The 72,089-nt window shown below is 32.6% G+C and overlaps 3 protein-coding genes across 3 annotated transcripts in view; 1 reads left to right on the forward strand and 2 right to left on the reverse strand.

Annotated features, from left to right (window-relative positions):
- Nucleotides 1-9,984: 9,984 nt before the first annotated feature.
- LOC134684865 (thiamine transporter 2-like) lies at nt 9,985-56,576 on the reverse strand. The gene is made up of 6 exons (XM_063544174.1): nt 56,338-56,576; nt 53,606-53,844; nt 14,645-15,298; nt 13,755-13,953; nt 11,756-11,897; nt 9,985-10,140 (listed from the first exon to the last, which is right to left on the reverse strand). The coding sequence occupies exons 2-6, from the start codon at nt 53,835-53,837 to the stop codon at nt 9,985-9,987; spliced, it is 1,383 nt and encodes a 460-aa protein (XP_063400244.1). The 5' UTR covers nt 53,838-53,844; nt 56,338-56,576.
- A 6,496-nt stretch (nt 56,577-63,072) lies between these two features.
- On the forward strand, nt 63,073-64,512 carry LOC134684866 (uncharacterized). Its single transcript, XM_063544176.1, has one exon. It carries the CDS (start codon nt 63,073-63,075, stop codon nt 64,510-64,512), a length of 1,440 nt encoding a protein of 479 aa, XP_063400246.1.
- Nucleotides 64,513-66,899: 2,387 nt separating this feature from the next.
- LOC134683252 (DNA-directed RNA polymerase II subunit RPB4-like) overlaps nt 66,900-72,089 on the reverse strand; it is a 13,077-nt gene continuing 7,887 nt past the window's right edge. The window contains exons 4-5 of the mRNA XM_063542429.1: nt 71,930-72,025; nt 66,900-68,219 (exon numbers count right to left, since the gene is read on the reverse strand). Coding sequence (XP_063398499.1) covers nt 68,141-68,219; nt 71,930-72,025 — 175 coding nt within the window. The 3' untranslated portion in view covers nt 66,900-68,140. The remainder of the gene's footprint in view (nt 68,220-71,929; nt 72,026-72,089) is intronic.

The raw sequence follows: 72,089 nt of genomic DNA on the forward strand, positions 1-72,089 counted from the left end.
GTTAGTACTGTTTTGCATTTTGGTTACATTTTTTAGTATGATTATTTTTATGTGAAATATTGGAAAATGTTTTGTTTCTAAATACCTTTTACTTATGATTGTATTTTTTATGTTGTAGTTTTGTACCCTCTCCGGGGGTTTGAATAGCAATAAAGCATTGAACATTGCACAGCAAATATTACAAACTGATGTATTTGCAGCCATTTCAAATGAAAACAACTGTCAAAATACAATAATACAACTTCAATATGGTATTATAAACGTAACACATACAAAACTATAATCAACTTATTGGTCTGATGTTTTTCTCATTTATAAACTATCCTTAAAAAAAGAACATAAACATCAAATGGCTAAAAATTAAATAATATAATGTAAAAAAAAACAACAACAGTCATGCAAATACGACACAGATAACTAGATTAAGCAAAACTAACTTCATAAAAAAAAAGAGTTGTCACATAATAAACAGCTGTTCCCTTCCAAATATAAAACACGTATACCGTTTAAGTATAGTAATGAATTTGATTATAAACACATGAATTTTTTTTTTAAAGGAATAAACCAGACGCACATATTGTATGTAGTTCACTTGATACGTTTGATACTAGTATCACGAGAATATTCACTTTCTATTGACAGTTTGAATACATTGATGATCCATTAGTGCTACTTACAAATACATATATTGCATATGTTGTAATCAAGAAGTATTTTTAATGATCTTTAAAAGTAATATTGATAAATGATTGTAACTGAAAAACAAAGGATATGGAGTTTTCATCCATGACAAAAAAAAAGTCAGTACATGCATATAAAAAACACACAAAAGTACAGGAACATAGTTTTTATTTCTGTCTGACATGTCAAAGTCACATAGAGGTCTTCAACAAGATATTCAAAGAGATCTGAAAGAACGGAGTGAGAAAATCAAGCATATCTTATTTAGTTATATCATTTTTCCAAATAGGGATGTTGAAACGCACATGTATTAGATTATAGAATTATAGATTGATATAGGACCTCTATCAAAGATACAAATATACTAGCTATAAAACAAATGTAAAATAACAACAACAAATAAACTCAATGAAATATCAAAATGGAAAGTCCGTGATCAAATGACAAAATCAAATAATACATTTCAATGAAAAAAACTGTGACTTACAAACAGTTTGCTTTCTTTTACGTAATTTCCTTTACATAATTTTATTTAAATTGATTGACTACAAAACAAAAACTTACCCGAATTTCTCTTCAAACGAATGCATATAAAGTGTTTGAACTCTTATATTTATATCATTGTATTTTCATTGTACTTTATAACCACCTGATTAGATAGCACTTTCCAAAATGTGTAAGGGTTGATATGGACACTTTATTATTGATGTGAAATTATTATCATACTAAAGGTTTAGAGTTCTAACAAAACAATAACCAAAAACATATAAATACATCAATATTGAATTTGATAAGATTAAATAATTACCTACCATCAATATATTTAATATGTATTAATGAAATAAACAACGAAAACTTAAATATCTCATCCAGACCATCAAACATAAGTATATTGGTTAGACGATGTGTTTAAAAAGATAAAGCAATATAAATGAGACGTTTTAAAGCATATAGATCTATAAATCAATAAATTAAGTTAGCTCGAGTTTTAGATCAATATAATTATATTGTTTTCTATTGCGGTGTTGTCGGGCAACACACCATTATTTACCATCCAAAATCAAAAGTTCATGAGATTCTCTTCATAGTTTGTTCATTATCTTGATTTGAAAATCGATTCAAGTGGTTTGAACATAATACTTATGTTGCCGTAATTTATAAGAGGGATGACAAAATATAGTTCCACGTACGGCGTACTACCGAAAATATTCTAACTGATTAAAGGATAATTTATGGAATATTTGTTTTTCAATAACCATAAAGGAAAAGCACAGTAATAATACGTCACAAGCGCTTTTCTGAAATAAAATCATTACCAATTCATAGTAGGAGGTCCTTTTCTAATTTTTCCCTTCAACCTACGATAAAAGTCTTTGTAACTATATTTATAAGGATTCTCTAAGATATTTCACCCTAAACTCACTTCTACTTGTTGGTGGGGTCCGTTTTGCCAAGTCTCTTGTTATGGGTGTAGCGTTTTGTGAACTTGCCGGTTTTTTCGTCGCCTTTTGATTTTATCATGACTTGATATTTCTCGAATTATCCAATACAAATGTCTCCTTTATACATTCGACCTCTCCTTCAACATAAGCATGATATGCCAAAAAGTTAAATATATTCAAACTTATTTCATTTAACTAGATTTTAAATGATAGATCCCACAAGACGTTTAATTAACACTTATATTATTTAAGATATATAGAATAATGGCATTTTTCACTGACTTTATCAGCAAGAACATCAAACGAACGCATACAAGGGTGCGCTAATATTCGAGTTGATCAAGTCAGTATCCAAAAATAAATGACATTATTCGTTGAAGCGGCAATTTTGTCTCTACACTATGTCATTTGTTTAAAGATATGACATAAAATGCAGTGGTAAGTAAATAATTTACACGTAGAAAACATAATGAAAGTTATTTATTATTGTGAATGAAGTCGATTGCATTCCTATGAAACTTTGGTGCAGATGGACATGAACGCGTGACGTCATTGTCTGATATTTTCGAGTATCTGGTCCTGTCCATGATATGAAAAATTGGCGAATGTATCAGACTATCGAGTAAATCAATGACTTCAAATATTGATAGGTATGAATCTCGTTCATTTTGATTATTAGAGCCAGTAAAATAACATGTTACCTTATATATTTGATAACGCATCTGCAAACAATCAAATGTTATATTTCTTTCTTCTTAAAGTTATATTCAATGTAACTGTTGTTTCAATTTGTAAAAGATCACTATTTATATACAAAACTCCAACAAGAATCGTTCAAGTTAAATGAGTTTTCCATGTTTTGTAATAATATAAGCACTTGAAAATTCAAAATAATAATCACCTAGTTTTCACCATTGTTTATTATTGAGAATTTTTATGTAAACTTTAAGAAAGATGGTGACTCTTAAATTAACCAAACAATGAAATATTATAAAAACTCATACTAGGAATCAGCAGCATTAAAGATGAAATAGAAAAATAAGATTCATGCTAACGAATATTGGGTACGGTAAAAACGTATTCTGGTTAGCAAATCTCCCAATGGGACTATCGAATCAATGTTCTTTGAATGTCGGTTCTTTTCATAAAAATATAAAAATAGTTTAGTTTTGGATGTAAAACGTCTTCTGATTAGCTCATAGACACGAATCTGTCATGTGGCCTTGACGACATCAACGTTTCTTTCATGATTTACTCCTTAAAACTGAAATTATATCCCAAATTGTTTATCATGCCCATATTTGTATTGTCCTTTTCAATGAAAGTTTTCTAGTATGTATTACTTGTAAATTATTAAGTCAATGCTTTGTTAGCATTCATTACTTAAAACCATTACTAAATTTTTGTCAGTTATTAAATCTTTGAATATTGATTTTTATCTGTATAACTATTTCTTATCAATATATTAAAACCTAATCAAATATTATTGTAATACACATATAATTGTATTGCATTCACGGTCCTACGATTTGTCGATGCCTATATTTTGAAATTGGTAAGCTCATGTGTTTCTAACTGTAAATGACGTCTTTACACTGAATTCATTGGATGTTATATGTGTACTGGTTGATTCTTTAATCTTAGATATATGATTTTTATGCCCCCGCAAATTAAAGTTGGGGGCATATTATTTTTCTTATCTCCGTCCGTCCGTCTTTCCATTATGGGAATACATGTATAGCTTTTCTGGACGATTCCTTTCACAGGTTGAATGCTAGGAAGTTTAAACTTTGCTGACTGTGGTACATATAATAAAGATGTGCAAGTGGTCAGGATTTTAATCTTTATTAATATTTGCTCTTTTTGAAGTACTTGAACTTTGTAATTTTTGGAGTAAATAATTGCATTAGAGGTGCATAGCGTTTCCGGTTCACTTCTCCTACTTTGAAACAAAGACTTATGTGCTCCCATGTTTCAACTTTGTGTATTTTAAAATAAAAATTTGCATTTGTGGGGCGGGGCATCATTTCTGTCTCCAGACAATTATTTCTCAAAGAGAATCCTACATTGACTCTTTTTAAAAAATACAGTTACTTCATAGTGGAGAGCAGAGGCATGTTATTTGTTATTGTCTTTAACTAGCTTTCAGTAACTGTGAGTTGTTTCAGATATGTACTTTGTGTTTTGTTAAGGGTTTTTTAAGCTTTGTGTCGATCCGATGATTACAGCACTTTTCAACTGAATTTTATAGTTTTGTTCTATGTATTTCGTTTGTGGGCACACATGAAAATGATTATCCCTGCCACATTCTATATATACCTGTCCAAAGTCAAGAACCTGTAACTGTTGTTGTTTGTTGCTGTTTTTGGTCATACCTGTTTACTGGGTTTTTTTTTCGTTTTGTACATAAAAAAGTTATTAGTGTTTTTCTTTTTAATTATTTTACATTTATCCTTTCAGAGTGTTTTATATACAGCTTGCTGTGTAGTATTGGTTTACCTCATTGTTGAAGAACATTCTATGACCTATGGTTGATTACTTTTTGGTCATTAGGTATCAAGTGGAGATTTGTCTCAATTGCAATCAAACTGCATCTTTTTTATTTCATATAAAAAAATTATGCTATAATGATGATAGAAAATGCCATTTCGTTAGGATACAAGCCTCATAAGAGTTTACGCAACAATTACCATAACAAACAAAATGAAAAATATCAAGTTATACATAATTTGTAAAAATTTACTTGCAAATATATGTTACAACAATAATAACTATCAACATCATAAGCTTGATGAAACATTAAATGAAATACTTTTTTTCATACAATTACGCATTCTTTTAAATGTGTGTAATTATTTTCATAAACAAAATAAAAGTTCAAAAGTCGTCTGTTTTAACCTGATGATAAGATGGTCTTATCTACACATCTATAGACAGAAAAATTAAATGGTAAATCCTTGTGGAACAAGATAATAAAAATGCATTTCGATGTTATGTTAATATTTGTGTGAGCTAATGAAATGAACATAGAATTGAAATTTGTGAATAAAAGAAAAGGCCAACAACGAAAATCTACACAATATTTGAATTCATTTAAACAGACACATTTGTATATAGTACTGGTTTCAAAGCAATGTTAGTTGGTATGTTGATCACAGGGAAAATATGTTACAAAATAAACAACTCAATACTGGAAAAACTAATTCATATGATTAATATCAAGTACAATAAGAGCACTTTATAACTATGAAATCATGTAATGAGATTTTATTTTCAAATGTTTGTGAAAACAATATAGTGTTATGAATTTAACGTTAGATATACCGTATATTCCTTATTATTCATTGGGTCCCAATTTTTCTTGGGTTTATCTAGTTAAGATGAACAATAAATTTCCAAAATCCAACAAAGAATAAATTTTTGAAAGGATTGTATGCAGACTTTGACAAAACAATTAAACTATTCACGAAATATGTTGGTTTTTTTTCAATCCGGAAAAAAATAATTCCAATGAATACTGAAATAACAGTAGATCAAGACTTTTGTTTGATACATAAGCAATGTATTTTAAGCTAAATATAAAACCATATATCTGTCACTTTTGTTGTAATTGTACTTTTTAATAGTAAATACCAATGATTAGTTTAATTTTTGATAGTAAATACCAATGATTAGTTTAAAGGAAAGAATTAGTCTAAATTGAATTAGTTCAATGACCAAAGTATTTGAAAAAATATGTACAATTTGAAGTGACATGAAAAATGCAAAATATGAAAAAAAAATTAACTATTATAATAATCAGAAATAATTAGAGACTGTACAAAGTCTTTTTCATATGTAATAATCCCAAGAATCAGTGATTGGAAATCATGAAACTGAAAACCTCATAAATTCTATACTGGAAACAATATTACACAAAATTATTGTCTGTTGGGTACCATTTCAACCAGATATAAATTACCCTTTATAAAGCAAGCCTTTTGTATCAACTTTTGCAAGGCCCCTTTAAAAATTTGACAATTAGAGTAAAATATCCTTTTATCTTTTCAGGACTATTCATTATCATGAAATGTCCGCATAAATTTATTACAAACTTAAAATAAATCCATATTTGTTATATGGGTGGGTATTCATTTGTATTATTAAATAATTCTGGAATAGCTATTGCTGTTTATAAATTACAAATGTCTGCGATACAGGAATATATAACAACAAAAAATTATTTATTTAATTATATTTACCTAAAGTTAGGCATCAAGCTGTTGTTATTATTGGAAACACAAATTCCTACATCTACTTGAAGATAAAAGTAAAATCACAAAAATACTGAACTTAGAGGAAAATCTAATCGGAAAGTCCATAAACACATGGCAAAATCAAATAACAAAACACATAAAAAACAAATGGACAAGAACTGTCATATTCCTGACTTGGTACAGGCATTTTCAAATGTAGAAAATGGTGGATTAAACCTTGTTTTATAGCGCTAACCGAAAGACACGGCAAGTTTTTTTTATCTTTCTCAAATCAAAGTCACTGTCAATAAAGTGTGTAATGTTTTTTCAAGGTTTGATCAATTCGAGATTTTTTTAAATATTTTTCTAGAAATTGACAAGTCTTTATTCTTTCATCAAATGCAATTGCACGGTAGAATCAACACATTGCAAACCATAACGGAAAGGTCTATGTGACACAATTTTCAAAACGTTTGAGATATATTTTTTCTTAATATTATTTAATTTTCGGGTCGTATTAATATTGCAAATAGTTATCAAATGTACCAGGATTATAATATAGTACGCCAGACGAGCGTTTCATCTACATAAGACTCATCAGTGAAGCTCAGATCAAAAAAGTTGTAAAGCCAAACAAAAAAAAAGTTGATGAGCATCGATGACTCAAAATTATAAAGCATTGTGCCAAATACGGCTAAGATAATCTATTCCTGGAATAAGAAAATCCTTAGTTTTTCGAAAAATTCACAAAGTTTTGTAACAGGAAATTTATAAAAATGACCATATAATTGATATTCATGTCAACCCCGAAGTGCTGACTACTGGGTTGGGGACACACTCAGGGATGAAACGTCCACCAGCAGTAGCTTCAACCCACTTGTGTAAAAAGTTTTCAAAGGTACCAGGATTATAATTCAATACGCAAGACGTGCGCTTCGTCTATATAACACTCATCTATGACGCTCAGATAAAAAAAAATGTACAGCCAAATAAGTACAAAGTTGAATAGCATAGAGGCCCAAACGTTGTGCCAAATACGGCTAAAGTAATCTATTCCTTGAATAAGAAAATCCGTACTTTTTCGTACAATTCATAGTTTTGTAACAAAAAATTTACAAAATTTACCATATAATTGATATTCATGTCAACACCGAAGTGCTGACTACTAAACGGAAAAGGCAACCCGTTATGAAACATAATAGCAAACAAATGCATATCAGGAAGTCAAAAATCATTTTGCGTTCAAACAATTCCGTTATCCTGCGTTCATGCACGTAATCGTATTTTCAAATACGAATATTTTAAAAGCCCAGAAAAAATCCTTGTATACATATGCATGTTTATAGAAATTAAACATATGTTTTGAAAACAGCATGTCGTGAAACTTATTTTTTCTTTTTAATGATCCATTAACTTGTTTTGTCAAATTATAAAATGAATTCTTTATTGCGGTCTTTGATTTTTTACTGTGTAAATTAAAAAGGCAGTCGTATTCAACAAAATAGTGTATTTATAATTATAGGTGAAAATATGATCAACCTCACCGATATTTCTACCCAAATTATAACGATTTAAGTTTTGAACAACACTCAACATTCATGTATGATTTGAACTACACCCTAATGACAGATGAACGACGTCACAAACTAACAACAATTTTAACAATTTGATCCTGAAATCTTTGATTTGTTTCCAACAATTTGGGAACGTGTAGCCACCGGAAGTATAATGAGCCATGTTTTGAGCAATTACGTGCATTTTTGTTGCGTTTATTTTCTGTGCATTTTTGTCAAATAAAATTTAAAATTATTCGAAATGCTTAAATGTTCTTCTTCAGTCGTAGATAGCCATAACCTAAATGGTCGTAACTTTATGTTTTCCTTCATCATATTCATCGTCGAAACAATTTAAACTTCCAATTCAGTTTTCCGAGAATAATTGATGCAAACACAACGCGCTCTTACTATTTTACCTATTATGTCTCTTTTGTTTACGCATCGTTGTACATATAAGGGAATTTGATGCGACTGTCATACAAGTGAGAGGTTTATCGCTATAAAACAAGGTGCAATCCACCATTTACTATATTTGAAAATGTCTGTACCAAGTCAGGAATATGACAGTTGTTTTCTTTTCGTTTAATGTATTTTATCATTTGATTTTGCCATTTGATTTAGGACTTTTTGCATTTTCCTTGGAGTTCAGTATTTTTGTGATTTTACATTTTAGTGTATCAAATGAGCAAGCAAATCAGATACAAGCTTACTACTAATGAACTCTCGTTTACTTTCGCAAAGTAAAAATAAGTACGTGTTGATGAATTGTGCTCAATTATTTTGAATCTCCTTTATAAGATACAAATTATATGTGTCATCGAATTTACTGTTGTTCCAATTAAAATTTAAAACACGTTTGTACTTTTTTTTTGTATGACTTTATCTAGTTCTAAGTTCAAACTTTTTTAGCATAGCACTTCACCAATAAGCTTAAAATATAATTCATTGAAGTCTTTTTTTGGATTTTTGTTTACTTCAACATGTAAAAACATCAAAAGGAATGTCAACGGATAGTGTAAATATGAATGACATGTTCAAGGTTTTCTGAAAAGTTATCACATATTTTGCATATACAGCATGTACAGGGAAAATTCAATGATGAAACACACATAGGACCAAATATGTGTTTAAATTTTGTGTTTCTCCGATGCCTTTGTTTGTCATTACGTCTTTTTTTGTTGTCTGTACTTATCCAGCAAAAAACGGTTCGTGGATTTTAAAATCAAAGAAAATCTAAACGTTTTTGAAATGTCATATTTATTTGCTATCATTTTTAAAAGAGGGACGACGAAAGATACCAGAGGGACTGTCAAACTCATAAATCGAAAATAAACTGACAACCCCTGGCTAAAAATGAAAGAAGACAAATAGACAAACAATAGAACACATGACACAACATAGAAAACTCTAGAAAAAGAAACACGAACCCCACGAAAAACTAGGGGTTATCTCAGGTGCTCCGGAAGGGTAGGCAGATTCTGCTCAAACAACCAATTACATCAAAATATCCACCATATATTGTAAACTGAAAAGAAATTTGCATGGTAGGTACATTGTGGTATCTAATATAGTTATAACTAAAATTTCGACACGAATGTACATGTTGTACTGACTTACAACTGTTTACAGAATGCATTTGATATTCATAACTTGGTTTTTTTAAATACTTTAACATGATAAGAAGCTTTCCAAAACAGAATTTTTAAAATGAGATAAAAGAGGGACCAAAAAGTGGCCTATCGTACCTTGTCCTTTCTATAGTATACCAGTAAAAAGTACCGCCCTTCCTTGTGTAATTAAAGTTTTGCAAATTTTAATTTTACAATGTATATTTTTTAAATTCGAATTTACAAAATAGGACTAGGACATTTTTATTGATATCAAATTTAGTACTAGTAATCAAATTTAGTACAAGTAATCAAATTTAGTACAAGTTATCAAATTTAGTACTAGTTATCAAATTTAGTACTAGTAATGAAATTTAGTACAAGTTATAAAATTTAGTACTAGTAATCAAATTTAGTACAAGTAATCAAATTTAGTACAAGTTATCAAATTTAGTACTAGTAATCAAATTTGTCCTTCAGGTTTAGGTTCCGGGTCAGAGACGGTATAGTTTTTATCATTGGCAACTCGGCAGGAACAGCCGTTCTTGTATACTGTGTAGAACGCCACTACTAGGAACAGACAACCAATAACACCAAAATATCCACCATATATTGTAAACTGAAAAGAAATTTGCATTGTAGGTTGGTTCTAATTGTATAGTACATTGTGGTAACTAATATAATTATAACTAAAATGTCAACACGAATGTTGTGCTGAGCTACCACTGTTTTCAAAATTCATTTAATATTCATATCTTGCCCTTTTTAAAGATTTTTTTATTTAATTTTGAAACAAAATTCTAATCATATCCACATTAATTAGTTTTATTTTGTTTTATTTAGTTTACACAAGATGATGTCTTACTGACATGCCCCTTACACATCCTTATTGTCAAAATAATAAACCAAACAATTTTCATTAGCTTAGACGATGTAGTTTTATTTAAACCTGTTTTACGGTTTGGTTGGATCTGATTTTTTCCTTCATAAGCACTTGCGATCGATCCTGGTTTTTGGTGTGGTTAGTGTTTCTCAGTCATTGGTTTTCTTTGTTGTGTTTTGTATTGTATACTGTTGACGTTTGGTCTTTGTTTTATTTATTACAATGGCGTTGTCAGTTTATTTTCGACTTATGTCTTTGGTATCTTTCTCCTCTCTTATCCTTATGATTTAAAAACTTAATCACATTATGCTTGTAAATACACAAATGTATTTTAACGAAATTGTTGTGTGCATTTAAAAAAACTCGTTAAGCTGCACTTCTTAATCGTAAAACTGAAACTGATATAGGTATCATTTAAACTTCTCGAGAAACAGTCAATGTCTAATAAATACATATAATATATCCATAAAAAATGTATCCTTGTATAATAACATATTTGAAAGTTCTCAGAATTATGGTTCCGTACAAGATATTTTGTTAAAAAGTTATTTCATTTTAAGTGAACGTTTTAATGATATGAAAATAATTGCTGTCTAAACATATTTTGTTTAAGTGTTGTACATAGAAGTTGTGGTATGAGTGAAAATAAGACAACTATCCATCCAAGTCAAAATGTGTAAAAAGTAAACAATTATAAACGCACGTCTTGCGTATTAATTTGTAATCGTGGTACTTTTGATAACTATTAACACCACTGGGTCGATGCAACTGTTGGTCGACGTTTCGTCCCCGAGAGTATCACCAGCCTAGAAGTCACTTCTGTGATGACATGAATATCAACTATATGGTTTTAAATATATATTTCCTGTTTTTACAAACAAAAAATTTTCTCGAAAAACTTAGGCTCTTCTCATCCCAGGCATAGATTACCTTAGCTGTATTTGGCTCAACCTTTTGGAATTTTGGGTCATCAATGCTGTTGCACTTTGTACATGTTTGGCTTTATAACTATTTTAATCTGAGCGTCAGTGATGAGTCTTATGCAGACGAAACGCACGTCTGGCGTATTAAATTATAATCTTGGTAATATACCAATAACTATATAGGTCAAAGGATGTCCTTCAACTCGTTTGAAATTAAATAGAAAATGATATGGAGAAACAGAACGGCGTAACGACGTTTCAATAATTTATCATATTTTGCTCTTTTCTTCACGCGACTTACCAATCTAGCCTATTGGTTTCTAGTGAAGAAAAAAACATTTCCCCCACCCCCGTAATGAATACAAGGAATTGCTATAATCAATTGTATTAATTATTCCGGTTAATTGATCGAATTTTAAATGTTTTACCTGTGTCTGTACGTCTACACCAAGACCTACTTTATCTACTACAATAACTGTAATTAGTGTTTCAATAATGAGAGCCATAAACGTGTTGACGCCAAACACAAAACCATACCGTTGTTTTGAAAGGGATTTAGCAATCTGTAACCTGTAAGATAAAATATATTATCTTAATTTGTGTACTGTTTCATTATTAAAATTGCTCCGATTGACTTGCATGCATAAAGTAGCAACAGCTTAATAGGTAACTCTTGAATCATGGATCACACGTAATAATCCCATATATTTTTCATATGATATGTGGAAGGCTTTTAAAAGTTTCTTTTAAAGCGGGAGGCACAATAAGAGCCATTATATTGGTCCCTGAACATTAGTAAAATCAAAGTCGTATTAATTTTATTGATAATTAAACAGCTTGATATGATCTGACCAATTGAATAGAGAAAGGCATATTGGATGGCACTTTGACGCCCTAAATATATCGAAATTAAAACGTTTTGAAATAGCAAAATTACGCGTAGATTTTTAACAACATAGATATAAGTCAAGATCCTACTTTACACATACTTGTTTACAGATATAAATAGTAAAATCACAAAAATACTAGACTCCGAGGACAATTCGAAACGGGAAGTGCCTAATCAAATTACAAAATCAAAAGCATTAAAGAGAGACAAAGGAAACCAAAAAAACATTTAAACTCATACGTCGAAAATAAAAAGACAACAACATGACAAGAAAAGAAAAGAACCAAAAGGATATCAAAAGTATACAGAACACAACATAGTACACTTATAACTGAGCAACACGAACCCCATCAAAAACTGGTGTTTATCTTTGTTTTGGGTAAGCAGATCCTGTCATACAAGTTGCATCTGGCGTGTTTCACATGTACAAATAATCAGATGATTAGTCTAATTCAGTAGGTCACATTCTGCGAAGAGATGACGGGACTTTGGGTTCGCCATTTAAAACATATTTGTCAGATATTTTACAACGATCAACCAACTTATGATAGCGTTCGACCATTTTTCGAGTGAATGATTTGAACTTCACCGCTTGTGAGCAGAACCCTCTATAAATATATGAATGAATAAATGAATGAATAAATGAATGAACATATACAAAAGAATAAATAACGTGCTATGGCAATAAATAGACAAATAGAAAGGAAATCGTGACAAGCATGCCCTGGAATGACATTTTAACGAGAAATTGTGAATGTCTAGATGTTAGTCAAGATATGAGCAGACTTAACACTATCTGTTGTATTATTTATTTAAAGTTCGATGGAGTAGATGCGTTCAACATAGTCACCAAACGTTAAATTAAAATGAAATGTTATAAGCATATTTGTAAAGACATCATGTACTGAATATCTTATTTACTCATATCTGAATATATATCTAATACTGAGGCTATTATGGCAGTTTTTTGGCAGATTTACACTAAATGGAAGACGTTTGAAACAAAAGTAATATTTTGTGAACATCTAAAGGTTGTTATATGACATATAAATATAATAGATATGATTTCTGAATTTAGGGAACAACACGATAGACCCTACCATGCTTGTTCCTGTATTTGAAACGTTCTAGCCTTTCATTTCCTTGATTACAGACTTGTTAGCTTTAGTAATGAGATAAGTACATCGTTTTGAATACCCTTAAAGCGAGAATTGGACTCGTCAATGTAGGAAGAGAACGCAGCAGAGACAGCAGTTCAGAGTTATTGAGATGATCACTCTCCCGGGAGTTATACATAAAAATGATTATTATCTGTTTTTGAATAGTCATAATGAATTTCACGTAAAATATGTATAATTCCTTTTGAACGCTTGAGTTCACAAGTAACAAAATCAAAGAGAAAGTACAGATCTAGAATATGACAACCACAACTAAAAGTTTTCAGAAATGTTAAAAGGTTTTCACCTAATTCTTACAGAATTAATCAGCCGACAGTTATAAAGATATTTAGAATAGGTTGTTAGATATATAACACTTACGTTGCTAATGTTATCACTGTATGATATGTAGCTCTAAAGCCGCTGTACACTGCATACGAAACCCATATATTTGTTGATTGCCCCATTACTGTAAGGCCAGCGGTATTCAAAATACATACCATGGCCATTATTGTTTCTGATAGTCCTGGGCGAGACCAATTTACAGGTAAAAATCCAAATACTAATACACCTATGAAACCTGATGAATACGAAATATACAAATATAGTGGCATAAATACAAAATTAAACTTTTCGGCTTGCATGCGCATTATATGCATAAAATGCCACCAAACAGTATAAAGAAGCACGCATGAAACTTCAGGTTTTTAAGTATTATTTTATATGTTTAAAAGGTATTAGCATATACAGCTATATTTTAATATTCACGATCTGATATATACGTGTGATGCTCATCATAGTTTCACACCTGAATATTTAAAATACATATGATATTGAAAGTAAACAATTAACTACATGTGTTTTGTAAAAAAAATTAAGAATATATCAGTAGCATTTGATTTACCAACACATGTAAAAATTACTACAACAGGAGTGAAAGATTCAAACTCATAAATCGAAAATAAAATTGACAACGCCATGGCTTTGCAAGAAAAAGACTCATATCTAACGCGCTAAAAGTCGCTTTGTTTATCATGGTGTCAAATTTTTTTCTTGTTGGACAATTACTCTTGTTTCCTTGATTATAGCTTGAAATATTCGCATAATCATCGATAAATAATATAAGAAAAAACACAAATCAGGTGGTTTGTATAAGTATAATTTGGTACCTAGTAAATGGTCTTGACTATCAAAGCTTTTAAATTAGAATCCTAAAGTGACAACATGTGTTTAGCATACAAATACTTGGTTGAAATAATTCGCAAACTCACTTATTAGGGTACCAAATGCCTCTACAGCTCCGTTGTAAATGGTTCCTTTTTGCTGATCTGGTGTAATTACTTCCCAAAGGTTCTGAATATAATTCCTGACTTGGCCATGTCCACATGACGCAAATGCCCAAAACACAGACCAAGCTATTACAGACTTATCTGAGTATGCAGTTTTCAGTTCATTCCATAAGAATAAAATTCCACGCTTAAAAGTGGGCTTCTGAACATTCGGACTTTCATGGTTGGCTGAAGATCCAATTTTGTTGTCAAACTCTATGTTCGTTACGTCTTTGTTTTCGTCGTGCTTTTTAGAGTGAAATATCTCAGAATTGCTTGGTCTTTTTAATGTCAAGGCTAAAATAAATGCTAGCGAAACACTTACCATTGATATTATATTTAGCTGTTTATAGTCCATTAAATTAAAAGATACGAGCAACTGTCCAGTCAAATATGCAGAACAACGACCGATAAGAAGTGCAGCTCGTGTAAAGCTTGTTATTATCTTGTACTGTTCATTTGGAACCATTGCAAAGAGATATGCATAGTAAGCTATGTCAGTAGCTGTTATGAGTCCATAGCAGACTTCCATGAATTGAAAAGCCAGGGCACCTTGTGCCCACAAAAGAATTGACCATGTTGCAATGTATGTTGCACCTGAAATATATAAAATATTTTTCAAATATCAAAAAACTATTTAGATCTGAGCGTCACTGATGAGCCTTATGTAGACGAAACGCGCGTCTGGCGTATTAAATTGTAAGCATGGTACCTTTGATAACTATTTCAAATATCGATTGACTTATTATTGATATTTAAAGAAATGCCTCTTACTTCGATATTAATTAGAACTGTTGTAGAAATTTTACTAGATGTGTGTATGTGTGTGTGTTGGTAAGTGAGCGTGTGTGTGAGAGTGAGCGTTAGCGTGTAAACGTAATAACAGTATTTAAATCCCAACAAAATTGATTGATTGGTTGATTTATTAATTAATGTATAATGCCACATTAGCGTTATTGTGCTTTTTCGTGATGGTAAGTTTTTATCGGTGGAGTAAGGCGGAGTGCAAGGAGAGAAAACCCTACCTTTGTAGGGTAAACTGACAATCCTAGTTAACGAAGATTGGAATAGAGCACAGATGACACATGTGGTGTTTATACTCTAAACCTGATTATTGCCAGGCTACACTACCAACAATTTGACTAGCGTTTACATGTACATTAAATGCCGCTATATAAACAGTACTTTTAGGAAAAATCACTAAACAGTACATTAAATGCCACTATATAAACAGTACTTTTAGGAATAATCACTAAACAGTATATTAAATGCCACTATATAAACAGTACTTTCGGAAAATATCACTAATCAGTACATTAAATGCCGCTATATAAACGGTACTTTTAGGAAACATTACTAATCAGTACATTAACAGCCGCTATATAAACAGTACTTTCAGGAAACAACGCTATTCAGTACATTGATTTTATATCATTTTAAGTAATGTTGAGAAAAAGTTGTTTTCAGTACTGAAAATTTCAGCCATTTTTCAGTACTGAAAATTATAGTCATTTTTCAGTACTGAAAATTTCAGTCATTTTTCAGTACTGAAAATTTCAGTCATTTTTCAGTACTGAAAATTTCAGCCGTTTTTCAGTACTGAAAATTTCAGCCATTTTTCAGTACTGAAAATTTTAATCATTTTAATTTTTTTTCATCTTTAAGTACTTCTACACATACAATATAAGATAATTGTCATAAAAAATATAAAATGTTTTTTATACTGCAACAAGTTGTGTTTATTTCATATAAAATATTGTAACAAAGCTATATTGTGTACGATGTCAATTTCATCATGGCACACTTTCTCCACAATCCAGGGGTCCATTAAGGGATAAACATAAGTCTGTCGTTTGTGTTACGATTTGAATAGCTATCAATTTATTAATTTATGTTGCAGTATAAAAACAATATTAGGTCAATGTCAGAAAAATATAAACTTTTTGTTCTCGACGCAAAACTGGGGAAGGGCTCGGTAGAACCTCGTTGTCCCCCTGTGTCTTAGCCCCTAACAAAAAAATATGTATGAGACTGCGAAACTGGGGAAGGCGATATTTTACTTCGCCCTTCCTTTCCCCAGTTTTATTCAGATTACTAAAAAGTTTATATCTTTATGACATTGACCTATTATTGTTTTTTTACTGTAACCTAAATTTAAATTGATTTTCAAATCGTAACTGTTATATATTATAAGCATACTGAATATCAAACTTTTTGTATCCCTTAATGAACCTCTGATTGTGGAAAAAGTATTCCATGATGAAATTGACATTGCATAAAATACAGAAATCAACGACAACGGAAGCCCGCAATGAACGGTGTTTTAATCTTTTGCTGACGACAGCTTCCAAATCTACTCAGGACCAGGATTCTTTAAGGTAAAAATTTACGAAATATTTCAAAGTAGTTCACATTTCAGTTGGATAGTACTGTATTGCGATCACGAAATCGAATAAGGTGTTCAAACTTTTTAGTTGGTTGCAGAACATGTCCGTCCTGGGACAACTCGGACCGTCTAAAAAGAAAACTCGGACCATCTATCATGACAACTCAGACAAAGTTAAAGTAAAAAAATAGACTTTGAAATAAATGAATAAATGATTAAAGGAAAAATAACGAGTCTGATGAGAAATATCTAAATTGATACTTCTTTTTTATTCCAATATTGAGTATATATAAAATTATAACGTAAGCATTAAATTTGCCTAAATGTAGGTACTGCCCTGAAAAGTCTTAAATTACAATGAATCTATGTTTTTGCTTTGAGACCAGTATAGTAAAAAAAATAGCTAAAACTTAATTGCGTTTCAATATCAGAAAGAGTCTTGGAAACGCTCAAAATGCACGATTTTGCGTTATTTTTATCAGAGCTTCTAGGGGCCCCAAACCTCTTGCAAAAAAAATTTCGCCTCGCTCCGTTCGGCGAATATATATTTTGCCTCACTATTAGCAGAGGCTAGTTACGGCCCTGCTAATACTTTCGAATAGACCTGCAGAGTTATTTATTTTCAATACATTGTAAGTCAGGTTATGTATTTGTGACAATACCACAGAACAAACCATTTATTTTTTGTGATAATTAAGGCTGAGGTTTATTTTCAAAATCCTCCTCCCCCAGAATATTAAATAGTTGCCCCCTTTAGTATGACACTATATGGACAGCTAGCTGGATCCAAATAATAAAACACACGGACAATGACAGTAAGGGTACGACCTTTTGTTATTCTAAGGATGGGAATGGGGCAGGACGATTTTTTGCGGATTTTTTTATTATTTCTAAAGTTTTAACTTGTCACTAATCATGCCGATTGTTTCAAGCTCTTGCCAGGCCACAATATTTATATTAGAAGACCTCCTGCCACCTCCCCCTTTTAACCTCAAAAATCGAATGATTTTCTACTTATTGAACACGAGTTTAAATTGATTGATTGTAAAGTTATTTGCTTTTAACGTCAAGCGACTAATGTTTCATATATATTGTATGTTTAGACAGGACGCGAAATTTAAAGTCCTGTACGAAAAATGTATACAATATCATAACAAGTAAGGAGATGTGGTATGACTGCCAATTTGGCAACTATCATCTGGAGTTCAATGAAGTAGTATTATCAATTATAACCAACCGTGCGGCCTTCAAAAATGACAAATACCCATACTGTATATTAGTTATGAAAGGCTACGACAAAAAAAATGTGAAACATTTAAGACGAAATAAACTAATGGCCTAAGGGACGACATAAACAGTTTTAATGAAGGATAACTAGAGGTTTTTAAGTGCCTGTGTTGCTCAACTTGGTTTTTGAGCATATTAAACAAAGGAAACAGATGGATTCATGACAAAATTGTGTTTTGGTGATGGTGATCTGTTTGTAGATCATACTTTACTGATCATTCTTGCTACTTACAATTTTCTCTATTTGTATTGAACTTGGTTCTTTAGTTACAGAGGAACACATTTTGTAAAAACTTACCAAAATTTACCAAATGAATGAAAATTGTTTAAAAAAAAAATTACTATAAAGGGCAATGACTCCTAAAGGGGCCAATTGACCATTTTGGTCATGTTGACTTATTTGTAGATCTTAATTTGCTGAACATTAATGCTGTTTACAGTTTATCTCTATCTATGATAGTATTCAAGAGAACCAAAAACGGCTAAATTTCTTTAAAAATTAAAAATTGGGACAGCAACCCACCAATCAGTTGTCCAATTCATCTGAAAAATTTAGAGCAGATATATACATTTACTAGATGAACAAGTTAACCCTTGTAAGCTTTCATTTTGCTTTAAAAGCTTTGGTTTCAGAGTTATAAGCCACAATCTACATTTTACTCCTATGTTCTATTTTAAGCCATGGCGGCCATCTTGGTTGTTTGACCGGGTCACCGCACACATTTTTTTTTTTAATATACCCTAATAATGATTTTGGCTCAGTTTGGTTGAATTTGGTCCAGTAGTTTCAGAGGAGAAGATTTTTGTGAAAGATAACAAAAATTTACGAAAAAATGGTAAAAAAATTACTATTAAGTGCAATAACTCCTTAGGGATCAACTTACTTACCATTTTCATCATGTTGACTTATTTGTACATCTTACTTTGGTGAACATTATTGCTGTTTACAGTTTATCTCTATTTATAATTATTTTCAAGATAATAACCGAAAACGGACAAAATGTCCTTACAATTACCAATTCAGGGATAGCAACCCAACAACCCATTGTCCGATTCATTTGACAGGGCAGATAGATCTTGACCTTATTAACAATTTTACCCCTTGTCAGATTTGCCCTAAATGCTTTGGTTTCAGAGTTATAAGCCAAAATATACATTTACCCCTATGTTCTATTTGTTGCCATAGCGGCCATCTTGGTTAGTTTGGCGGGTCACCGGACACAATTTTTAAACTATATACCCCAATGATGACTGTGGCCAAGTTTGGTTAAATTTGGCCCAGTAGTTTCAGAGAACATTTGATTAAAAGTTAACGACTACGGACGCCGACGGACGACGGACGCCAAGTGATGAGAAAAGCTGTGGGCCAGGTGATCTAAAAAACTTAATTCACATAGTGTTTTCACTGTAGTCCCTTACGATATGCAACAAACCCATTCTAAAAACATCAAATATGAGTCGACAGATATGAACAAAAATAATAATAACCACTCAACTACATGCGCATGATAATGTGGCAGGATTCAACATGTGTGTGGGCGTTCAACCCTTAAACGTAGACAGTCAGTCTTGTAATAGTATAACATAAAAACAATGTTTAAAAGTCCGTTGCAATTTGATTAACCCAAAAGATCGGTACGAGACACAAAAACAACTAACATTTACTAAAGATTATAAACGTGAAGCACCAAAATAAGAGTATTTGTAGTAACTGAAAACTACTAGTAGTAAAGGGACCATTAAAACCAGCATATAAATCATGCTCTTTCAGACTAAAATATTATACATCTATTGACTGCGCGTGGGTGTGAGGATATTAGCAAGTTTGTTGTCCTTGGGGTACCAACTATTGCTCGGGGCAAAGCCGAGAGCAATATTTGGTATGCAAAGAGACAACAAACTTGATATTACCAGCACAACCAGTCATTAGGTGTTTTTATTATACTGAACAAGTGTTTATAATAAGTTCTAGCTAAAGTACACCAAACGCAAATTCACTTTTAATATTCAGAGAGCGAACCCATATTATGAATAAGGTACTTTATTTTAGATCTTTAAAACATTCCCGTGAAGATTTTCTCTTTTTTTATAACTGCTTCTTGTAATTAGACAATATACGTATAGTGTCTTGAAATTTATTTGTATGATGCTTAGAAACGGGAAAATGCGAGGTTCATTGTTCCAGTAGAAATCCAAATATATTCATTTTCTCCATGTTGGATATTTTCAATGACTGTACAATCGCTTGCAAGTTTACTGTACAATCACTGAACCTTCCTGTACAATCCTTGGAGCTTTTCTTTTCATCGTTTGGCCGACTAGACTACTCCGAAAGGAGGGTAGGCTACTTTACCTTGGTATGACTTCACGGTCCAGCTAACAATTAAGCTAGCTAGTCAAAGGTATTACCTTTACCTACACACTCATTGCATTCTGCTGTAATAGCTTCTAGTGGCATATTACTAATTATAACTCTTAACTTGATAGATGCTTACTACTAAAATTGAGAATGGAAATTGGTAATGTGTCAAAGAGACAACAACACGACCATAGAAAAAAACAACAGCAGAAGGTCACCAACAGGTATACACCTTATCGCTATTTGTCCGCCATTACTGGACATCACACAGGGTCCCGTAAAATTTTGACGTCATAATCTAAAATGTCTGACGCCACAATGGAAAAGTGATTGTTATATGACGCCAATAGTTCAAGCGGAACAGATTCTCGGGTCAAGCGGAAATAGCGATAAGGTGTATTCAATGTAGCAAGAAATTCCCGCACCCGGAGGCGTCCTTCAGCTGGCCCTTAAACAAATATATACTAGTCCAGTGATAATGAACGCAATACTAATTTCCAAATTATACACACGAAACTAAAATTAGAATAATGCAAGACCAACAAAGGCCATAAGCTCCTGACTTGGGACTGGCGCAAAAATGCGGCGGGGTTAAACATGTTTATGAGATCTCAATCCTCCCCCTATACCTCTAGCCAATGTGGAAAAGTAAACGCACAACAGTACGCACATTAAAATTCAGTAATTCAAAGTAACAAACAAAATGACAATAATACATAAATAACAACAGACTACTAGCAGTTAACTGACATGCCAGCTCCAGACTTCAACTAAACTGATTGAAAAATTATGATTTCATCATATGAATATCAGGCACAATCCTAAGGATTTAGTATCAAATTACTATCATAATATATGTATGTATGAGAAGAACATAAACCGTGTACTACCTCTTCTGCCACATTCGTGATCAGTTTATGTTTCCATGATACTTCTGTCATATAAATATTTATTAAAAACTACTGTAATCCATTGCAACATACGTCTGGAATGATTTTTCTCTCCTTTTTCGGTTACAATTTAATATCAGTTAGTTATTCAGTATTGTTATCATTTTTTTTAAAACCTAAATGACCCACTCAAAAGTTTAGTCTCCATTAGCGGATCCGGCATGAGGGGAGAGGGAGTTTTGGTGATTGAAACCCCATTCAAGTTTTCGATTTTTTTTATTTTGTGAAGTTTCAGGATGTTCCGTGGTTTGGATCCCGCACCTGATCTGATATCGTCATTGGTAGTATTAAATGATGATCTGATCATTGCAACTGATTTTTTTTTATAGTTTGGTCTTGTGTTGTGATAGTTTTTGGGAGAAATGAGCACACACAGACATTTTTAACCCGCCAAATTCCTAATGTACCTGTTTTAAGTCAAGAGCCCGTAGTTCAGTGTTTGTCGTTGGTTCGTGTATGTCATATATGTTTTTCGTAAATTGTTTTATTATTAATTAGGCCGTAGGTTTGTGTATTCATTCTTATTTTTCATGTCGGAACCTGTTATAGCCGACTATAATTGCTTAATTCCATTTATTTTTTAAACTTTGAAAATCATATCACATCTCTTTATTTTTATATTGAAGATATAAATGTGGTTTGATAAATTGTTGTTCTCACTAAAAAAACCTTTTTCGTTAGTTTGTCGGATTCTATAGTTGGGAATATTGAAATGTGCCTGATATAAAAAAAAATCATGTTGTTTTCGTCCTCTCCAATCCTTTAAGTTAAGCTTGATAAATTCAATATTACTGGAGCTTTTTCTTCCAATAGCTATAGCTTGTAGTAAACAGAAATCTCATTGGAAATTATACCACATCTTCTCATTTTAATATCGTGTTAATGGACATATATAATACGTGTCTTTTCTTGGATCCGTGGTTAGCTACCACCATTTTACATTCGAATTCCTTTATCAAGTTACAATATCCCGATCCATGATGAAAATTCTTTGTTTTATTGTTCAAATATGTATTTATTATTTTTTTAAATTGCTGGTAAATAACATATTAAGTAGAATTCCGAAATATGCAAATTTCCCTTGCAGAGCATCTAGTCACCTTCTCTATATATAAATATTTATTTTGTTCGAGGATTATTTTAATTTTTATTTTAGATTAGATTCTTAACATATTTTGTACTGTCCTTTTCTTTTTGTCTTGTATACTTATTCAGTGGTTGTTTGTTTATGTGTTCAGTATGTTTTTCGTTCATTTTTTGTACATAAATAAGGCCGTTAGTTTTCTCATTTTACATTGTTATTTCGGGGCCTTTTAAGTTTTATAGCTGACTATTCGGTATGGGCTTTGCTCATTGTTGATAACGTGCAGTGACCTTTATATGGTAGTTTCTGTCATTTTGGTCTCTTGTGGAGAGTTTTCTCTTTTGAAATCATATCACATCTTCTTTTTTTATATCCGTTGTACGCATTTTGTTTTTGTCTCTGATATAGTCAACTCAAAAGGGTTCCTTGATAGAAGCTTAATTGTTAAAATGACTGGTTTTGTGCTTATTTTCATTTTAAATACCATAGATGAATATAATAGGACAGACAAGGAATATGGAACGCCATAGCTGTCTTCCGTTGTTCATATTTAGTACATGCTGTGATCATTTAATTATTTTCAGCGTTTGTTTTCTCGATTATGTGTGCCCTTTTCATTATGTTCAGTAGTACATATAAAACAATTATGTTGAGCAATAACATCATAATGATATTATATTCAGCACTTTAATCAACATACTTTTGTCTTCATATTCAGTACTTTTGAAAATATCTTCTGTCAACATATTTTTAAACGCCCGGGACGGGACGTATTATGGTATACTGTTGTCCGTCAGTCCGTCGTCCACACTTCGGACAATAACTCAAAAACACTTTCGCCAATTTCCATGAAACTTAAGTGAATTGTTTATATCTATTGACGTAAGCTCCCTTTCGTTTTTTTTAATTTCAGATTTTAAGCTTTGGATTTATGGGGCTTTGTTCATAAAAAAGGGGGGATTTTCAACACTTCGAACAATAACTCAAAAAGGCTTTCACCAATGTCCATGAAACTTTGGATTTATGGGGCTTTATTCATAAAAAAGGGGGATTTTTAACACTTCGGATTATAACTCAAAAAAGCTTTCACCGATGTCCATGAAACTTTGGTGAATTGTTTATACAAAAATGTATCTATTGATGTAAGCTCCCTTTCAATTTTTATAAATTTCAGATTTTACATTTCCATGTTATGAATATTTATGCTTAAAAAAGGGGGGATTTTCCAATTTTGGGACAATAACTAACACTTTCACAAAATGTTATGCAACTTTGATAAATTGTTTATATCTATTGACCTTAATAGTGCCATTTTTTTTGTGCATTTTTAATTATTATTTGGGGGGGGGGGGTATTTGACAGGGCTCACACTATTTCTAGTTGATCATATAAATTAATTTAAAGCATAAAAGACAAGTTAGAAGAGCAACGGGCGTACCATGCGCTAAAGCGCAGCCCTTTATTATATTATGTTGATTTCTCATTATGTTGATTACAGAAACCGAAATATTCAATTGTCAATAGATATAGGAAGATGTGGTGTGAGTGCCAATGAGACAACTCTCCATCCAAATAACAATTTAAAAAGTAAACCATTATAGGTTAAAGTACGGCCTTCAACACGGAGCCTTGGCTCACACCGAACAACAAGCTATAAAGGGCCCCAAAATTACGAGTGTAAAACCATTCAAACGGGAAAACCAACTGTCTAAACAAACTTTATTGTCAGTACTGTTATCATTATGTTGAATGAAATAAATATTAATATGTTCTGTAGACCGATCATTATGTTCAGTAAAATAAATATTATGTTCAGTACAGACAACTTTATGATCAGTGGTTAAAATGTTTTGTTTGGTTAAAAAAATATTATACTAGGTGGTTAATTAATTATACTCAGTGCTTTTTTCATTATGTGGTGGTGGTAGACTTCCGAAAATAACCGAAAACATACGAAGCCGGATATTTTTTTTCGGGTTTATTTTCATACTATCAACACGTCGTCTGCTATACAACGTGCTCTTGCAGAACTTAATCTGCAAAATCTTTTAAATTAAAAAGTTTTAAGATGGGAGGATAGAGGATGACACTTTTCAGCACCTTACTGGTCAAGACTTGATCAGATTAGGTGTTGAAACTATTCACGGGTGTCATTCGGGTTATCGAGAGAAATGATCGTGAAAGAATATCTAACGGCGGTCAAGTATTGAAAGACGATCGTGAAAGTTCTGGTAACGGATCGTGAAAGACATTTAATCGAGAAGACATATGAAAGGTCGATACATATTCTAATTTATAATTTATTACACAGACAAATTTACGACAAAATAAAACTGTCTGTCAAATTGGTTCAACATTATGATCAATATGTGAGAATAACCAGTTTTAAAAGTACATAGTTATTAAAAAACAACAAAAGGCAGATTGCTACTCGACATTTCAATGACATTAAAAATGTAAACAAACATGATTTTTTCACAAATTCGACTAGAAAACCTACTGTAATACGAATAAAGGCTTTCTATTGGAAATAATCAAATGGTTCTCATAGTTATTTTGTATAACACAATCTGAAACTTGGTAAATAAAGAACTATTTACGCAAAAATTGATTTTTCGGATCGTGAAAGATCACGTACCGCATTTTTGAAGATCGTGAAAAGGATCGTGAAAGATTTGATGCCACGAAGACGTTCAAATTATTCTTCAATTATATCATCAATAATATTTGTTATTGGTATTGAAAAAAGCTATATAGGTCAACATTCTCAATAGGTTTAAGTTTTTCAAAGTATTAATATTTTCAGAAATGAAATGTAAAATAGTTGGTTGATTATAGGATGAAGCTTTTTATTGTCATGTGGAGTATACGTACTCACTTATCATGAGTTATAGGATACCCACATTTTGTATATTGGATCCTATAAACTACATGTCCGTCATACAGGATTAACCTGACCCCGAATTTGCTTTATTTCATGGATGAAGATTCATTTTTGTGGTCAAGTCCGTATCGCAGATTCGTTAAGCTTTAGGATAACTATCTGTTGTTATGATTGTGAGTTGTACTTTTCGACTTCTGCAAGGTTTCAAGTAACATCGAACTCATTATCATGCATCATTCGGCAATGTTTGTTTAAGGTTGTTTAGCCTTTTGGATATATACCTGTATGCTAAAGTGCCATTGTATTTCGTGTATGGTGTACATGTCTGTCTGCATGTTTCATATATGACCATGATGACGTCAATTGTATTTGATATACTGAATGATAGTAAGATGTCTATGTCTGGCTGTCGGTAAGGGTTCATAATACTTTTGACCTTATGTTTCGAATTAATTGGCGAAGCATAACTTTTACATTTGTCAGTTTCTAATGCATTGTAAAGATCGGAACACATTTATTTGGTCTAAGGGATATTTGTAGAGATCTGTATATCATGGTTCATCTGACCTTGCACTCTTTGTATGAACTATTGACAATCATAATTTAAAAAAAGAAGATGTGGTATGATTGCAAAAGAGACAACTATCTACAAGAGACCAAAATGACACAGACATTAACAACTATAGGTCACCATACGGCCTTCAAAAAGGAGCAAAGCCCATACCGCATAGAGCTATATGCCAATGTAATACAATTCAAACGATAAAAATAACGGCCTTATATGTATAAAAAAATGATCGAAAAACAAATATGTAACACATAAAAAAAAAAAACCACTGAATTACAGGCTCCTGACTTTGGACAGGCACATCTATTAATAATGTGGCGGGGTTAAACATTTTAGCGGGATCCTAACCCTCCCCTAACCTGAGACAGTGATGAACAGTTCAACCTAAGAACGAACTATAAAATTCAATTGAAAAGGCTAAGCTCATCAGATGGACAAAAATACATTAAGCACATTCAGCGCATTTGACACTTCTAGAACACACTTGGTATTATAGACGTTCCAAAAATTAACAATCATAAGTAAAGCAGACGAGACATTACAGCATTTGCGCTCTGGTATTCTATAGTCTGTAGTATATAGTTTAATCAATCCACATCTGCGTTGTATATACAGAACTTAAGAATTTCAAAGTACTGTTGCACAAAATCGTTCAATCTCAAATTACTGATGAAAGATGCTGTTTTGCTGTATTTTTTTGTTTGATGGATATTCTTTTGGTTTAAACGTTGCATATCCATATTATTGGCTAAATAATTTCGATCTGCCTGAATTACACTTGACCGATTCTCAGAGCTGAATCTTTCAAACTTATAAAAATACGTTTTTTAATTGTTGTTTTTTTTTAAATTTCGAGGTAAACATAGCTTTAATGTTCACCCTTATTAAAATACAAAATGAAGTAACAGGCTTCAACCAGTTGGAGGTTTATCAAATGGTAAAAGAAATACTGATGTGTGTCTGATTACTAGTAATAAGTCTGGTCTTGCATTATCTTTCACGATCAAAATAATGCGTTGCCTGATCTTTCACGATCAAGTTTTATGGATATTCAACAAATTCAAGGTTGTCATAAACAAATTAATGCTTTTAAGAGAAGAACATACATTAATTTTACTGTACTATCAGATACACCAAAGATGAAATTTCAAATATAATTATCACGATAAACTGAAATATGACCATTATAGGTACAAAAAGCGTGTTATTTGTAATTAATTTCATAGACAATCATTGCGCCTTTTGAGTTTTTTCATAAAGTACTGCATATTTTCCATATCTAATTTTACAATTATGTTGAGGAAGTTAAACCATTTTGACAAAACATATTTTTTTGTTTTGATTCGTTCCGCGTTTTGAAAATTAAGCGATTTTTTCAAAGATTTTGAACAAAAATGTACATTAAATGTCTTTGACGATCCGTTACCAGAACTTTCTCGATCTTCTCTTAATACTTGACCGCCGTTAGATATTCTTTCACGATCATTTCTCTCGATAAACCGAATGAAAACCGTGCTATTGGTGATAGAATAAGATTGAGGGAAGCGATGCGGATGACTCTGTGACTATATGACACAAAAATTAACAACAATAGGTCATCATAATATCCCCAATAATTAGAAAAAGCCCCCGCATAGTCATCTATAAAAGGGAGAGGAAAGATACCAGAGGGAGAGTCCCCGAAATGCTGTGCGGCAGACAGTGTTATTAATTAATTATTAGCTCCCTTGGTAAAACTACAATTTTCATAATTAATGTATTTCATTGTTTTAAAAATAATTTACATGAAGCTTGATAAGTATATATTTGATAATTGCATAGCTTTTAAACCCTCTTTGTATACATTCAGTTAGAAACTTATATATTTTATAGATCTTAAAGATAACGTCGGTGTTACCGGCCGCTGAAGAGCTGATCAACCAGAGATTAAAGTAAATAAACATAAAGCTGTAATACTATCCAGCAATTTTAAATTTTGGAAGCTTTTTGAAATTGAAATATGTATTTTAAATGAAAAGAAAAGTTACAAATAACATATCATATTAGTTTTAAAGAGTAAACACTAGGGACTATATTCGAAGAACAGACATTGTGGTCTCGGTCGTATATTGGTATGACGTTGGCGTCGTCGTCGTTGTCGCCGTCGTCGTCGTTGTCGCCGTCGTCGTCATCCGAAGACATTTGGTGCTTTCGCACTTTAACTTTAGTATAAGTTAATAGAAACATATGAAATTTATACAAAAAGTTTATGGCCATTCAAGGAAGGTTGGGATTGATTTTGGAAGTTTACGAATTAGGGGCCAAAAAAGGTCCCAAACAAGCATTTTTCTTGGTTTTTGCACATTAACTTTAGAATAAGTGAATAGAAATCTATGAAATTTTAACACAAGGTTTATGACGACAAAAGGAAGGTTGGGATTGATTTTGGGAGTTTTTGTCCCCACAGTTTAGGAATTAGAGGCCAAAAGGGTCCAAAATTAAACTTTGTTTGATTTCATAAAAAAATGAATTATTGGGGTTCTTTGATATGCCAAATCTAACGATGTACTTAGATTTTGATATAAATGTCCAATTTAAAATCTTAAAGTTTTTAAGTTTAAGTTCTTAGACCACATTCATTCTGTGTCAGAAAACTATGTTGTGTCAACTACAAATGTTTTTAATAACACTCCAAATTCAGAGCTGTATCAAGCTTAAATGTTGTGTTCATACTTGCCTCAACTGTTCAGGGTTCGACCTCTGCGGTCATATGAAGATGCGCCCTGTAGAGCATCTGGTTCTTTTAGTGGTCAAAAAGCGTGGAATTCATTATCCAGTGAAATAAAAAAAAAGAAAAAGTATATCTGCTTTCAAATACTCTTACAAGTCATAATATTTTTAACGTGTCAAATGTATGAGTTAAGCCACAATGTATACTATAGGTGTTTTTTATACGACCGCAAACAATTGTTTTGGATCGTATAATGTTATGATGTCGTTGTCGTCGTCTGCGTCGTCCGAAGACACATTTTGGTTTTCGGACAGTTTCTTTAGTTTAAAAAAGTAGATCTTTATGATTTTTTTTCAGAAGGGTGAATACCACAAAAGGAAGGTTGGGGTCGATTTTGGGGATGGTTGTCCCAACCGTTTATGAATAAGAAGCCCAAAAAACAAGGATTTTTCTAGTTTAAAGATACGTACTTCATTTGCTCTGAAATTGTACCAAAATGTTTAAAACTACAAGTAGAAGGTTTGGATTCGTTTATTGGGTTATAGGTCCAAAGTTTAGAAATAAAGGGACAAAAAGGGTCCAAAAGCAAGCATTTTTCTAGTTTCAAGACAATAACTTGTGTGTAATTATATGGACCTCTCTAAAATTGTAACACAATGTTCCATATAACAAAGGGGAGGCTAGGATTAAGTTTTGGAATAATTGCCCAAAATATGTAGGAATTATGGGCAAAAAAAGGGCCAAAAAAATAGCATGTTTCTAGTTTCCAAACAAAAACTTGTTTAGGTGAAAGAATTTCTCTGAAATTGTAATACAAGGTTCCATCCTACAAGGGAAATGATCGGATTGAGTTTAAGGGTTATTGCTTAAAGGGGGGGGGGGGGGGGGTTTCAATCTTTTTTTTTTGTTTGGGGGGGGGGGGGTTAGTTTACAATTTTTTAAGGGATTCCTTTTTTTTCAAAATTTTTCGTAATTCGAATTTTGATAAGCTTCAAGAAGAAGCCTGTAATTTAGTGGTTGTCGTTTGTTTATGTGTTACATAGTTGTTTTTCGTTCATTTTTTTTTTACATAAATAAGGCCGTTAGTTTTCTCGTTTGAATTGTTTTACATTGTCTTATCGGGGCCTTTTATAGCTGACTATGCGGTATGGGCTTTGCTCATTGTTAAAGGCCGTATGGTGACCTATAGTTGTTAATGTTTGTGTCATTTTGGTCTTTTGTGGATAGTTGTCTCATTGGCAATCATACCACATCTTCTTTTTTATATATTCAAATGCACAGTATTGTATAGTAGATTTTTTAGATCTCTAGCCACATTTATTTTGTGACCAAAACCTTTATTATGTCAAAAATTCGATCACAATCCAAATTCAGACAGTATCAAGCTTGAATATTGTGACCAAATTTGCCCCAACCGTTCAGGGTTGGACCACTGCGGTCGTATAAAGATGTGCCCTGCAGAGCACCTTGTTGTTGTTGTAATTATAGTTTGTGTATTTAGATCTATTGTTTACATTTGTATATTAGTAGATTAATAATTATTATGTTTCATTTATGTAGTTGATATTGTATGTAGAGAGCCTTATTGAAAATTGGTTTAATCCTAATGATTTATTACATGTATTATTATTATTATAACTCGCAACTCAACTTTTGAAACTCGCAACTCGACTTTTGTAATTCACAACTCGACTTTAGTTACTCACAACTCAATACTCGCAACCCGACTTTCTTAACTCGCAACTTGAAACTCGATTACAAGTGAATCTCTTACGAATTGCCGAAATGATGTCAGAGGCGGATTTAGAGGGGTGCAGCCCCCCTTTTTGGGGGAAAAATTGCTTGCTTATATAGGGAATCACTGAAGCTTGACTAGAGCTGAGCCCCTCTTAGGCAGTCAGCGGGCCCCCACTTATGATAATTTCTGGATCCGCCACTGGATGTTGCCATCAAAACTGTGTCACTTAATAACTTGTCTCCGGGTCAATTGTTATGAAATCTGTAACTTTTCTACAATGGTTCTTTTATGGTTGCCATGGTCAGGGTTGTTTTGTTTTAATTTAAGGGGACAATCATTTGATGGTTTGTTTTTTTTTGGGGGGGGGGGGGGTGACGAATAGATCTAATCATTTTGATCTGTTGCTACGCAAGTTTATATTTTACTGCAGCAAAGCTTCACTTTTACTTTATTTTAATTTGTACACAATTTAGTTCCTGCATTTTAAGTTGCAGAGAATTAGTTTTCCTCATGCTCTGGGCATGTTGTGCAAAATAATTTCTTTCAAGTCTTATCAGCCTACAGAAAAGTTTCAAAAATCTATTTAAAATAATTGGTTGTCATATTTTTTTTAGCCCACTTTGCTATATTCATTATTTTTTATCCGTTATCATTGTCCGTTAACTTATCTAAAATTGTAAAAACTGTTTTCCTCTGCATACTAATGAGCTTGATTATTTTACCAAACTAGGGAAAAAGAAATCTTCATAGGGATATATAGATAAATGGATCCACAGAACTCTGTAGCTCACCTGCAGTTGCTGCTGTTAGTGTAAAAGTGTGATGTTGACTTTAAAAGTGAGTATATTTATCAGTAAAATACAGAATTTAAAAAAATATAACCAGACTCAAGCTAGCGACCAATCCTAGCGACCAATCAAGCTAGCGACCAATTCTAGCGACCACTAAAGAACACAATGAGAATCAACTTGCCAAAGAATCATTATGTGGTATATGAGAAAACCACAAAACGAAATAGTGAAACAAAGTTCTGTTAAAAAGAAAATCTCGCTACCAATACGGTTTATATTGTTTATTAACCTTTAAATAAATAAAGATATCCATCATATTAAGTCAGAAGGGACACAACAACATGTCGTCTGAAGCCTAATGTACTGACTAGTTTGGTTGCTAAATGTCAGCATCAATATAAATCAGTAAAGGGAGAACGTCCCAGAAAATCGTAAAAAGCAAAATATCGTAATACAATAGAAAAACAAAGGAGATAGGGTATCTTTAATCAGCAAATGCACAGCGAAAAATACACAAAAAGCAAAGGAAATATCTTTTTTAGCGAACGATTTTTATTCCCCTACATACACACATACTTTATGTTATATGTATATATGTATTTATAGAATGGAAAGTGCGCCCCTCTACGTATTAAACTCTATCGAGAAGCTAGTTGGGAAAAAATGTAAACTATATTTTTAGGTCTTCTTTACGTTTTCTCGGTTTTTCAAACTCTTAACCGAGATCGTAAACAAAAATCAAGGATTGCAAATTTAATATTAAAAACAGATCGTACATGTATATCCCCCAATCACATAATAGTTATATACGAGTAATTTACGGATACGAAATGAGAATAAAAAGAAAACGAATTGAATTAGAAAAACACCAACAGTGTTTGACTATGATAATTTGCTCGCAAAATTATTTTCCATATTCAGAGAACCGTAAATAAATTTAACAAGAACTATCTTTAAAAACACCGAATTTCTAACCATTCGGCATCCTAAAATGATCCGAGTACACAGTTATCGTCCTTTGATAGTCCTTAGTGTGGACAGTGTGTTACTTGCCATTTTTGTTTATACCCCTTCCAAATGTATTTCTTCATGTTTTATGCCTCAAATAGAAAGTTGGGGGATTAGAGCAAACTGTAAAAAAATTGTGGGTCATGAATTTTAAAGTAAAGTAGTGATTTGGTCCGGTTACTAAGAAAAGGTTATAAAATAGCACATCAGACGCTTTCAAAAATATTTCAGGACCCCCTGAACATAAAATTGTCCATATTTGGATTTAGAGCCAATAAATATTTCTTTAATATTTGGATATTATCGAGAAAGTGTAGGGGGATGGGAGTAAAGCGACTGCTGCCACCACCCGTAATGGACCAAAATGAGAAACTGAGTATGTTGTTGTCAGCTTCTGGTGCACTTTCCCACCTGGGCATTTTCATGAATAATAGGGTCTGGGACAAGCTTTCAATCCCACTAGGTGTGGGAAAAAACTTTGCCGTAGGGAACTGTACAGAAAGACTGAAAAATGAGCCCATACCCATAACTGTATAGGTACCTCAGACTTTGGATGGTCAGTGAAGTCTTCAGGTGCACTTTCCCACCCAGGGATTGATACGAGTTGAAGATATGTATAATAGCTTTCATTCTAACCACCTGCGGTCAATAACTTTGCCGTAGGGGGATGGGAGTAAAGCGACTGCTGCCACCACCCGTAATGGACCAAAATGAGAAACTGAGTATGTTGTTGTCAGCTTCTGGTGCACTTTCCCACCTGGGCATTTTCATGAATAATAGGGTCTGGGACAAGCTTTCAATCCCACTAGGTGTGGGAAAAAACTTTGCCGTAGGGAACTGTACAGAAAGACTGAAAAATGAGCCCATACCCGTAACTGTATAGGTACCTCAGACTTTGGATGGGAGTAAAGCGACTGCTGTCACCACCCGTAATGGACCAAAATGAGAAACCGAGTATGTTGTTGTCAGCTTCTGGTGCATTTTCTTAAAGGGTTTTGTCTTATTACACCATTTAAATGAAAGTAAATAAAAGGTTGATGCCTCTAATCACATAGATCGAAAAACAATTGATAGTATGCCGTTAGTAAAATGATTTACACTGAATCGTCAATAAATTAAAGGTTGATTAAACACAGAAAATGAGTGAATTTTATAACAGCATGATAGTGGTAGTTAAAGGAATTCAAATTAAGAGATGTACAGGTAGGAAATCCTTTTTGCCGACAAGCTGACGTTATCATATATCTTCGCCCTCAAATATAAACCATTACGGACATCGGATATTCGTCTTTACAATGTTTGACATGTATATTTTGATCAACATAAATATAATCTGAGATGTTCATTTAAAAAATGATATTTTGACAAAAAAATGATATTTTGACAAAAAGTTAAAAAAAAAAACAGCAACGTAGCTCAAGTAAGACTAGAAATTTGATTTGAACAGTTATGGAAAGCTAAACTTAAATATATTTTTGATTGACTAAGTATTAATTCTTGATCTTCCTGATTTCTCAATCTTCCGAAAATTATCCATAAAGTTAACTGATATATAGATATAAATGATATTAATGATATACACATTTTGTCTCCAATATTTCGGGAGGACTCAAATTGCTAATTTGATATTCAAAGTATATAGCGAAAATCTAACAGAGACCGCTGGAGTGAGACCTCCTGGTCTTTCACTATACATAACCATGTTGTTAATCTTGCCTATTTCGTATATAAATAGATGCTATCAAAAGGATTTCCAAGACAATACCATTTTCGATATGTACGGGGGGCTTAATGTGTTACTTTTCAAATGAAAATCGTAAACATACAGATAGATGGGTACAAGGCGTTGGCCAAATCTTCCTGATCTATCAATCTTCCTTATATTACACATAGAGTTGGTTGATATATAGATATATATACATGGAAAAAAGTATTGCAACACCAAACTGAAATTGAAATTAAAAAAACACTCTTTATTTTTTTGTGATATAATTTGGTAAAATAGAACTAGTTAAACAATATTTAAGTATCACCTGAGTTTAATCAATAAATATCGACTCGATAAGTTTTTATCTGCAGATGCAGCTACTGTACCAGTAAACAGCAAAACAGATGTTTTAATCCTCATTGTTTTCAACACTTTAGATAACCAAGTTTTTAAAGTTATGTGATTGACACCTTGTAATGGGTCCTTGACAACTCTTAACTGCATCAAGATGGCAGATTATCAGCATAAGAGAAGCAGGGATGTCGCTGTAACAACTGCACGTATTGTTGGTCATCACCATTCCACTATAAGTCGTTTTGAGAATAAAAATCAGGCAATAAACGGTGTTAAAGACCTTCCGAGATAATGAAGACCCCCTATACCATTTGCTAGGGAAAATCAAGCAAAATGAAGGTTGGTCAGAAGGAAACCCATTGCATACAAGACAATCCTAAAAAGAGAGTGGTGGTCATACAAGAGCCTTTTAACAAGAACTGTTCGAGATCGACTCATCGTTACTGGTTATCGTGCGAAAAGACCATTTCGGAGACCTTTGTTAACGAACAGACACACAGTTTTCCGTATCCAATGTAGTGCAGAGCTCGCCAAAGTTGGAAATTAGCATCGTGGAGGAAGATCCAATGTCCAAATGGAATTCGGTTCATCTTCCGTGGCCCGATCGTAGCCCGAATTTGAACCATATCGAGCATATTTGGGACACTATTGGGCGGAAAGTGTGCGAAAGGACACCCCAGTTCAAACACATCATGAAATAAACAATGCCGCTGCTACCTAAGCAAGAAATTAGTCGATTTATGGCAGGAATCAGAAGACGTTTAGATGCGGTTATCCATTTGAATGGAGGCTGCGCACAAATTACTAATTCTTTGGCGTATAACGATCAACCATGATGTGAACAGTCATCTGAAGATTAATTTTGAAATGTCTGACATTGTAAAGTTCGACTACAGTAAAAGTTGTAAAATGCATTTTTTTGTACAAAAAACACTTCATTTTGTTATTAATATTGTGGTTATATAAATCGTTTTTTTTCAAACATTTTTTGTTCGTTTCAATGCCAATGTTATCATAAACTATGTTTCAGTAATATTATACACATATTTTATAATATTTCATCCAAAAAAAAAGGCTAAAGTTTTAAAAAATCAAGGTGTTGCAATACTTTTTTCCATGTGTATACATGATAATTTGATATAACACGAAATTTGAATATACTTCTCGTTCTATAATTATGAAGGGCTCAAAGTGCAAGTTCGATATTCAAAATATATATTGAAAATCTAACGGAGACCCCTGAAGAAACAGTGTGACCCTCCTGTTGTTTCAATATCCGTACAGTTTGATAATCTTGTCTAATTTTTGTTTATATACAGATGCTATGAAAAGGATTTCCAAGAGAAATATAATTTTCGATGTATACGAAGGGCTTACAGTGTCACTTTTCAAATAACAAGCAAAAAAAATAAGATAGAAGGGTACAGGGCGTATGCTAGATCTCCCTGATTTATCAATCTTCCTAAAATTCATACACAAAGCTTGTTAGTGTATAGCTATTTATGATATAAAAAAGAAATCGGTTACACTTTTCGTCTTCTTTATTTTTTGAGGGCTCAAAGTGCCAGTTCGATATTAAAAAAATATAGTGAAAACCATTTGTTATCGGTGAAAGCTGTAAAAACATTGAGACCCCCTTTTGACATTTCACTTTACATTACTTCGACTTGCGTTTACATTTTTGTAGTGATACAGTTTTGACGTTGGGTGTCTGGAGTAACATGTCGCATCGGCTTTAATCATTCGTACATATTTTGAATATCTAACTGACACTTTGAGCCCTCTGGAACCATAGAAAACAAGAAGTTTACCCAAATTCATTTAAGTCTCGTTTTATCTTTATAAGAACTAATTATCTGCATAGTGTTGGGAAAATTGAGAGACCATGGATCTTACCATCGCCTTTTGCCTTTAACCTAAATTGTGGACAGTTTTAAGATGAACAGTGACAATTTAAGCCCTCCGTAGAAACTACAGATGACATCATTCTTAAAATGCATTGCATCTTTATATATACATACTAGTAATCGAATTTTAGGAATATTGAAAGACCAGGTGTGTCTCACTGTCATTTAAGAGGTCTCCAGTAGGTTTTCGCTTAAAATGTCTTTTACGTTTGTCTTTCATAAACTATTTCTAAATGTTTCTAGCGCGGTAGGGTTTTGTTTTTGTTTTAAGAAATAATATATGTAAAGTTACATCTTTGTTGTCGTTTTTTAATAAAGATCTATATTTCAGAAACACAAATCTCGACTCACATAAGATTTTATATTTGAGGACAACGAGAGATTGCAACAGCTTGAAGGGGTCATTAGACAACTTCTTACATATCTTTTGACTCCTCTTATATATTATATATGACAATCATGCTTTTAAAGTTATCGAATATTTTAATTTAGTTTTGATTTTTAACCAAATTTCAATATCAAACCGAGTTGGATATAGAATATCGAATCACGAATAACGAAACGGCCACTAACTTCACATATATCCCATAGAACTAACAATGCCCTGGACCAATACAATATTTTGTCAGCATGAAGTGGTGGGGTATTGATTATGTCATATAGTCAAACTTTACTCAATCCGGCTGACCAAAATAACAGATTTTACATATGGGCCAGAGGAAGAGGTAACTAACTATAAGTACAATGGCACTTATGCCAAGACCAAGTAAAAGTTTTTCAGCATAGGGTCGGAGGAACCCAGTATATCGGATACTTAAAAGTCCAACTTAACGATTGACGGTTCAACGATCTAAGAGATTCTCCACCTGAGTCATTATTTCAGTGGTAGAGGAAGGGATGGATTTTGAAAATGGCAAATAGTCAATTCGCAAAATAATGTTTTGCGTATTTGATTTTTGTTTCTCGACACAATGGTATAGACTTTGTCTATTGAATACCATTTTTTACTTGTATACATACAAGTACACACTCATCAACACTCACTCTCACCCCCGATTTGGATTTAATGAAGTTTGCATACGACATCGATAGCAAACTTCTCTCGGCTCATCTATCATGTCCTTGGTATGACGATATTCTTTTTCATCTTTTTCTATTCATCGGAAGTTATATTCTTTTAAGTGCTTACTAAACCTATTATTCCAAGCTGTGATGTATATGTATTCTAGATTTTGCATTTATCTCTAATCTAGATTAAGAGTATTCGTTTACACTTTTATGTAAATCAGTCAAATAATTTCTTTATTTCTGACTGGCGAGATTAATGGTGACATAACCATGTAGTTCTGACCAACACCGATAGCACATCAGACGTGAGCTCTGCTCTTTTGATATCGCAACAGTGTTCTCGATACATAAACTCATCATATATACGAGGATTAAAATTTTATATATACCCCAGACGCGCGTATCGTCTACAAAAGACTTATCAGTGACGCTCGAATCAAAAAATGTTTAAAAAACCAAATAAAGTACGAAGTTGAAGAGCATTTCGGACCGAAGATTCCTTAAAGTTTTGCCAAATACAGCTAAGGTCATCTATTCCTGAGGGGTCTTTCTCATATAGCGTTGGACGAATCGACCAAGAATAAAAAAACCATAGCAGTGGAGTTACAAAATAAAAAATCCTTTGGAAACTATGGACGGTATAAATACAGCAGCAAATCATAGTAATTATAATCAAATAAACACGTTAGCAAACTAATACTCCGTAGACGTCATATATCTATTACTATGTAGCAGTGAAAGCGAAAATCTACTGCCTTCGGTATCTATGGTGAGTTTGTTTACTAAGTATCCGAAACACGAATCAATGCATCGGCTTGTTCAGGGGTCGTGAAATGGAGTATATAATGTTGCACACCATCTATGTTCTATTGTTTGAAAGACTAAACGCATCTTCTAGTCGTATGTACTTGTGAGGGCGTAAATTTACTGCAGCCAAATTACAAATTAATTGATCATCTTTTCGCGATATTCGGGATATTGATGATACTTCCTATACAAAACAGTAAAGGTTTACTGAATTAAGATGATCATACTTATAATTACCAAGTTCAACATATTTGACGTCTAATCTTATTTCGTAAACCAATTATTTCCTATCCATTTTTCAATATCATTATTTTGAAATCTAACTTGTGTGTATTTAATATTTTGGATATATTTTATAGTGTCCATATACTGATGTGTGAATTTTAATGGTCAAGATGTATCTCTTGTCATCTATAGCTGACATAGCATTCCTGTCAATTTTATAAAAATATTTGGATGATGTCTCTAAATAATATTAATTGATTTGCTGTGATACTGAACATTGTTTCTTTTCTTCAAAACTTATAGTTTTTAAATGACATTTTTCTTAACACCTTTTTGCTTTGCTTATATTTCACCATCTACTATGTGGGATACATTTTGGTATTTAAACCACAAACTCGTCACTATATAAACTATCATAAATAATGCCAATTTCAGTTTGGTCATCACCTGTTTCAATTTTTCAACATGTGGGAAGATATCCATCCACCCGTTGAATAATACGAGCTACACTATCTATATCGGTAAAGAAATGTTTAACATTATTTTCATATAATTTGCGTATAATTTTGTAATTAAATTGTTACATTCATGTTTTTGAAACATGAAAAATGCAATACTCCAAGTAAAATTGGCTAAATACATTTCAGCTTTGTTTTTTTATTTATATGAACTGCTATCAACTGTTCTGTATAATTAACTATGGTGTAAAACGTTGGTTTAGCCACTCATTTATTTTTTTCATTAATGAAACGGATCTCATGCATATATTATTTATAGGTTTTGCAAACATAGATCTTTCAACATCATGAACATATCCTGACATGGCTTTTGATGTGGAAGTTGTATTTTAATATTTTTATATATTTATTAAGTCATAGGGTATAAGAAAACATAAAACAAAAATATAATACAAGTCCATTTCATTCATAATGACACATATTGTTTAAAATTCCAATAATTGAGCACATACTTGTTGCGATTTGTTTATGTTGGTTAGAAGTGGATAATCATTTGGTGCTTCAAGAATTATTTTTTATATTTAAGATCGCATACAATTATTGTCTTAAAGAACTTTCAAATTTGTTCCCTTTCATATGGATTTACCCAATCAAAGTATCCTTGCAGGTGAAGGTTGTGCCGTAGCCTTCCCAAATAAATTGCTTACAGCAGAACAAGTATTAAGTTGTTTATATTTAATCGTGGCCAACCTCAAATTGATTATAGGCTTTATCATGTTTTTGTTTTTTCATGGAAATTCTTGCTTTAATTGCCCTTTCAAACAAAAGCAGCACATCTATTATCTGAATGCAGTTCCAATTAAAATTTTGTAGTTCTGGCGCTTATATCAGAAAGTCTTGCTCAAATGTTTCAAATACATTGAAAGTTTTAATCCTGGTTTATATGATAAGTTTATACAAAATCTTCAACACTCATATGCTCACCATTTATAAAGTTAAATGACAGAAAAACTGTACTCCGAGGAAAATTCAAAACGGAAGGTCCCTAAGAAAATGACATAATCAAATAATAAAACACATCAAACGATGAACATCAACTGTCATATGCCTGATTTGCTATAGGCCTTTTCAAATGTTGAAAATGGTGGACTGAACCTGGTTATATAGCGCTAAACATCCCAGTTGTATGACAGTCGCATCAAATTTCTTTATGCAAATCTTCCTTTGGTGGTAGGTTTGTTTCTTTCAATCTGTTTTGTTATTTTATCTACACAGTCATGTGGATATGCAACCTTTTGTATAAGTACATTATGAAATACGTCAATTTCTGTATTTATTGTTTTAATAGGCCCTTTATTCAATTTTACGCCCGACTTTCTGAGGAATTCGGCATCAGTCTAAATGAGTCCATACTCGTATTTATCTTTCCTATTTTCTGTTAACAAAATAGTGTTCTATATAAAATTAATCTTTCCCTTCCTAATTGTCAATTTTTTTCAAACAAATGTGCGTTTAACCACCAAAAAGTGTCCATGAGTTGAAACTTATGATTTAAAGAAAAAGCCTTTGATCTTTATTATTGATTTTCGATAATAGGTCTATTACGGATCATTTACTTTTTTTCATTCTAAAGAGATAGGCTTCATCTTCCTCCTTGTAAAAACAAAATTTATACTGAGACCATGTTTAATTTTTTTTAATAAATTTTGACAGAATCTGAAAAGCAAATGCGCAAAGCTTGAACTCATATACCAACAATTGTATTGTTATGAGTTACCTAAGCACTATTTGATGTGGATACAATGTCCAATATTTGATAATATCAATATTTAATGATGATAAATTGTATTAATGGATCTCCTTGGTGATAATTTGCTTTTAACGTTCGAATGTCCACCCAATGCCCTAGCTAAAATAGATTCATATTTTCTTTTACTTTTTCCATCATATAATTATTATCAATTGGCAAACCTGTTGATACCTGCCTTGGATAAAACGTTTGTATTTTCTCAAAACTACCAATTCAGTACCACATGCTGTACATCATCCTTTGCTTGTCATGATCTGGATTTGATTTTACTTCTCAATTAAACTCAGATTCTAAATCTAAATGGAAAAATCAATGTTACCTCTTGTTCCACTTTTCTTTCTCATAGCAAGTTTACTTTTAAAATTGAGAATGGAAATGGTGAGTTTCAAAGACACAACAACCGGACGAAAGAGCAGAAAACAGCGGAGGGCCACCAATGGGTCTTCAACGCCACGAGATGTTCCGCATCCGGAGGCGTGCTTCAGCTGACCCCTAAACAAAAACAAGTACCCATTGGTGGCCTTCGGCTGTTATCTGCTCTATGGTCGAGTTGTTGTCGCTTTGACAGATTCCCCATTTCCTTTCTCGATTTTACTAGTATATTGATAATGGATGTCATAACAAACTCCGAATGATATCAATTAAGAGTTGAAAATCATACAAAAATCATACAAAACTAACAAAGACAACCTCACTTGGGACAGGCCAAAAAATGCAGCGGGGTTGAATATTCTTTGTGAGATCTCGACTCTCCCCCTATACTTCGAGCCAATGTAGTAAAGCAAACGCTCAACAATACGCAAGGTATAACTCGGTTTCAGATTAGTCCGAGTTCGATGTCAGAAAAGATAACAAAACAAACTAAGCACAATGGCAATTAATGATACACGAATTACCAAAGGACTCCTAGTATTTCTCTATGATAAATAAGATGTGCTTTAAAAAACAGTTTCGTAGTGAACAAATGGAAAATCAACTTGTCTTAAATTATATTTCAAGAGTTATTTGTAATACCTCTATTATAGACCTGTTTGGAAATAAAAAGTGCAATCTTAAATACTCTTTGAAATAATATTATGTTCATACTTATGTACTCTTTCGTAGGGAACATTTGTCCACTACGAAACTGTTTCTTAAAGCACATCTTATTTCTCCTATACTTGTTTAGTAGATGATGATTTTGTAGTGGACATTTTCACATGTTTTTTTTTCCACAATCCCTATATTGCAATATTAACAAGAATAATTATTTTCATCAAAGCGCGTACTAAGCTGTGCACTGATATTTGGCATAATTTTAAAACCAGACACTGAAGGAGATTTGACCCGTTTCGTAGTGGAAATTAACTGTGGTCCATTTGATGTGCTTAATTGTTTTGGCCAACAATTTAACTGCCGTTATAAAAGCACCACTTCTTTTGTAAGACACTTATTTTTATATCTCTTGCAAACATTAATTTTACTGAACTGTTTATTAGCAAAATTTAATGACTTCGTTTCGTAGTGGATATTTTATCAGGAATGTCAGGGACACAACTTCTAAAATAAAAAAGTCCTTTGTCAAAAGCTGTTTATTAAGATATGTTGGCTCTAAACATACTTTTGAATAATTAAAAAAACCTACATAAAGTAAAAATAACATTTGTTTACAATAAGTTAGAGTATGAATGCTAAACAGGCAGTCCAGGGACATGCCATTTGGTTATTTTGAACCATTCAGGAATCAATCCCTAATAATATGTTTCTTTGCTTCAAAATGTTAAATCTAATTCAATGTACTGACTTCACAAAAAATTACTTTAAAAGTGGGTCGGACAGGAAATCACGTTTTTATTGAAATACGTTCTTAAGATGTCTGCATGTTGATTTATATTTAAGTTTGATGTCTTTGTACCGATGATAAAACTTAATACATGTTTGATATTGAAAACCCTTGTGTAATACATTTTACAGTTATATGCAGATTTCTTTCGGTAAAAATCTAATACTTTGTTACATACATAGATATATAAACACCATAAGATGGTGACAAGGGAACGTCACCATCTAAAATGGATTATTAACAAAAGGAAATAAAACAGTCATCATTTTAATCATAAAATCTTTAATTAACATACTCCTCGATCTTGATATCTATATCACTAACGGAAAGCTGAATACTAAAATTTATGATAAAAGAGATGATTTTTCATTTCCTATCGTTAATTATCCATTTTTAGATGGTGACGTTCCCTTGTCACCATCTTACGGTGTTTATATATCTCAACTCGTACGATTCGCTCGTGTATGTAACAATGTTTTAGATTATAACGAGAGAAAATGATGTATTACTGAAAAAATATTACACCAGGGTTTTCGATATCACAAGCTGGGCAAGGCATTTACTAGATTTTATCATCGGTATAAGAACATCATTCGTAAATATAGCTCAACATGCAGACTTCTTATACGTTCAGGTATTTCACATCCAATTGTTTATGGAAATGTTCTTTATAAAGCACAAAGGTGTCAGTATTCGCCTCAGAAACTAACAAAACCTTTGCATAGACTTATTAAGAAGGGATATAGTTACGATACTGTTGTCAGGTCATTAGGGATTGCATATTTTGGAGTTAATATTGATTCACTTATAGGGTCTTTGCATCGGAACTAAACACATTTATTCAAAAAACAGTTGTTGGCATGACACGGGTTATGTTCTTCTCATGTATGTTATGATGGTGTGATACTAAACACCTAACGGGAAGGATTGTGCCTGATGTTCAGATGATAAAATCATAATCTTTCGGTCAGTTTTATTGAAGTCTGGAGCTGGCATTTCAGTTAACTGCTAGTAGTCTGTTGTTATTTATGTATTATTGTCATTTTGTTTATTTTCTTTGGTTACATCTTCTGACATCAGACTCAGACTTCTCTTGAACTGAATTTTAATGTGCGTATTGTTATGCGTTTCCTTTTCTACATTGGCTAGAGGTATAGGGGGAGGGTTGAGATCTCACAAACATGTTTAACCCCGCCGCATTTTTGCGCCTGTCCCAAGCCAGGAGCCTCTGGCCTTTGTTAGTCTTGTATTATTTTAATTTTGGTTTCTTGTGTACAATTTGGAAATAAGTATGGCGTTCATTATCACTGAACTAGTATATATTTGTTTAGGGGCCAGCTGAAGGACGCCTCCGGGTGCGGGAATTTCTCGCTACATTGAAGACCTGTTGGTGACCTGCTGCTGTTGTTTTTTTCTTTGGTCGGGTTGTTGTCTCTTTGACACATTCCCCATTTCCATTCTCAATTTTATGAATATTATTAAATATTTGTATCAGATGTTGATTCGATGGGTCTTTGCTGTTTTTAATCGATAAATTTAACTGATTACAATACAGAAACAAGTCCACAATAAGTGGTGCACAGTTATTTCCAATTGGAATTTCGATAATTTGTCGATAGACGGAATCTCCAAAGCAAACTAAAACGTTATCTACTGAATTGAAGGCCAGTTATTTTTATCAACGCATTTATTTTTTTAAACCATTTTTGTTAAATGATGTTTGTAATTTTGAATGTTGGTGTCATGTTTTTGTTTTGAGTGCTTTAAAATATATTTCGTTTTTAAATCAAAATTAAACGAATCACTTTGCATATTGCTCCATCTTATAATTTTTTGAGATAAATTATAATTATTAATCTAATTTGTTCGACAAAAATGTTGTTCTTTCTTTATAAATTTTGATCCTCAGTTTGAAACGAGTGTCTTAGAAAGTATTCCTGTTATTAGTCAATTTTAAAGTAGCGTTTCTCATAATGGTACTTTAAAAAATGTCCCCGTGTTACACATTGCAAATTCAGTACAAAAATAATACGTGCAAAATTTTTAACTTTCGGTATTTAGCTGACTGAACATCGCTCACTCCAGACCTCCTTTAGTATATACAAAATTTAGGCCTGGTATCTATAATGAGTTTATTTACACCTGTTCTACATTAAAGATGTCACCTTTTGGACTTCAACTGGCTGAATATTGTTCATTCTCTATGTGAGGTACATATACAGGAATGCCTATGGGCTCATTTTCAGACTTTCTGTTCAGTTCCCTACGGCAAAGTTTTTTCCCACACCTAGTGGGATTGAAAGCTTGTCCTAGGTTCTTCTATTCATGAAAATGCCCGGTTGGGAAAGTGCACCGGACGCTGACAACCACATACCCAAATTCTCATTTTTGTCCATTACGGGTGGTGGCAGCGGTCGCTTTACTCCCATCCCCCTACGGCAAAGTTCTTGACTGCTTGTGGTTAGAATTAAAGCTATTATACATATCTTCAACTCGTATCAATTCCTGAGTGGGAAAGTGCACTTGAAGCCACCCCTGTCCATCCAAAGTGTGAGGTACATATACAGTAATGCCTATGGGCTAATTTTTCAGACTTACTGTTCAGTTCCCTACGGCAAAGTTTTTTCCCCCAACTAGTGGGATTGAAAGCTTGTCCTAGGCTCTTCTATTCATGAAAATGCCCGGGTGGGAAAGTGCACAGGACGCTGACAACCACAAACCCAAATTTTTATTTTTGTCCATTACGGGTGGTGGCAGCGGTCGCTTTACTCCCATCCCCCTACGGCAAAGTTCTTGACCGCAGGTGGTTAGAATGAAAGCTATTATACATATCTTCAACTCGTATCAATTCCTGAGTGGGAAAGTGCACCTGAAGCCACCCCTGTCCATCCAAAGTGTGAGGTACATATACAGTAATGCCTATGGGCTCATTTTTCAGACTTTCTGATCAGTTCCCTACGGCAAAGTTTTTTCCCACACCTAGTGGGATTGAAAGCTTGTCCTAGGCTCTTCTATTCATGAAAATGCCCGGGTGGGAAAGTGCACCGGACGCTGACAACCACATACCCAAATTCTCATTTTTGTCCATTACGGGTGGTGGCAGCGGTCGCTTTACTCCCATCCCCCTACGGCAAAGTTCTTGACCGCATGTGGTTAGAATGAAAGCTATTATACATATCTTCAACTCGTATCAATTCCTGAGTGGGAAAGTGCACCTGAAGCCACCCCTGTCCATCCAAAGTGTGAGGTACATATACAGTAATGCCTATGGGCTCATTTTTCAGACTTTCTGATCAGTTCCCAACGGCAAAGTTTTTTCCCACACCTAGTGGGATTGAAAGCTTGTCCTAGGCTCTTCTATTCATGAAAATGCCCGGGTGGGAAAGTGCACCGGACGCTGACAACCACATACCCAAATTCTCATTTTTGTCCATTACGGGTGGTGGCAGCGGTCGCTTTACTCCCATCCCCCTACGGCAAAGTTCTTGACCGCATGTGGTTAGAATGAAAGCTATTATACATATCTTCAACTCGTATCAATTCCTGAGTGGGAAAGTGCACCTGAAGCCACCCCTGTCCATCCAAAGTGTGAGGTACATATACAGTAATGCCTATGGGCTCATTTTTCAGACTTTCTGATCAGTTCCCAACGGCAAAGTTTTTTCCCACACCTAGTGGGATTGAAAGCTTGTCCTAGGCTCTTCTATTCATGAAAATGCCCAGGTGGGAAAGTGCACAGGAAGCTGACAACCACATACCCAAATTTTCATTTTTGTCCATTACGGGTGGTGGCAGCGGTCGCTTTACTCCCATCCCCCTACGGCAAAGTTCTTGACCGCAGGTGGTTAGAATGAAAGCTATTATACATATCTTCAACTCGTATCAATTCCTGAGTGGGAAAATGCACCTGAAGCCACCCCTGTCCATCCAAAGTGTGAGGTACATATACAGTAATGCCTATGGGCTCATTTTTCAGACTTTCTGTTCAGTTCCCTACGGCAAAGTTTTTTCCCACACCTAGTGGGATTGAAAGCTTGTCCTATGCTCTTCTATTCATGAAAATGCCCGGGTGGGAAAGTGCACCGGAAGCTGACAACCACATACCCAAATTCTCATTTTTGTCCATTACGGGTGGTGGTGGCTCGCTTCTTGACTGCAGGTGGTTAATACGGAGGGTCAAACAGAAAATAGCGCATTTAACATGTTAAAATAACCTTGATGTTTTTATAAACCATCTTTGAAGACTTAACTAGTAGTTATTTGTCTGAAAATGAGTTTTATTGCACAATTAATTTCATATTTGAAAAATCCACCGGGGCCAAAATGCAAAACCAAACTCCTATAATTGGGTACTGCTATCTACTGGTTCCCAGACATTCGGAAAAACCAAAACAGGTACTAAGCAAAACTGTACAACGGGGAACATATGCCCTGCTTTTGATCTTTTTTTTTCTGAATATTATTTAAAAAGGATCCTTTAGTGATCCTAAGTGATTACGGTCTCATTTGATACCAAAATATACTAAATACCAGTAGTATACTTCTTGACAAAGATTTATCAATATGTATAGGCTCTATTTTGTTTCATGAACTACTTTGCATCTTCTTTTTGACCGGGTCGATATAGTAATTCTATATCAATGTAATAGGAATAGATTATTTCCCTTTTTACTGATCAATTATTTCAGGCTGTTTAATTATTTGCTTATTATTATAATACATTTTCATTTGATTTATTCTATTCAGTATTTATCAATTGAACAAGACATTCGAGATCCTTTATTTAGTTGACGTTTGCTATAATTGTGTAATGTGATTTACTTTTGCTTGCAATTTTTAAAGAACTTATTTAAATGAAGTAATTATTATATTTGAATGTAGGTAAGGGACTTTTGATGTTTGAACTGATAGTGTGCAAAGCACATGAACATTGATACATTTGTGTTGAATGTTGTGTTAAAAATCCTAAACTGGAGGCATAGAAATGGCTAGGTTAACTTGATATAGCAGTATGGCTGAACGTAGTCTAGAATGTTTTGATTTGATAAATGTTTTATTGAATATGTTTTTGTTTTTTTTCTCTTCATTAAATTGTTATTTGTTTTATTGCTTTGAGTATTATTTAAGTGGACTATACTATATTCTGTATTCAGAGCCACTTCCCTCACACCTAAATGATTTTAAAGGGAAATACTCGATATTTTAGGATGCCGAGGGTATAGAAAGTCGTTTCATGGTTTTTTTTCTGGTTCCTTGTTCACTTAAAACATTTTATTTATCTTACAGTGATTTGTTCTATTTTTTTCTACATAACTTGCGTATACACACCTCTGAATCATGAGACTTGATTTAACCGTTATGTACTGTGATAGCTAGCTTTAATTAATTTATCTATATTATATGTACGATGTAGTTTGTTTTACACGTTAACAAATCTTAGTTTAACAAACAAATAACATTCCAGACATTTTTATTTTTATTTTGTTGAACTTGTTTTTCTTCTTTGCCATTTGTTTATTGTTTTATTTATTTCCTATTTGGAAACGAACAGAAATCTCGAGTTGATATAGATGTATACTGTCCTGTTATATAAAATCTTCAAAAACTGAATACTAGTAACTGATTTATAACATAAGCCTCGAGCAAGCACGCTACTCACGTTTATTTGTTGGAATCCAAAATAAAATTCAAACAAAACTAATAAGTGTTTCCTTTGTAAAAGTATGTATTTTTCTGTTAATAGCGATACATCACGTATAAAATATTAGTAGAACGTTGTAGTATAATGCCATTTTGTGATTTTTAGGCATATCTCTAAATGGTTCTGTTACGTGTTTATCCTCATTGTTAACTTTAGTGGTCGATAGAATTGGTCGCTAGCTTGATTGGTCGCTAGAATTGGTCGCTAGCTTGAGTCTGGTAAAAATATATATGTGTATAATACTCGATCCATAACTACGGATAATTAAACAAAATTATAGCAATAACTAAAAAATATTCATAGATCTAATTTTAAGGGTAAAATTGGTTAACTTATTATAGCTCTTCATCTTTTATATACGCTTTGGATTTTAAATATTTTGGCCACGAGCATCACTGAAGAGACATGTATTGTCGAAATGCGCATCTGGTGCAGAAAAATTGGTACCGTTAATGTTATTATTAGAAATATCTTGTTCTAGTTTATCATGGAGACTGCAATGATAAATTATAAGTCACAAACATTCCTTAATCTCGCCATTGCACATGTCAGAAATGCGAAATGTGTGGACTCATCTTTAAATCCCTTAACAATAACCATGATTGGTAAGGTTACCGTAGTATTTGATGATACGAAAATTGTACCCTGAATTTTATTTCTAGATTTCAGCAACAGAATGAAGAATTCCAAGAGTCTAATACGGTTTATTTAACAGGATTTTATCAGTGAATCAACATCCTACAAGACTAAAACATACAAATAAATGAAAGAATCCATAGATATACTAATAGTAATTATGTGCAGGGGAGAACATTTAAACAATACTGTAAGAGACATACAGTTGTGTATGTTTAAAGAGACCGAAGGAACCTGTAATAACTTGCCATGAGTGTATATTTTCCAAACTATAGACGCTCGTTCATAATAATATACAATTTAAATTAAAATTAGTGTATGAACATTACAGATAAATTCTAAAAACAGAAAATTTAGTTTTAAATGAAACATTAAAGTACAAAACATTGAAATAGTCTTTTCCATCTTGTGGGACATGTAGAAAGTTTATGCTAGCTCATTCATGTAGCTCCATATAGAGGACTGGGTCCCTGTCCCTCCTCCAAAAAAAAACCGCAATCAATCGATAAAAAACACCAAACAAAAATCAAAAGGGAAACATAGTTTACCATTCGTACACTTGATACATGTAGCATGCTCTGCATTGTGAATGAAAACTAAATCAACAGATTTTTTTTAATGTTTTTTGGACATGAGACAAGCAATGAGAAGGTACAGGCGTTTGAATAAATTATTTTTAGAATATTAAGTTGATAAATGGATAAGAAAAAAAATCATAAAAGAATGAACATCTTTCGTCCTGTCTTTTGCAAATAAGACCCTTTTCCCTGAGTAATTTGTTCCAAAGTTGATCAACAAATACAACTAAAATCCAGGATTCGAGTCATCGATGTACATGACATTGCTTGTCTAAGTTTTACTTTCTTGTTGTGCCTGTGACATGCGAAAGATACAGATAACAATCCTATGGCGTTAGCTATTTGTATTGAGCTTGATATTTTATATGGCAATTGACTTGAATTGGAGGCTTCATACCTTGTGGCTTATACATGCATAACGAAAGTTTGTATTATATCTGTTGGACTTGACCTCATTTTCAATGTCAAGCAACTGCTTGAAAACAAATTTATATTTGTATTATGTTAATTTCTCACTTACCTATTTGTGAAAATTGGACTATTTACCAGGTTTGTTATAACATAAGCAACAGGATGGGTGCTACATTTATATGTGGAGCAGGATCAGCATACCCTTCAGGAGCATCGAAATCAAACCCATGGTGGGGTTCGTGTTGCTTTATAGTCATTAGTTTTCTATGCGTCTTGTGTACTATTATTTGTCTAATTTGCACAGGTCATTGGTCAATGTTAAATTTTGTTTTTGTCTTTTTCTTTTAGCAATACTAGTAGATAAAACTATATCTAGTGAATGAAATGATTTTATGATTTAAATGTCTGTCTAGCAGGGTTTATCTGACGAGTCACCTTGACTTTTTTTCAAGGTTCATTGGTCAATATGTAATTTTCATGGTTAGGACTGTTTCTTTTATGAGATAAGCAAAAGCAAAACTATATTACGTGTGTTTAATGATTGTCAGCTAAACATGTCTTTCTGACTTAAATTGATTTATCTCGCATTGACTTCATTTTCACGGATCTTTGACAATGTGTGATTTATGTGACACCTGTACTAAAACTTTTTCCTTGGTCTATCAAGCATAAAATAATTCGTGAATAGAAAAGCAGGCGAGACGTTTCAGCTTGAGCATTCTTGTTGCATCGTATCAGTTGTATTTGAGACATTATTGGTTAGAGCTTACAGGACTGACTTTTACTGTTGAGGACCAAGAAATGTGAACAACAAGAAAGAAATAAAGAAAGGTTGTATAAAACATGCTCACGACCAAAAAAAAAAATCATATTTACTTTCTATAATATTATCTAAAATATATTCAGTTACTGTTAAATTCTTGTGAAGACTCGATTCGTGTTTATTTCCCATCATGTGATAGCTCGATTCACTTTGATTTCATAGGTAGAACATTTGTCTGCAGTTTAGATAATTCTTTTAAACTAATCGATTTTGAATGTGCTTTAGGTCAAGGACAAAAAAAGGCATTCACTTGTAACGTAAAAGATGAAGAAAACCGAATAAGACTCCAATTAGTAATTGACTGAAATATCTTTGATAGAAGTGGTTACTGTTTTGTGGAGATTTAACTAAAATTTCTTTTCATACTTAGAATATGTATTTAAATTGGATTCTGCCTTACTACCCTAAAAATTAGTCCAGCTTTTCATTCAAAATCTACTGCTGAAAAAATTCTTATGCTATATTAAAACCACACAAAGAACAATAAGAAGCAAAGTTCTTTTTTCTTGCCGTTGAATAGAAAATATCAGTGTTGGTAAAAATAAGGAATGTGGTTATAATTTTCAATGATACAACTATAATAATTCACCAAAGTATTATGTAGATATACACAAGTGTAGTCGACTGTACGGCCTTGATAGAGTTAGTAAAAGTCGCTATAAAAGGTTTAAACATGTGAAATATGAATATGAAACAATTCATATCAGAATATTACCTGCCTAATGTATAACAAAACAATTTACAAACAACAAATATGACCGAAATGAACCAACCACAACCACTAGACTACAGGTTCCTGACTTGATCCAAGGTTAATGTTAAAAAAATTATCTTGAAACGTGTGCTTATTCTTTTAAATAACTTTGAAATTATTATTGATAACAAACTGTCATGGTATCAGAAGAATCTTTTCTATCTATAGGAGAAACGTGAACTATATTAAAGACTTTATTGCATTTCAAGTGCTACAAGAAAGTATGAAAGAGTAACCGTTTTAATATAGACGACTGCATATTAAATCTACATATTTAGTTATATTATTAAAACAAGGAGATGTGGTATGCCTCCCAACTAACAACAACAGAACAAGGATACTATATATATAACACCATATTAATGTTCAACGTCAGACGTCGACAAAATCGGTTCAAGTCGGACAAAGTCATGTTATAGATATGTCTTCGTTTGATGAACGATATTCGGACATTGTGCTTTACATCTAGATGACATGTATTTTTTTTGTCGGAGCTATTCAGAACTTCTTGTATGGTGTTGACTGCTTAATATTGAAAAACTGTATTGGTGACCTCTGTCTGGTGGTTTTGTATTTGTTGCTTATGTGATTGAATTTGACTGTCTTTATGACAGCTCCTTTTCCGTCTTTCACATGAATCAACAATAAAAACATCATTGCGCATGGAAAGCTGTAACAGTCTTCTTGATAACTAGCGAAAATAGTCGTCAGGAAATAAAAACAACCCCGCACTGGTCTACGCCAAAAACTTTGAATAACACCAATTATAACATACAACAAATAACGACAATCAAAATTGAGAAGTTGTGGCTTGAAACAGGCACATAAAGAATGTGGTCATAAAGTTCATCAAAAGAATCCTCTTCAATGTAAAATGTGTTGAAATGAAAGAATACATAGTCATGGAGTTTAAAAATAAAATTCTTGTTTTTATCTCAAACCAACTTATGATATTTGTTGATGATTCATTTTCATTGATTATTGATTGTTTTATGTCCAGTGGCAAATATTTCACGATAGTAGGTCTTGTAATAATAGAGGCCAATCGGGATGATGATCAGAGGGAATTTCGACTTCCACTGGAAACTAAAGGTGTATAAGTAAAGGACAGAAATTTTGCCGTGCAACAGGAAGAGATGTTGCAAGGGTTCTTAACGTGCAGAGATCTTGTCACTCTCTTTACATGAGGCATTGAATTTAACCTCGATATATGCATTCTGACAGGACGTAGCTGCAAACTTGATACATCTTTCACAGCCCGACGGACGCCCCACGTTGGCAAGCTTTTTACTGCCGGTCGGAACAGGACCAAGTGAGCATATTTCTATTCCCATCTCACCCTTGGGGCTTATGATATTTGTGATAGCAAAAAGTAGTTTTTTATTTGGTCTTGAATTTGACTTCAACTTTCTGTACTTAAAAATGACTGAAATTTTCAGTACTAAAAAATGACTGAAATTTTCAGTACTGGAAAAGTACTGAAATTTTCAGTACTAAAAAATGACTATAATTTTCAGTACTGAAAAATTACTGAAATTACCAGTACTGAAAATTGACTGAAATTTTCAGTACTGAAAAATGACTGAAATTTTCAGTACTGAAAAATGGCTGAAATTTTCAGTACTGAAAAATGACTGAATTTTTCAGTACTGAAAAATGACTGAAATTTTTTGTACTGAAAAAGACTGAAATTTTCAGTACTGTAAACAACTTTTTCTCAACATTACTTAAAATGATATAAAATTTAATGTACTGAATAGTGTTGTTTCCTAAAAGTACTGTTTAGATAGTGGCATTTTATGTACTGACTAGTAATGTTTCCTAAAAGTACTGTTTATAAAGCGGCATTTAATGTACTGATTAGTAATGTTTCCTAAAAGTACTGTTTATATAGCGGCATTAAATGTACATGTAAACGCTAGTCAAATTGTTGGTAGTGTAGTGACACAGTAGCTCGACAGCTTAGAAATATTGACCAACGAGGCCCCTCAATAACATTACAGTAACCAGGTAATACTCATAAGTGGCACATTTCTTCTTTTATCTGTCATCAATGATTGTATATCAAGTAAATTACCTTCAAGGACTAATATTGGCTGGTAGCGGACATAATCAGTCAGAAGAAATACAGGAACGAGCCATACCAGGTACGCATAAGTCCATATAGGATATATTTCATTATTGATTTCTTCAACTGTCAGATTTTTCCATGGTCCGGTTAGATATGCTGACAAATAAGCCTCAGATGGTCTGAATTCTTTTAAAAAACCAAAGAGGCATACCAAAAATGTCAACACCTTCCATTGCATTATTCATCTGTCAAAAAAAAAAACACACAACATTCATCATTGTTTATAGTAGTACATGAGGAACTACTTTCCTCAGGAAATCTTAGGAAATAATATATGTCAATAATCATAATCGATCGCCTCTTAACGAAAAGAACTTATTAAAAGTAAACACTCTCGTTCATGATAGAAGACCGAAAACAACAACAGGAAAGAAAACCAACCTTAACCCCTATCGGGAGGGATTGTACTTGATTTTCATATGATGAAGACATAACCTTTTAGTCAGTTTAATTGATGTTTGGATCTGGCATGTTAGTGACTGCAAGTAGTCCTTTGTTAATTTATACAGTGTATATCCTTGTCACTTTGCTTAGTTTCTTTTGTTATCTATTCTATCATCGGACTCGGACTTATTTTAAACTGTTTTTGTCTGAATGTTTTAGTCTGCTTCATACAAAGCATTATGTTCTCGGAAAAAAATCATTTATATGATAGATGTGATATCATACAGTCCTCGTTTAATTGAAGTGTTGGCACAAGTATTTCACAAGAACAGACTTCAAAATATGTCAATGTGCCTTCTCACAAAGTGCTAGGGGGAAGTACATAGTTTTATAAATAATCTTATTCGTTCCGATATAACCAACTAGCTCGCAGTAAGCAGGGGCAGACGGATGGGGTATTACATGTATTCATATCAATAAATTATATACAAATATGTATATTATATATTATATATAAATATACTAAATACATAAATGATTTGGAAAATACGTTGAAGGTATAAAAAGTCATGAGAAGTCCGAATGCAATAAGGTTCTATCCGGGCACTCCGGTTCTAAACCTTGATTCCATCTGGGTTGTTTGGTTCTGAACCTTGGTTCTATCCGGGTTCTTTGGTTCGAAACCATGGTAACTGGTTCAACATCCGGATTGCTTGGTTATAGCAACCCGACTTCTTGGTTCAATCTTGGTTCTATTCTAGATTATTCTAATGCTTATTTTCACATAAAAAAAACAAAGGAGTAGGTCCAGTAAGAGCCCTTTTTTGCCTAAAAATATAGCAGTTTTACAAACTTGATAAAATGTAAACTTTTAGTTATTTATTGAACAGTAGAGTGTTTTTGCTACATAAATAGGGGCTATTTTTGACTATACAATGAACATATATCGGGTACTGGCACCTTAAAGTCGTGCTAAATTACTGAATTCTGCAAAATTCTAGCATTTTAGTTAGATTTTAGACGGTTTTCGTTTAAAACAAAAGTGGCCGCATTCGTGTTCATCCTTAATATTGAAATGAAAGTTGTATTTTATGATAATACACAACCTGTATAAAGTTAGAGGATGAACACGGATGCGGCCACTTTCATTTTTGACAAAAACCATCCAAAAAGTGACATTTTTCGGCATATTTGGTTGATTTTTCATATTTGAGCTTGAATCGGATCGTTTTTAATGACTAAATCAGTTCAAATCTTTCACATAGACTAATTGATTCAAATGAAATAGACACTTAAGTGTTTAAAAAGTGGTCAAAAACTTTTGTCAGATGAACCTGAAATTTGAGGCCAAAATCGGTCCTTACAGGACCTACTCCTTTGAAATTTGGTAGCGACACGTATATCGTTCATGAGTTATCATGTTCCGATAAAAGCATAGAAAATGCAAAAAATTTCGTTTCCGTTCTTTTTAATAAGTTTGACTCATTCAAATGTTATAAACCTTAAACGTAATTCTCATTACACCATAACACATATCTGTCAAGTTCGATATTAGGTGGTGTTACTGTTCATGAGAAGTTGGTACGAGTACTAATGATACAAATATCAACACGTAGCCTGAAGATAGGAAAAATGATAAATATGTTGTTTCTGTTCTTTAACTTTAGTTTGATTCAACAAAATGTTTTGAAACTTATACACCATGCTTATGGTCACAAAACAGTCAAAATAACGTGAATCCTGCATCTATATGTGGAAGTTTATTTGTGATTTTTTTACAAGCAGGGGCACTTATAGCCCATATATCAGGACTTTTATTTGTCTAGTAAATTGTTTAGACGGACCTGTAACTTTGCCGTAGTTTGGCTTTGAGTGGGACTGTTTTGGCTGTGAATAATAGAAATGAAGTTTCTAATATTTTAATATGCCGCAACACCAAAGTCATGTATTACAATTTACAATACATAATAATATATATACAAACATAACAAATATAGATAAACAGTAGTTGAAGAAATTTCCATAATATGTATATAAATAAGCGGTTGACATTATGAGGTTAACATCTTAAATTATGCAAAAAATTTGTTCATTTAAACTTGATAATAGAAAGATAATTTTTGTTCTAGGTTATTTAATATTGCATTTATTGTTTATCTGATATTGACACAACTTTGAATAAACATTTAATGATTTGAATTAACTTTGCTTTTGAATATATAATATAAAAATATTTTATCTTTATCGAGTACTCAGTTTACTGCTTAAAACTGAAATAAAATAGTTCAACTAACCTGTGAATAATAGAAATGAAGTTTCTAATATTTTAGTATGTCGCAACACCGAAGTGCCTAGCGTTAGGCGAAACAGGTTTGTATAGTACTTTCGTTAGCAATAAACTGAGGCCCATGTAAGTTATTTGTTTAATACTTTTGCTAAAAGCTTATAATAATTTCTTGATAAATTTCCTTCTTTTCTCCTCACATTTTTGTTGTTGGAAACACCCAACTGACCGCTATTTAATATGCATGGACATCACGGATTTTGTTTGCATAACGAACTTGTAAAGTGTTTAACTTTGCTTGAGGCTTGACATGTTATATTGACCTTGAACAACATTTATCTATAGTGACCGTTATAACGTAAATAGTTATCAAAAGTACCAGGATTATAATTTCATACGCCAGACGCGCGTTTCGTCTACATAAGACTCATCAGTGACGCTCATATCAAAATAGTTAAAAGGCCAAATAAATACAAAGTTGAAGAGCATTTAGGACCCAAAATTCCAAAACGTTGTGCCAAATACGGCTAAGGTAATCTACTCCTGGGGTAAGAAAATCCTTAGTTTTTCGAAAAATTCAAAGTTTTGTATACAGAAAAATTTATAAAAATGACCATATAATTGACTTACTTTATTAAGTATATTTACAAATGAATTCAATCAATTCTTTACAACTTTAATTTCAAGTCGCTTTAATGTAAATTATTCTCAAATTATGGATTGTCCGTTTTACCAAAAATAAAGTAAAATTTATTTCCTCACAATTACCCTCTTTTTAAACATTTGCTTTGTCCTCAAAGCACATAACAACAATTCTGTAATAAAATGCATGACACAAAATAATTATATACATGAGGTATTGTTCACTTCCGGTAAAATTATTGTCCATGTTTCATTATATAAATTGTTCACATATTTAAATGTCCACACTGGTTCGAAGTCACTGCTGAAATGAATGTTAAATGTCCGCACATAGGATTATCTGGAATCCGATAATGACATATCGTAAAATGTAATGTAACATCCGCTTGGCAACGATAATTGTATTTCTTTTCGTTTTGAGATTTCTTTCTATTTCTGTTGCGCAATACTGATTAACTAGGTTTCCGGGTTTTTATATTCTGTTTTGCGCGCTCTTTTCATTCCATCGAGAATTCACACACCAAACTTGTTCGACAACTTTATTACATTTAGATTGAAATATTATGCTTTGTATAAATCCTGATTCTTTGTATTTTCTTATTGTAGATATTAGTATAAACAGTTGAAATGATTATATAGATAATATAATGGCGCATGATGTATGGACTTAAATATTCAATTGCACGGTAAACATGTATTTTGAAATGTTATATTAAAACTGTTTGGAGTGTATCTCCTGCCATATTAGTCTTTGTTGTTTCTTTATATAGAATAAGAAATAATCTGTGTTCGGACGAGCAAAGCGAGGTAGAACATAACGGTATTTAAACACAAGCTATCAATATAGAACTAGTAGATATAAGACATATATAAACAAATTAACTAAACAAACACAAATATATACATAACACATGAATAGATTGTTTATCCTTAAACGTCATGCCTTGCTTGACTGCCTATAAATAAGGTTCTAAATTTGGATACAGATTGTTTTGAAATTCTTGATACTCTTGAGTTTTGGGAATTAAAGGTTCTTGATTTTCCTGTAAGGGTATAGATAATCCTTGATGTACAATCATTATGTAAGCACAATATGGTTGGTTGATTGTTCGCCTTTCTTTGAAATAATTAAACAAACCAACTTTGAAACATGTTTTAACTGTTCAGCTTTGTTTTGTCAATTTATTTATAACTTTGCATCCTGACCACTCAACTGAAAGTTTTTCGAATGGGAAATTACAAATTTGAACGTTTTGAATAGTGACCGGGGGTTGAATATTCCAATAAGAAGGTCACAATGGAAATGATATAACTGGAATTGTAGCACATGATCCTCCTGAAGTAATTTCTAACATTATAGTTGTATTATGAGATTTATGTTTGAATAGGCAAACTAAAACACAGATTAAAAGTATAAAAATTAAGTTTTACTTGTAGATTTTATTTCGGAATTTTTCCCGAAATGGGTGAAAAATATCTATGCACCAAGTGTGTGCCTGATATTAGATTTATATTTTCTGGATTTTTCCCGAAATGTGAAAAGAAATTATTAGTCATGAGATCTAGCATATACATTTGATTTTTCGGAAAATGTTTGAAGACATCTGTTTTATACATTTTGTTATTAGTTTATTTTTGTCTGGATATTTCCCGAAATGTGTTTCAGATCTGTTTGTTCAAACGCTTTGTTAACAAATATGTCATAAAATTTAATGTTGAAAATGATTTCGGGACATTTCCCGAATAAATAGTTGTCATATATACATTTTTACCACAAATATCTTAAAATTTCATATATTTTGGGAAATTTCCCGAGTATTTCATGTAAGTTTTATCAATTATAAGAATAAACACATGGAATATTGTAAAACTTGTGCATTTCTTTATGAAATCTGCATTCATTTATAGTAAAAATTGAAAAAGATTATAAAAAGGAATAAAATGGATTTTACTCTTTTAAAATAGAGTCTGTTATCTTAAATTTTGTGTTTCTCTGATGCCTTTATTTGTCAGTACGTCTTTTTATATTGTCAAGGTTTTGTCTGTACTTATCCAGAAAAAAATGTTCTTGGATCTTTAATCAAAGAAAAAACTGTCTTTTCATTTCGATCATTTATAAAATGTGCTGATTAAATTGTCATGTGACAATATGATATCTCAATTCAAACTGGATTCGTACGATTGTCATTGAGAGATTAAGAGTCGGCAAGATTTTAGGTTTGTATGCTATCCTTTGTTTTCCTTTAATTTTCACATGTGTTGTTTAATTTGACATTTTTTAACCATTTGTATTTATTGAACGCTAATGTATGATTTTGATAAAAAAAAAAAATGGTATTGCAGTCCTGTGTAGTTCTCATGCAACAACCTTCAGAAGACATGACACCACAGTATGAAGGGAAAGATAATGTTTTATCAGTAGCGTTCTTATGTTTTAAAGTCACTAGTGCGGTTAGTATATAATATACAGATTTTTTTCAAACACCTTCCATTTCTTTTATAATTCTTTATATTTCATGCATATAAATGTTAAGTGAAGAGTAGAAGTTTCCCTTTAAACGAATTTGTGTTATAAATTTTAAAGTAAAGAATTGATTTGTTCCAGTTCAAATAGTTGAACAATTAGTTTGTCTGAAACTGTCAAACTGAATTATATGCCCTCTTTGACACACAATTGTCAATATTTGAGACAAACATAATGTGTTTTTTTTTAATTTGAAATTATCATCTTAAAGAATCGCACTACGACATCAGTGTTCTCGGTTGATATATTTGTTCTTTATAATTCTTCGGCCAGATATGAAATTTGAGCATTCAATACTGTACAGTTTGTTAATTTCCTTTGGTGACTAGAATGAAATTGAGAATGGTAATGGGAAATGTGTCAAAGAGACAATAACCCACCAATTCGTCCTTAACACTGCAATGCGTTTCCGCCTCTGGGGGCTTAAAAAATGTGGACTGGTTCAGGGAAAATGGACGTCTCACTAAACTCGAATACGCATGCATGAACTAAAAATAAAATGCTTACAAGATTTACAAACGACAGCGGCTCCTGACCTGAAACAGGCACAACAATTCGAATGATTTAATCATATTTGGTGAGATATCAACCCACCTTTTATACCTGTAGCCAATGTAGAAAAACAAACAAAAAACAGCGATACGAAAAGTAAACCCCAATTTTATAAAAGTCCGAGTTCCATGTCAGTAAAGGTAACAATTTAAAGAAACTAAGCAAATAGACAATAACACATCAAATTAATTAAGAAAGGACTACAAGGAGTTACTGACATGCCAGCTCAAGACCTCAATTAAACTGATTGAAAGTTATGTCTTCATCATATTAAAATCAGGCACCATTCCTCCAAGAAAGGTTTTAGTATCATGCTATCAAAACATACTACAGAAGAACATAACTTTATCATGCCAACAACTGATTTTATAATAAATTTATTGATTTCCGATGAAGAGACCCCATGAGTTAATCAATATTTATACCAAAGTATGCCATCTTAAATTACCTGCAAACAGTATAGTAACTTAGCCTTTTAGTATAAATCGTCTAGGTTTCTTTTAATAACCATTTGGTTAGCTTTTGATGTGAATGCTGACAAATTTGTACTTTGTATAGAAATCTACCAGCAGCTGTATCGGCCAAGTGCGAAAATGAATTTAGCCCTTTCTGAAGTAAATTCTTGTAATGAGATGTTCAATGAAAATAGGGTATAATGACTATTTGAAAAAGTAACACGATACGAAAATTGTATGTCATTAAAACCAGACACCTACATGGCAGTTTATCTTATTTGATATATTTGAACTTATTAAAGTAGAGTCCATTTGCTTATCGAAGATCTGAATACTTAACCTATTTTCAAGTCCTATCTTATGCGAAATGGTCTATATGTTCTGTTGTCTATCTATTACGTTCATTTTATATCCGCGCCATATATAATACAAATATTTTCTTTCCTGTGTTGATTTTTAAGATACTATAAAAAAGAAAATGTGGTATGATTACCAATGAGACAACTATCCACAAAAGACCAAGATAACACAATCATTAACAACTATAGGGCAACGTACGGCCTTCAACAATGAGCAAAGCCCATACCGCATAGTCAGCTACAAAAGGCCCCGATTAGACAATGTAAATAATTCAAACGAGAAAACTAACGGCCTTATTTATGTAAAAAAAATGAACGTTCTTCTATCTTTTTGTCTATGTTTTTTTTATAATTACACTCAACAATATTCAAAGGGGGTTTAGTGACGAAATAATCCCTAACCTGCATGTTCCCATTCATAATAAGCGTCAGTCTTGAATTTCGTCAGCACTGGACAATAGTCAAATTAATGTCTTTTCCTCTTGTTTATTTAACAGTTTCTATTATATTAATTTATTTATTTAACGCATCAATGTAAATATAACGGAATTTAATGAGACTTTTCTCTTATTTTTGAGATATTGAGATAAGACGTGGCACGGTACTTGTCTATCCCAAATTCATGTATTTGGTTTTGATGTTATATTTGTTATTCTCGTGGTGTTTTGTCTGTTGCTTGGTCCGTTTCTGTGTGTGTTGCGTTTCAGTGTTGTGTCGTTGTTCTCCTCTTATATTTAATGCGTTTCCCTCGGTTTTAGTTTGCTACCCCGATTTTGTTTATTGTCCATGGATTTATGAGTTTTGAACAGCGGTATACTACTGTTGCCTTTATTCATTAAGGTGAGAGGGTTAGAGCTATAGAACCAGGTTCAATTCACCATTTTCTACATTTGATAATGCCTGTTCAAAGTCAGGAAAATGACAGTTCTTGTCCATTCGTTTTTTATGCGTTTTGTTATTTGATTTTGCCATGTGATTATGGACTTTCCGAATTGATTTTCCTCTAAGTTCAGTATTTTTGTGATTTTACTTTTTACTATTTTTAAACACTCAGAGCGATTTGGAGATACACACATTTGACTGATTACAGACCTTGATGTTAAACTGTCTTTGATATTTAATGTCCGAAGATGCAATTTCATTGACATGCATATACTGCAAATCTCTTGTATTATTGATTGTTTTTATTTTTTTTTAAATTATGGCATTGTTATTTCTAACTTAACAAATGACTTATTTTGTCAGTAATAACATCTTCAATTGTTTCTATATTCAGATTCCTGTGCATCTAACAAAAGATGTTGTATTTATGTGTTATCTTATCAATATTACCGTAAGCGATAGAAGATGACATGTTGGTTTGATCTAAATAATCGAAATTACCATTGATAAGCAATAATTATACGCTCAAGGTCATTTTTATCGAAATTGTATTGATAATGTTATATACAAGAAGTTCGTGATAATGATATGTGTGGGGTTTTTTTATTTCAGTTTACTAGTAAATGATTTCAAATGAATTCTCGCTAAACCAAAGAGAAACGGTAGACAGTAAAACCGGTAGGTACTTTTTATGTAAATTAGGCATGCGGTATGATTGACAATGAGACAACTCTATACCAATGTTTAGATGAAGAAGATATGACAATCAAAGGCAACCCTACCGTATAGTCGTCTATAAAAGGCTCCGATGTGAAAATATGAAGCACTTCAATCGAGATAGCTTACGACAGAAATGAACCAACAACAACCCCATCAATTCATTTAACTAATTTTAGAAGTGTAAAATATAAAACAAATAAATTAAATATCCTTCAATATTTAAGCCTTGAACGTAAATATCACATTATATTCCGCATTTCTTTAATTTTTCAGTTGCTTGCTTCTATCAAATTTCTAATCAAACTTTAAGATGACATATTTGATTTTCTTTTAACAGCAAGATGGCTACAAATACATCTAAATGTGTTATGTGTGACCAACAACATAAAACGCCATCGTCCGATTATTGGTGTATGGAATGTAAGGAATCTCTATGTTCTAGTTGTAAAGAACGCCACAGTCTGTCAAAGGAACGAGGTGTTCACACCATCGCATCTTTATCACAATTCGTACCTAATATCGTATCTAATTTACAACAATTGTGTATCGATCACAATGAATACTACCAACATTATTGTATGAAACACGAATGTCTTATCTGTTACAAATGCATGACGAAACACGAAAAATGCGATCAGGTTATCCCCCTCGAAGAAGTTGTAAGCAATGTTAAAACATCTGAGCTGTTTCGAGATTTAGAACAAAGTTTAAAAGATGGACTTGAAAACATAAAACGAATTCGTGAAGATAGAGAGAACAACTTCAAATCTTTTCAAACCCAGAAGAGGAAAATTTCTATGGAAATCGAAAAGATAAAAGCGCAAATCAATCAACATCTCGACGAATTGAAAGAAGATTTCATAAAAGAACTGAAAAAAGTACATCATAATATTAATGATGAGATTCAGTTAATAATCACGTCTTTAAAAGACCAAGAAAAAGAGATGGAACATTGCGACAGGACTTTACAGTACATGAAGAGGTTTGCCTCCGATCTCCAAACCTTCCTCGGTATGAGGGAAGTTCAGTCGAAGGTCAACGATACCGAAACGCGTCTCAGGTCAATGATTGCAAATGAAAGTTTAGACAATGTTGGCATGAAATTTGAATTGGATAATAAGATGCAGGACATTCTTTCATCTGTTAAGACATTCGGTTCAATTTCGGTTACGAAAAGTCCATCTGCTGAAACCAATATGTTTAATAAAAAGACAAGACAAGCTCAGATATCAATACCTTACAGAATGCAATCAATTAAGAACCTTTCTGTTGATTTCAAACAGACGTTAGACACGTCATGTGAGTGGTTTCGAGGATGCTCGATAACTCGAAAGGATGTGCTTCTTTTCACGAATTACTTTAATTCCTACAAAAAGCTTATAGCAGTCAACACTCAAGGCAAAATTGAATATACCATTCAGCTTTCCGATCCATACAATGCTTTTGATGTAGAATGCATTGATGAGAATACAGTGGCAGTGACAACTGGCAAGTCATATAAATTAACCCAACTCACTGGCATCAGTATTGTCGATCTAACCAAAAGAAAAGTAACAAAGTTCATTAACCTACCTGGTTTTCCATATGGTATAACATACGACGGTAAATCGTTCATATGCTGTGTAGAAGACAAAGATTTACATCTGGTTTCATGTTCAGACTACAGCATTACAACAATACCAAATACTACACTACCTCGAAATTCTTACGTCTCATCACGTGCAGGCATGATTTTTTTTACAAATCCGGATTCAAATAAAATATCTTGCTGTTTATATGATGGAACTGCCGTTTGGGAGTTTGAAAGAAGAAACTTTCTCCACAAACCACGTGGAATCACTGTTGACGACAAGGGAAATGTTTTCGTTGTTGGACAGGACTCGTGTAATTGCATTGTCATATCTCCAGATAGAAAACAATACAAAGAAATTCTAACCAGGAAAAGTGGTCTCAGTTCACCCAGTTCAATTTTATTTGACAGGATAAAGAAACAACTTTTAGTCACAAATAATTCGTCCATTGCAAATGTTTATAACATTTCATATTTTTAAAAACGTTATCAACTTTATAAAGCCTTCAGGTAAAATTCACAAAAGATGGATTGGTCCTTTGGCGTGTTAAACATTTATCATCCCGGCCTGGTTTACGGTTGGCTTTTTTGTGCTTGGGCGCTTTGGATGTACGGAAATTATGGAATTATTTCGATAATTCTATATATTCCTTGAAATAAAGTTTGGTTTCACTACAACTGACAACGGAATAGCCAAAAACGAAAAAGACAAACAGACAAACAATAGTACACAAGAAACAACATAGAAAACTAAAGACTGAGCAACACGAACCCCACCTAAAACTGGGGGTGATATCAGGTGTTCCGGAAGGGTAAGCAGATCCTGCTCCACATGTGGCACCCCTTGTGTTGCTCTGGTTATTACTAATTCGTCTAATTACTAAAAGTCTAATTCAGTAGGTCACATTCATGAAAAGGGAACGGGATTGTATTTACGAAGTAAAAACATATCCGATTTCATCTGTGAAACGGTTATTCCATAACGGTCAAGCAACTCGTGATGGCGTCTGTAAAATGTATGAAGGGATCATTTCAACTTCACCATATGGAACTCTTGGTTTAATAGTTTCCTTATGCATGTTGTACATGTAAGCAGCAATCCTCTATCAAAACATGTCGTAAAAGAAATAACAACTTGACCAGAGATAATATGGTATTGTGTTTGTATCCGCCTTTAGTTATGTATTCATCTCTAGGTGGCTTTCCAAAGAAGTCATGATATGGAATACAAGCGCGGGAATATCGTATCAATTGGGAAATTTACACTCCGTATACAGCCGCTGCTGGTATGTTGCTGCATAGAAATGGAAAGTTCACAATTTGGAGGCTGAAATCATCTCGGTTGTCGTACAGTTTTGTTTTCAACCGACCTTCATTGTCAATTTCTAGATGTTAGTCAAGATATGAGGCATATTAAATTATATCTGTGGTATCCTTTATCTCCAGTTCGATGGGATAGATGAGTTCAACATTGTTACCAAATTTTGATTATTTTTTTTAGTAAAAGAACATCATCTATATAGCGGAAATTAAAGTTAAAGGATATTATTTCTAGCTTCTTATTATTTATCCTAAGAATTTCCTGTATGAAGTCAGCCTCGTAATTATAAAGAAACAAGTCGGCAAGAAGAGGGGCACAATTGGTTCCCATTGGAAATGCCGACAGTCTTCTGAAAAACACGTCAACCAAACGTAACAAATATGTTGTCCAATCAGGAAATCAAGCATCTTGATAATGTCTGTTTCAGGGAATTTTTTGTTTGAATCAGTGTGACCCTTAAAAAAATACTTGTATCTACGTTGGCCATTCTTTTTTATGAAACAAAGCAATACCAACTCTTTCAATTTGTCTTTTAGTTTGGAATGGGGAATACTTGTGTAAAATACTGGTAACTAATGTCGTTTGCATTGAGGTTAATGTCTGATCTATAGCCCCACATTCGTCTGTTTAGCATTCCTTTTGATTCACCGACGTATACCAATCAGCAAAGGATTCACACTAATCTGTAGTTATTTATAGATTTACAATTCAGATCATCGTTACTTCTGGTAAAATGAGACTGCTTAGTTAAATTGCTAGTGAATTGAGAATCTGGTATCAAATTTCACAACTTTTGCAGCCTTTGGCTTCACATTTACAAAATAGGCAGAAAATAATAATGTTTAATCTTTATAGTCGACCGCAAGCAATAACAAGAATGTGTCTGTTCCGTACCATATGAGTATTTGGACCATACGCGTATGGTCATGACCATATGCGTATACTCATATGGTGCGACCACACGCGTATGGTCGGACCATATGAGTATTATATTCGTTTAGTTATTAACGGGCCGGACCATATGAGTATTTGGACCATATAGGTATTTTTTCAAATATACAATAGAAATAATACAATAAACCTGTCCATGTGGGGTGTAGTTTAGGGGACCACAAACATGATTACCTCTGCCTTCTATGTGTGCCTGTTCAAGTCAGGGGTCTGTAATTAAGGGTAAGTTATTTGTTGCTGTTTTTCACATTTGTTTTTCTGTTTTGTACATAAATCAGGTTGTAGGTTTTTAAGTTTTAGTTGATAAACATTTATTCTTTCCAGGTATTTTACAAATGCATTGGTATGTTGTAATGGTTTTGTTCATTGTTGAAGGCCGTACTATGATCTAAAATGATTACTTCCTGGTCAATAAGTCTCTATTGGAGAGTTGACACATTGGCAATCAAACCTCATCTTCTTATTTCATAAATTCTATAATGATTATAGAAAATGCCCTTTTACAGCATGTTTTTATCAGTTTCACTGTCATTCCAGTTCAAACAAATAATTGTGATAACAAACAGCATGCACAATAATAAATAACAAGTCATATATGATTCTTATAAATTTATTAACATATAAATGTTACAAAAAAGTTTTATACTATTATCATTATCATTATGACCTACATATATATCTGTCACTTTTGTTGAAAATGTCCTTTTTAATGGAAAATACCAATGATTAGTGTAACAGAAAGAACTAGTCTGACCTGAATTAGTTGTGATTAATAATCAATGACCAAAGTACTGTGGATTCATTTATTTTCGTGGGTACAAATTTTCGTCGATTGAGGAAAACTTACATGTCCGTGGATATTTAATTTCGTTGTTCTATCACAGTCGACATACAAGCCTACGGAAAATTTGTCATTCGTGGAACATTTAATTTCGTGGTTAACCTGTACCCACAAAGTCTACGAAAAACGGTATCCAACGAATAATAATGAATCCACAGTATTTAAAAAGATATGTACAATTTGAAGTGACATGACAAATGACTACAAAATATGAAACAATGTTTAAGGTTGTACCTAACACTACAGGGAGATGACTCTGTAAAATCAACAAAACGTTTTAATGAAGTCCTTCAATGTTAAGGGAATATTAAGCTACTCATTGATCAAAATAAGTTTTTGTTAAACTGCTATATAACCAGTGTAATTTTTCTGATTAAACTGTTAGTTCAAATTTTATGATTTTTTTATATTTTTGATAAAGGTTCAAAGTAAAAACTTTGACCAAATTTTATGAAAATTAAATGAGCCAAATTAATTTTAGTGAAAGTGTTGGGTACCACCTTAACTAATCAGAAATATTAAGAGACTATACAAAGCCTTTTTCATATGGAATAATCCTCAGAATCAGTGATTGGAAATCATGAAAATTGAAAACCTCATAAATTCTGCACTGGTCACAATATTACACATTGTCTTTGAGGTGACCATTTCAACAAGATATAAATTACTCTTCATAAAGCCTTTAGTATCAACTTTTGCAAGGCCCCTTTAAAGAGAATAAAAGATCATTATATCTTTTCATAAGTATTCATTACCATGAAATTTCCAAATAAATGTATTATAAACATGAGATAAATCCATATTAAAAATACTGTTGACTGTTTGTTATCTGAGGAGGTTTTAAATTCTGTATTATTAAAATTTATAGCCTCTTTTCTACATTTTTGTTCTTATAATGCAAAGGAAAATATTTAAAATTACAAAATAAAGATACATTAAAAGAAATCATCTCTGATCTTTCTTTTCAATGAACACATAGTCAAAAACATATATACATTAATACTGAAAGCTCCTTTTAGTCTGAATATCTTCTAGTATGTGTTGTAGTTCTTCATCTTCAAATCTACCCTCCAAACTGAAATAGAAATAGAAAGCTTATATAGTATTGTATGTTCATACAAATATGATTGCTACTCTTGTTTTTGACATTTTTGTCAGATGTTTTGGAATCCTCTGGTTTTATACATGTAATGTCATTTACCAAAAAATCTCTTCTTATCATATTTCTAATAAATATAGTTAAAAAAACTATTTTTCAAAATCTTATAAAAAGCATAGGTTTTTTTTAAAGAAAAAAGGTACCAATGTTAAATGTTTGAACAGTCTCTAATAAAGACTAATTTCTCCCAAAACTAATTCCATTATATTTAGCAATGGAATTGGTGATATAATCTTTAAACTTTAACTATGAATACAGGGAGGTAACTCCAATTCTAACCAGATGCTCCGCAGGGCGTAGCTTTATACGACCGCAGAGGTTGAACCCTGAACGGTTGGGGCAAGTATGGACACAACATTCAAGCTGGATTCCGCTCTAAATTTGGATTGTGATTAAATAGTTGACACAGCATAGGTTTCTGACACAGAATGAATGTATTCAAATGAACTTAAAATTTTTGTTTTCTCTTAGAGAAATTCACTATGCTGTTGAATATTAATCCTCTCAAAAAAATGTTTGAAGAAATTTTCTTTTTATTTATGAAATTTCAAATGAGAAAAATTGAACCCAATTTTTTATTCACATCCCCCTTTCCCTTATTCCAAAACTAATTTCAATTAAAATATTCTAATGGAGTTTGCAACAATTACTACTCATTTAAATACATCATAAAATATTAAGATGTAAAAAAACTGCTTGTTATCACTGAATGGTAAAGATTATTTAAATTTATCAGTTGGTAGTAAAAAGTGAATATACATTGTATATTGTATATAACAAAGATTTAAGTTGATTCTGGACAAAGAAAGATAACTCCAATTAAAAAAAATTCTTGCAGATATTTCTTGCTTACTATACTGGACAAAGAAAGATAACTCTTAATTAAAAAAAAAATTGCTATTTCACAATATTGTGAAATTAGATATTTCTTGCCATTGCACAATACTGTGCAATTGAAAAGACTTGCTATTGCACAATACTTTATATAATAATTTTAGATCCTGATTTGGACCAACTTGAAAACTGGGCCCATAATCAAAAATCTAAGTACATGTTTATATTCAGCATATCAAAGAGGCCCAAGAATTTAATTTTTGTTAAAATCAAACTTAGTTTAATTTTGGACCCTTTGCACTTTAATTTAGACCAATTTTAAAACTAGACCAAAAATTAAGAATCTACATACACAGTTAGATTTGGCATATCAAAGAACCCCAATTATTCAATTTTTGATGAAATCAAACAATGTTTAATTTTGGACCTCGATTTGGGCCAACTTGAAAACTGGGCCAATAATCAAAAATCTAAGTACATTTTTAGATTCAGCATATCAAAGAACCCCAAGGTTTCAATTTTTGTTAAAATCAAACTAAGTTTAATTTTGGACCCTTTGGACCTTAATGTAGACCAATTTGAAAACGGGACCAAAAATTAAGAATCTACATACACAGTTAGATTCGGCGTATTAAAGAACCCCAATTATTCAATTTTGATGAAATCAAACAAAGTTTAATTTTGGACCCTTTGGGCCCCTTTTTCCTTAACTATTGGGACCAAAACTCCCAAAATCAATACCAACCTTCCTTTTATAGTCATAAACCTTGTGTTAAAATTTCATAGATTTCTATTTACTTATACTAACGCTATGGTGCGAAAACCAAGAAAAATGCTTATTTGGGTCCCTTTTTGGCCCCTAATTCCTAAACTGTTGGGACCGAAACTCCCAAAATCAATACCAACCTTCCTTTTGTGGTCATAAACATTGTGTTTAAATTTCATTGATTTCTATTTCCTTAAACTAAAGTTATAGTGCGAAAACCAAGAAAATGCTTATTTGGGCCCTTTTTGGCCCCTAATTCCTAAAATGTTGGGACCAAAACTCCCAAAATCAATACCAGCCTTCCTTTTATGGTCATAAACCTTGTGTTAAAATTTCATAGATTTCTATTCACTTTTACTAAAGTTAGAGTGCGAAAACTAAAAGTATTCGGACGACGACGACGACGACGACGACGACGCCAACGTGATAGCAATATACGACGAAATTTTTTTCAAAATTTGCGGTCGTATAAAAATTACTTTCAACAGTACTTTTATGAGAACAGACTAGATTCAAACATCATGCACAATTTATATAATTTTTTGAAAAGAATGATTATAAACATCATATTGTCACTTGAATATCTGAGTATACAAATGGTATATATTTCAATAATAAATTTCTTGAACGGTTCATAAGTTAAAGATGCATTTTTTTGTGCATATCAAAAGAAGTGAAACTAGAGGCCAGTGGTGCTCACCTTGGTCTATGTGCATATCATAAACGAAGGACACAGATAGATTAATGACAAAATTGTGTTTTTGGTGATGGTGATGTGTTTGTAGATGTGATCTTACTTTGCAGAACATTTTTGCTGCTTACAATTATCTCTATCTATAATGAACTTAGCCCAGTTGTTCAAATATTTTGTGAAAAGTTTAAAAAAAAAATGTTAAAAATTTACTTTAAAGGGCGATAACTCCTTAAGGGGTCACTTGGCCATTTTGATCATATTTACTTATTTGTAGGTCTTACTTTGTTGTACATTATTGTTGTTTAAAGTTTATCTCTATTCATAATTAACCAAAATGCAAAATTTTCTAAAAATAACCAATTCAGGGGCAGCAACCCAACAATGCACTGCCTGGTTGGTCTGAAAATTTCAGGGAAGATAGACCTTGATCTCACGAACAAATTTTAACTTGTCAGACTTGCTTTAAATGCTTTGGTTTCTGAGATATGAGCCAAAAACTGCATTTTACCCTGTGTACTGTTTTTAGCCATGTCAGCCATCTTGGTTTGCAAGCGGGTCATCAGACACATTTTTCAAACTAGATACCCTAATGATGATTGTGGACAAGTTTGGTTAAAATTATCTTAGTAGTTTCCGAGGAGAATAGTTATCAAATGTACCAGGATTATAATTTATACGCCAGATGCGCGTTTCGTCTACATAAGACTCATCAGTGCACTCATATCAAAATATAGAAGATTTTTATAAAAGAATATTTTGTAAAAGACCATTTTGGTCATGTTGACTTTTTTGTAGATTTTACTCTGCTGAACATCATTGCTGTTTACAGTTTATCTCTATCTACTATAATATTCAAGATAATAACCAAAAACGGCAAAATTTCCTTAAAATTACCAATTCAGGGGCAGAAACCCAACAACAGGTTGTCCGATTCATATGAAAATTTCAGGGCAGATAGATAGACATGATAAACAATTTTACTCTGAATGCTTTGGTTTCAGAGATATTAGCCAAAATCTACATTTTACCCCTATGTTCTATTTTTAGCCATGGCAGCCATCTTGCTTGGTTGGTCAGGTCAATGGACACATTTTTTAATCTAGATACCCCAATGATGATTGTGGCCAAGTTTGGTTAAATTTGGCCCAGTAGTTTCAGAGAAGAAGATTTTTGTTAAAGTTAACAAGGACGGCGGACAAGGGACACCAAGTGATGAAAAAAGCTCACTTGGCCCTTTGGCACATACAGGTTTTGATTGCATGAATGCTATCTAAACCCAAATGATTAAAGTTTGGTTATGAATAATATATAAAAGAAGCATGATATACATACCTTGGTATGAGAGACTTGGCCTCTTCAGCATTATCAGGACACAAATTTGCCAGAGCTGCCAACTCAAACTTGTGTAGCTTCTTCTGCATCAACAAACTGAAACAAAACATACAGATATGCAGAAACAACATATGTTTTACACAAATAATGAAAGATACTG

Source organism: Mytilus trossulus, chromosome 9, assembly GCF_036588685.1.
Source record: "Mytilus trossulus isolate FHL-02 chromosome 9, PNRI_Mtr1.1.1.hap1, whole genome shotgun sequence".
NCBI classification, from domain to species: Eukaryota; Metazoa; Mollusca; class Bivalvia; order Mytilida; family Mytilidae; genus Mytilus; species Mytilus trossulus.

Excerpts from the sequence above, each read along its gene's own strand:
- LOC134684865 (XM_063544174.1), bottom strand. The coding sequence starts at position 53,837 with ATGCAATGGAAGGTGTTGACATTTTTGGTATGCCTCTTTGGTTTTTTA. Across the intron at positions 13,954-14,644 it reads GGCATTTGGTACCCTAATAA|GTTTCATAGGTGTATTAGTA; the intron begins GTGAGTTTGCGA and ends CGTATTCATCAG. Across the intron at positions 11,898-13,754 it reads ACAGTGATAACATTAGCAAC|GTTACAGATTGCTAAATCCC; the intron begins GTAAGTGTTATA and ends TTTATCTTACAG.
- LOC134684866 (XM_063544176.1), top strand. The coding sequence starts at position 63,073 with ATGACGAAACACGAAAAATGCGATCAGGTTATCCCCCTCGAAGAAGTT.